Here is a 72,089-nt window from a genome sequence, read left to right on the forward strand (position 1 = left end):
TCAATCGTGCTTTGCATGATTGGACCATGTACGAATCTGTAGACGTCAAACATGCATGTTCCACAGTAAGCCAGTACTTCTGCATGAAAATCCTCGCTTAGTTCTGATTCATCGAGAACTCAAGGCAAAACATATATATAAACTAAGCGAACATCTCTCAATTTGAACAAAATCTCAATCTCTAGACCCCACTTTCTCTGCTTTATGAACCAAGGGGGAAAAAAATTACTTCTTTACTGTCCCATTTTGACATCTTTTAATTTTTTTTATTTCTAAAAAATCTTTTTATTTATTTTTTTTTGGCCATTCAGATAATATTGGACTTCACTTCAAAGCTGCTGTTTGGTTATGAAGCTGAGAAACGTGGGGAAAGTCTAAGCGAAACATTTGCAAGCTTCATACAAGGGCTCTTTTCTTTTCCTCTGAATATACCTGGCACTGCCTGCCACAGACGCGTGCAGGTACAATTTAGGCTCATATACCCCTGAAAATCTTGAATATATACATTTCCTCCTTGATTAATTTATGCCAATGTCCACTTCTTCCTCCTTCAGAATCAGAAGAAAATCTTGAAGACCATAAGGGAGACAATGGAAGAGAGAAGAGCATCTCCTGCCAAAAGCAGCGAGGATTTCCTCGATCACGTCATGGAAGATATGAAAGCACAAAATTCGTTGACAGATGATCTGGTTACTTTTGTTATCTTTGCACTTCTGCTTGCCACTTCTGAGACTATCCCTTCCACTCTCACTTTGGCCATTAAGCTATTGACTAAGCATCCTCTTGTCATGCAAGAACTAGCGGTACTTGAGCCATTAACCAATATAATTTTAAAGCTTTTCAAGTGTCTTTTTCAATTTTATTTTCTCAGCAAGCTTATATATCCATGGGTACGCATGATATTCTCAGAAGGAAAATGAGGAAATCATTCGTAGCAGGGAAAATAAGGAAACTAGTATAACTTGGAAGGAATATAAGTCGATGACTTTTACAATGCATGTGAGTCATAATTAAGGAACTATACTATTTCTTCTTCAATTCCTTCTTTTCATTTTCTATGGTTAAAATTAATTTGATTGTGTTATTGGCTCTCATTTTTATATGCACCTTATCAATGAAGTTCTTCGAATGAGTGGTTCAGTAGGGATCCTGAGAAGAACAATTGAAGATATTTAAGTAAATGGTATTCAAAATTTTATTTTAAAACTACTTTTCAAACTGGCAATTCCATTCTTTATTAGTTTAGATTCTGGACACTGCAAATTTCACAGGATATACTATTCCAAAAGGCTGGACAATCATGATCGTTCCATCTTCTCTTCACTTGAAACCAGAAAAATATAAAGACCCTCTTACCTTCAATCCATGGCGATCGAAGGCGTGTAGTATCTTAAAATTAAACCAAGTAAATGTACTCAAGAAATGCACAAAACTCAGAATATGTTCATTGTCGTATGATTGTGTTAGAGAACTAATCTTTATATGATTTAAACAGCTTTTCTTTTTCTATGGTTAAAATTAATTTGATTGTGTTATTGGCTCTCATTTTTATATGCACGTTATCAATGAAGTTCTTCGAATGAGTGGTTCAGTAGGGATCCTGAGAAGAACAATTGAAGATATTTACGTAAATGGTATTCAAAATTTTATTTTAAAAGTACTTTTCAAACTGGCAATTCCATTCTTTATTAGTTTAGATTCTGGACACTGCAAATTTCACAGGATATACTATTCCAAAAGGCTGGACAATCATGATCGTTCCATCTTCTCTTCACTTGAAACCAGAAAAATATAAAGACCCTCTTACCTTCAATCCATGGCGATCGAAGGCGTGTAGTATCTTAAAATTAAACCAAGTAAATGTACTCAAGAAATGCACAAAACTCAGAATATGTTCATTGTCGTATGATTGTGTTAGAGAACTAATCTTTATATGATTTAAACAGGATTTGGGACCAAATGTTCGTGCGAAAAATTTCATCTCATTTGGTGGAGGAATGAGGTCATGTGGCGGAGCTGAGTTCAGTAAAGTGTTGGTGGCAGTATTTCTGCATGTTTTTGTAACCAAATACAGGTGAATTGCAGTATCTGAAATTCTAAATTTTATATCCCATATATTGTGGCACAGGGAACTAATGCTACAAGTCTGATGGAATTTCAGGTGGACCAATGTCAAGGAAGGAGAAATTGTTAGAACTTCAATGTTAGGATTTGGAGCTGGACATTACATTAAGGTCTCAAAACAGCCAGAAATGAAGCCAGAAAATGGGGACTATCATTTGTAGATAGTGCAACAACATATAGAAGTGATTCTGTAATTTGCTAGTGTTATTTGAGAGTTCTGCAAAATTCGATCTCATATAAACTTAATGTTTTACAAGAAGTATTATACAAGAAATTCTTGTACAACTGCAAGAGAAGGTTAGCTGTTTGGGTTATAATTGGAATGCTTTCTGGGTTTGATTGTGTTTATTGCTATGTTTTGGTCTTTAACCAATATTGAAAGAATACAACTTTCTCCTACAAATAACTTTGAAAAGTAAATAATATTTTGGCAGATATGCATGAAAATGGGACTTCTACACTGTTGGACTTTAATTTCCAGCTCACAGTTACTGTTGGACCCTTTACTTTTCCATCTCAGAATGATTAAAGCCTTAATTTCTTTGGGTAATCTATTTGCTATGGACTACCAGGGGCATAAGTAGCTTCCTCTCACCTGAAAATACATAAAACACAAGCTATTTCTCCTACATTTTCTCTGGGTCAATCTTATTTATTTATCTTCTATTCCTGAGTTCACTTCTCTACAGTTCTTGCCTAGCTAATGCAAGCTTGATGAAAATATCTGTTGCATTTTAGGAGGATAGCCACCAATAACTTGATATATCTAGTTTTTTTCATCTCCAATAAGCAGAGTATCATAAATGGCATTTGAGCTGTACCATCCTATTCTGCTTATCCACAATCCCTCTGTAGAAAAAAAGAATAATCATAATAAAATAAAAAAAATGAAATAAATTCTGCCCTGCTGCCAATTGACATATGAACAACCACATCATTGGGATAAGGGAAGTTAGGAAGAGGACAACCAAGAGGAATAACAAAGTAAAAGACATCACATTATTGACATAGATATATTAAAAATACATAAATTTGTCCATAAGGTCAAAGCCACAAATTCTGCTGAAAAAACTAATTCATCTCTTCACAAGCTTAAAAAGATCCTAATAATAAGGCACTCCTCTTCGATTACCGGATAGAAGAAGCTATGATCTCCACCAAACAATGGATCATGTAGTTTTCTAGCCATCCATGCGAATAATGCACCTCAGAGACTCTCCTTTCAGCATGTAGTCGAAAGCTTTGTTAATCTCCGAGAAAGAAACATAGTGAGTGATGAATTTCTCCACTTCTAGCTCCTGCAAAACAAGAGGCAGTAAAATCTACATGTTAATACAATTTACAGGCACCAAAGGCACAAGCAATTTCAAACTTGAATTCAACCTTTTGCGGTCTTGATTGGAAATCATTTAAAAGAAAAAGAAAGCTGCATTGATGCAAGTTTTTAAAGTAATCCATTAAACAGCACTGTGATGTTCTCATACAACATGGAAACAACTGAAGGGAAAACAAATCTGTTTCATTGTTGTTATTTGGTGAACCATCGGTAATATCTTCAGAAACACAAAGTTTACCTTATTCATGTACATTTCCACAACAGAAGGAAGATCACTGCGGGGCTTGTAATTGCCAAAGAAGGTTCCCTTGAGAGTTCTCTCATTCAACAGGTTCATAGGATGAGTTTTGAATGAGTCATCCTTGTTTGGGACGCCCACAAGTACAGCAACACCCCAACCCTGGTGTGCAAAAATAATATGCTGAGAATTATGATATTCTTTAAAAAAATAATAGGTGTACTACAATGACATAATGGAAGTGATTACATCATGAACACATTCAAATGCTGAGACCATGGCTTGGATACTCCCAGTGCATTCAACACTGCGATCAACTCCTCCATCAGTCATCTCAGCAATTACCTGATCACAAGTCACGTGTAAATCTCAACGGAACAGATAGTTTACTAGCATCAAGCCTTAAAACTAATCGGAACATCAACAATTTGACCTTGAAAAGTAAAAAAAAAAAAAAAAAAGACAACACTGGCAGAAGCAGTATTTTTCAAGATTTTAACTTTTTTGTTTTTTTGGATAAAAATAATGTAAGCATTTGGATTCCATTGTACAGGTTTTAGCAGAGTATGTTAGTAACTGATTCTACATTGTCCATCATCCTGAGAATTTAAACTCTGCCCTAGAGGACTAAGACAGAGTAGCGTGTCCAACCTATTTTACTAATGAAATTATTAGGCCTCGTTACCAAAAAGGAAAATCCAAACAATTGCGTATTTTTACAATTTAATCCAAAACTTTTAGTCTTTGCACAATAGCTCAGATTTCTAAAGGTTGTTAATATTTTATCTAACTTTTTTAATTTGCAAAAGGTTGTGCAATATTATCCAAAAATTTCTCAACCTATTCTTTAAATTCATTTTCCAAATGATCCAACCTTACTACCACCACCAACTCCTCCCAAACTTTATTTTGCTATCCATGGTGCATTAAAATTCTTAGCTATTTGGCCAAATTGAGTAGTTTATTCATCACTCTATCTCCCCACCATCACCGAATCTCATCACCATTGGATACCTCACAAGTGAAATTTTTGAGGAATTGATAGTGGTGGTGAGGTTGGATCTTCATGTGTAGCTATAGACAAATCAAAAAATGGAGTTTAAGTTTTAGTTGGCAAAAGTTAGACAAAATTTTAGAAATCTAGCATATTGTGTCAAGATTAAATGTTTTGGATTAGATAAAAAATAAATAAATAAAACACAAACATTTGAATTTTTTTATAATTAGGCTTAAAACTAGAACAAGTTATTATTATACCTACTTCACTTGTCAAAATTTCTCAAAAAAGAAAGAATATACCACAGCATATAAAATGCCAAAGTAGAACCAAGGTTATGATAAGTTGGAAATTGAACTCACCTGTTGTACAGGCTTATCATAATCTTTTGGATTCACAAACTCAGTAACACCAAACTTCTTGGCTGCCAGAAGAAATAGAATGTGAACCAACATGAATTAAGTGCTGCTCAATTCAAGATATAAAGAAAGGCATGTATTCCGGGTGTTGATTATATAGCTTTTTCTTTAATATAAAAATTCACTCTACCTTCTTCAAATCGATTGGGATTCAAATCGACACCAATGATTCTCGAAGCTCCAGATATCCTTGCCCCTTCTGCCGCCTATAAAATTACAGAGAGAGAGAGAGAGAGTTAACTCCTCACAAGCCTTTTATGGTTGCTACGAAAACCAAATCATGGAAGCAAGAACATCAACTTACAGCAAGGCCAACAGCACCTAGTCCAAAAATTGCAACAGATTGACCCTTTTTTGGTTTTGCAACATTCAAAGTGGCACCAAGACCTTCAGCGACAAGGGCCAAATTGATCGATATAAATCATCAAAAAAAAAATGTACCACTGCTTATTCAAAATTTGCAAACATTGGGGAAAAAAAAAAGGGAGCTCGTCAAACCTGTGGATAGTCCACAACTGAGCACACAAACTTTGTCGAGAGGGGCGGCAGGGTTGATCTTGGCAACACAGCCAATATGGACAACAGTGTATTCACTAAATGTGGAGGTGCCGAGAAAGTGGTAAATGGGCTTCCCATTGATAGAGAACCTCGACTGGCCATCGTGAAGCATATGACCCCTATCAGTATTGATTCTGAGGAGGTCACACATGTTGCTTTCTTCTGATTTACAGTGGCGGCACTCCTTGCACTCCCCAGTGAACACAGGAAGAACATGGTCACCTGGTTGGAGATCAGTCACACCAGGACCAACACTCTCCACAATTCTAAGTCCCAGCAAAGTGAAACAAACTAATCAATACATTATAGTAGACAATAGCCAACGAATTTAAGGCACGTAGACATTTGCTTACCCGCTAGCTTCATGGCCAAAAATGCGAGGAAATAATGGTGCTTGTCCCTGCAATGTAAAGAATAATGTCTTAACTTATAAAGCCCTAGCACCAACAATCCAATTTGAAAAAAAAAACACAGATATGCATAGTACGAAAATACAAAGGCATTATAAACAGTGTGAAATCTGTGACCTTAGCTTCCCAGAAGTAAACATCAGTGTGGCATAAAGAGGTGAAGATGATCTTCAAACGAACTTCATTAGCCTGTGGCGGTGCCACCTCGACTTCTTCAATGACCAGTGGTTTCCCAGCCTCCCATGCCACAGCAGCTACAATTCCATATGATCATTTAGGCGATCAGTCACAAAAGCACTATATATATATATATATATATATATATAGGATAAATCAATAATTATGTAAAGAAGCTATATCAAGCATTATGCAAAAAATCTAATCATAAAATAATAATAATAATAATAATAATCTTCATCCTAAGAAATGCAAACAAATTCTTTATTATTTAAGATCATTCTCAAACGTTGAACAGGATCCCAGATGTACATAAAACTATTAGGACAATTTGAGGCCATGAAATGGATCAATCAAGAAGCATAAGAAAGCTCCACATCCTTGAAACTTCTTGACACAAGAAGAAGTATATAAAATTTTCAGAAACCAAAAACAAAATCCCAGATCGAATAAAGAAAGGACTAGTAAGCAATTATTTACCTTTGCATCGAATGACTTGTCCAGCGGTGTTAGACATGACTTGGCTTGTTTCTAAGACAATAGATGATGATAAAGATTTTGATCAATTGACTAAAGCTTGCAGGTTGATAAAAATCAAATGGTATGTGGATGGTATTTATAGTGGGAAGAACGAAAGCACAAGTCCAAGAATACCATTTTGAGTTCATTAATTTGACCAACTAGCGTTCTTGAATTGCCAGTCTGCGTACGTCACTGTGGGCTACGTGGGCTGTTTTCGCTTACCTGTGGCGCCTAGGTTTTCTGCGAACAGCCACGTTGGTTTCCATATGCATTTCGGCTGGATGCTTTTAATATAATCACGCTAAATTTTATATGAAAGAGAATTTCATAATTATAAAATTAAATATTTATAATTTTATTTAAATTTAAATATAAATATTTAATTTAATAATTATAAAATTTATTCTTATGATATGAATGTTTTACTGCCTGTCTTTTCTGTAATTGTCTTAAAAACATTCCTGTAATTAGATTTAAAAAAATAAATAAAAATCTTATTTATTAACGTCAAAACATCATTTCTTTCATTTATACATAATATTTATATTAATATTTAAAAATTAAAAAATTTTTTATAAAAAATTATTTTATTAATTTTTAGAGATTAAGTGAATATTTTAAATATAATTAATAAAATTTTATTTTTTTTATATTTAATAATTAATTTAATATAATATTTTTATTTTAATAATTATATAAATAATAAATCATTAATCGTTAATATTAAAGGGTTAATAACTAATAAAATAATTTATAATTATTAAAATAATTAATATTTTTTAAATTATGATAAATAAATTTTAATTTCTTAAAATTTGTAAAAGTTAATTAATAAAAAAAATTCAAATATATCATATTTATTTTAAATTTTTTTATAAATATTTAAGAGATTGTTCTTACTTTCTCTATTTTTATACATCTATAAAAAAAAAATTATAATAATTATTTTTTTTTCAAAGAAATTATAATTATTTGGAGCATTAAGCATCTTTGATTCCGACACTGCATACAGTACACACATTTCTAGAGCTGCTACGCCTGTTTTCCACGCATTAACTGTTGAGATCTGCAACATTGAAAAATTCCAACCCATTAAGAGAGCAAATACATGGCCCATAAAGCCCATAAAGAAAGACTTGTTGCAGAACTCAAAATTCAGCCCAGAATCAAAGTCTCATATTCACCCACAATGAAGCCTTAGAACCAGACGAGCAATACTCCGAACCTCCACTCCAATCGCCCTAGCAGAGACGACGGCTTCATTTGGAGTAGAAAATGCCAACTACTAAGGCTCAGTTTGGATGAAGGTGAAGGAATGGTAAATAAGGGCAAGGAGAGATAAGTAATTATTATACACTTGTTTGAAAAGGGGTGAGTTAGTGAAGAGTAAGGGTAAATAAGGGTAAGGCTTACCCTCCCTTACCTTTCAAATCTCAATTTTTCTTACACTCTAAATTGGGGTGTAAGCAGAGGGAGATGAGAGATGAAAATTATTTTATTTTTTATTTTTCTATTATGTCCTTAATTTTTTATTAAAAATTCAATTATACCTATTAAAAATAAAATTAATTTATCAATATAAATAAATGTATTCTCTCTGTGGCCGTATCTGATCTCTTCACTCTCTCTCGTGGATTTTAAATTCTTACAGAAAAAATGTTAGTTTTATCTTTCTATTTTATTTCAATTATTAAATCATTTATTTCAATTATTAAATCATTTATTTTTTCAATAATTTGCTATAATTATTATGCTCTAATTGTCAATTTTTTTTCTAAATAATTCATTCTTTATTCAATCCTTGTTTGATTTATTCATTATTATTTTAATTTATTAATTTTGTGATTTATTCATAGTGAACCATTACTGTTTGTAAATTCAAAATTTATCGTGATGAATTTACTATTTAATAAATTATCTAATCACAAATTAGGCGTAATCGTCAATACTATAACTTTTTAGTTTTTAATTTTTTGAAAACTAAAAGGTTGGCAATTTTCTATTGTTTGTTTTTTATAAACTGTTTTTTTTTCTTTAGTTTAATAAAATACACTCTAGCTAATTGCCAAAGTGTATATGAACCTCTTCATGTGGTCTCGGATGATTCTAGCACTTAATCTCACCCATTAAAAAAGTCCATGTATAAAATGGTTAATTGATATTCAAGGTCATTAATAAATAAAAAATTACAAAAGTTTGTTTTATAACAATAATATTTTATCTACCTTTTAAAAAAATAAAATATTTTAAAAGATACAAAATGACATTTGTATTACTTTATATATTTTTAAGTTGAATGTTAAAATAGTACATGCCATGGTCTAATATAAAAAATAATAAAAAGTGTAAATTATAAGCCACTAAATTAAAAATAAAAGGCCTTAAATTACATATTAAAAAAATAAAAAATAAATTTTATTTAATAGAAAAGGGTATTTTTATAATTTTAATAATTATTTACCCTTTTTTCATTTCTTTTCAAATATAAAAAATATACACTACCTCTTCTTACCTTTTCATTAATTCACCTCTTTCCAAACATGAGTTTTTTTTTATTGTAACCTTCCTTATCCTTCTCCCTTCTTACCCTCCCATTAATTACCCTTCCCTCGCCCATCCAAATAGAGCCTAAGGCAAAACTGCACAACAGGTATGATATACACACAAAAGCTCAAAAAGCAGCAAAAGGAAGAAACAACACCCCACCCTCAAGACGATCAATTTACTCATAGCAACACTTTCCCCCTACAGGTAATAGGATCAAAGAACCATGTAGCAGCCTCATAAACTCCTAGAGCTGAGGGCCATAATAAACCGAATTCGATTTCTTATTTAATTTTTAAAAATTTTAATCTATGCGGTTTGATTTTCAAACTAACATTGAAACCGAGCCATTAGCGTCCCAGCCCAAACTCTAAGACCCAGCCATTAAATAGTACAGTAGCCCATCCAGAGTAACAATCATAATTCCTAAAATATTCAACAAGCTAAATAAGCAAAAGAAAAATCAAGACTATTTGGAATAAACTAAAAAGTCTTATGTAATCCACACCATTTTTATACTGTTTAGCGGCAATCCTTTGTCATGGGGCTTTGCGGTTATTGAGGTCTCGAATTGAATCGAAGAATCATATCGAATCAAAATTATTTTAATACTTTGATTCAGTTTTGATTCTTTATTAAAAATAGAGTCGAAACTGTATCAGAATTGAATGAGAACTGAATTCATATATACATTTTTCTATAATTTTTTTATATATTATATACTTTTAATATAATTATATCTATTTATATATGTATATATAATTATGAACTAAATACAATCTAATTTTATATTTCATTTCTTTATATTCTCTTAATAATTTTAATTATAAATATATTAAATTATATATATATAAATATATAATTATATTTGTAACTTATAGTTAAATATTACATAATTAATAAATAGTTAAAATGTATATATACTACTATATTATATAATATACTTAATCCTAAATTATATATACATATTTTAATTAAGATTATATAATTTAGAAATAATTAAAAAATATATTATATGATATATTATATATTAATAACCCGATTAAAAACTTAAATATTAATTCAGATATGATTTTTTAAAGAATAATTACATAACATTATTTTAAAAATCGAGAATCAAATTAAAATTAAAAAATTAAATATCACACCGAACCAAATTTGAAAAGTAAAGAATCAAACTAAAATTATATTAAAATTTTGATTAGGTTTGATTTCGATTTCTAAATAGACCCCAAACGAAACAAGCATCGCATACCCATTATTAACATGTTGGATATTCACCTCATTTGTCTTAATATGTTTTCCAACGCCAAAATATTTTAGATTAATATGTTTGTTGCGACTTTCACTTTTATTATTTTTTTAATTCAAATTTCTCCAAGATTTATTTTTATAAATAATTTTGACTGAAATTCAAACTAAATGGTCACTTCACTCAGATTATTGGTCGTCTGACAAGAAGAAAATTCAATGGGTCACTTCTGCAGAATATTGCTCCTCTGACAAGAAGAAATATACGCTAAAGTGGACTTTCTTATACCCCTACATCCACCAAAATTTGAATGTGAATACCTACCAATTCCAGATGGTCAATATGTCTATAATTCTACACCTAATATGAGACTCATAATTTAATCTTTTAGTTCCTCAAATTCTTGGTTTCCATCCTTCCCATAGAAAATAACTTATGATGAACCCTATTCAAGATAAAAACTGTAGTTTTTAACTCCATAATATCTGATTTAAGTACAAACGTCCAATATGGTGGTCTGAAAGATTCACATTTGATATATATACACATATACATTCAAGGTGTAATCTAATTGTTTCATTAATTTTAAGATATTGGCAAACAAGAAAAGAAATAAAACTTTTCTACTGTTTTGTTATGATTGTTAAAAGCATCAAAAGACACAAAGCAAACAAAAAGTAGTAGAAATGATAATACAATTTTGCATCTCTCATTCTCTCTCTTTCTCTTTTAATTTTTCTTATATAAAAATCTTTACTGGAGTCAAACATATGCAACAACTTTACCCACCTCCTACCATGAAAGTGAGTCTCCTCTCCTACCTTCATCATCATAGTAAGTCATGATAATTTCCATTTTCCTTTCGGCTACCACTAGCCTATGTACTAGGGCACAATTAGTGCATTAACACCAGACCATAATATAACCTAATATCTCTTCTTGTCACATTCTAATCTGACCATATTTTAAGGCTTTTGGACCTCCAAACCCTTTTCCCAGTCAATCTGCACAGCAACGTTTACAGTAATAATAATAAAAAAACGCCACTGATCTCGCTAATCACAGACTATATAATGGCTGGATCGATCATCAAACAATTGTGCCATGCATGCATGGATGAAATAATTCTTTGGATGATGACCCTTCTTTTCTTTACTCCTCATAGGCCTAGGCATATGTAATAGAGCAGTGTTACTGGTAAAGAAACTAGCATCCCAAAAATGACCCTGAAACAGGAGGAGAGAAATGGTTAATTCAACACCAAGACAGAAAGAAAGAAAAGGGTAAATTTCTTTTAGTCTCATATGATATTAATGCCCACCTTCTACACTTTTTCTCATGGCTCCTTGAAGATTATGGCTTCCATGATTTGCATTAAAACGGCTTTCTCATTGGACAGGATGTATATATGGGTGAAAGGGCGATTACCTTAACTATGAGTTTAAAGAGATGAAACAGCACTATAAGTCTACCTCTCAAGTGAAAAGGGATTGTGGGATCTAATCCTAGGCTACCTATCTGCTAATGTTATATCACATTCATATCCTATGTTTTGCCTTGTATTTTCCTAAACATTGATGCAGCCTTTAATAGAAATTACACTATATATATGTTCATTTTCATTTGAATCACCTTAAAGAAAATAGTACAAGCCAGCATCCAAACATACCCTGTGCTTAATATGTCAGGATGTAATCCATATTCCCTTGCGAAGACAAATGGTACAATCCCTTGTGGAAGTGCTGCCTGAAAATTCAGTCATAATATTATTTATTTATTTTTTAGTAATAAAAGTGAAAATTACATAAATTATTATATTTTTTTATAAAAAACTTTTACTAATCCATTATGAACTCAAAATATTATATACAGTAGAATCTATAAATTAAATAAGTGAATTTATATATTTATATTTTTGGTACATAATCACAAAGTTTAAGTTTTTTTTTTTTTAATGAATTGTACTACCTGCACTATGGCAGCACGTAGCCGAAGCCCTCTTAGACCAACAGCGACAGAAGCAGCTGACATCACTACAGGGCCGCAAATGAAGCGGATCGCCATCCCCATTGTCGCCCTTTTCTTGCCACATGCAATTATTCGAGGTTGAAGGGCCATGAACAACCCTGCAATTTAATTCTACGGATGTCATTTTCCAGATTTTATGGTTTTAAGAAAGGATATTAATTATTTCCAAGTTCATCAACTAATTTTGGGCTTAATTTTAATTTCTTGTGTTGGTAACATGATAATAATTAATTAATGCTATTCTGTAATGGCTAATGCATGTGATTTGTACGTACCTAAACTGAACATGGCCATTCCAAGCCCTGCATCTGATATGATTTTGATTGAGTATTTTACCAGACTCGGCATTCCCACATTCCATCTGCCCAAAAACAAAACAACTCTATAAGTCAATCTAAAAAAAAAAAAAACAAAAATAACGCACAGTGTCATATAGAAACTTACTTGAATGAGATTAAAGACCAGAGAAGGCCTAAGACACTTGAGTATGTATTTGGGTTCCGGGAAAGCTTCCGTCCGACTACAATGAGTATGAGTTTCAGCATCACAAAGGCACGAGGCATTTCTTGGCCGCCGGTTGCTGCATCTTTTGAATTTGTCTCCTCTGGCGCCGTCGTTTTGGAACTGTCTCTAAAGCTAATTTCCTTTTCTGATTTATAAAAGAAAAATCACTTTTGCTGATTTTTTATTACAATCATCTACTTTAATTTGCTAGCTATAACACATGAACACAAATAATACATAAATTATGCACCATGAATAAAATTAAATTAATAAAAAATTACTAAAAAAAATAAAAACACTAATACAAATAAAAAAAAGAAATATATATATATATATATATATATATATATATATATATATATAATTAATTTACCCAAAATTTGCTTGGTGGAGATATGGTGTCATGATGATGTTAGGGGTAGAATAATTAGATTCTCTACTATGAAGTCCAATGAGGCAAAAAATTATAGTCATAGTCTATCATTACACACGTGCTGTGAGACTAATGATGGTGCTTATCAGTTAAGGAGCTGATTGATTGAGGCCAATAGTTAAGAAATTCATTGACCTCTTCTCTTATTTTTGTCCTTTCCTTTTCTTTCCAGGAGTGGGCTGGACTTGGAGACCCAACCTGTCCTGTAGTGGTGGAACCGTGGAAACTTGGAAAAAAGACAAATTAACACTGTGTTGAGGAAATTTTTTAGAGAGGAAAGAAAATAAGGAGAGGAAAATGAAGTGGTGGATTCAATACCCCATCATTTCCCTTCAGAATATTTTCAATTTTCTTCTCCTGTTTCTTTTATCAAGTGCTTTGATTTCCAATTCTAAGATCATAATTGTTAGTTAATTCAGTTATTTGTAGAAGCAGAAGGTGAGATGACCCTTCACCGACCGTTTTAGATCAAATGCAGACAAACATACAGACAAACAAATACAAATTTATCATCTTTGGAGACAAGCCCTATACTATAAAAGCTGTACTGTCGTTTTTGTTTTAGAACGACGCTGGCACCTCACCTATAAAACTTAAAACGATGCCGTGTAGGCTAAGCACACCAGTTTAGGATAGATTATTGTTCGTACCTGTAATATCTTTGCCGCCACCGGTTCCACCGTTTTGACCCTTTCCTGGTGACTCTCCCCACACCATCCTCACCTCGGGAACTGCCGGGGATGGATGCCTGAAAAATTTTCCGGCTACTGGAGACCTGACCCAGTATGGCGTACCTGCAGCGTTTGTCACGTCCAGCTCGTTAAAATTCGACGCCCTTGGAGTCGGCTGCAACGAGTAAGCGTCCGACGATGCGTATCCCGACAACCTTGGACTAGTTCCGGACCGATACCCAAAACCCAAATCCCCATTACATATTATTATCTCGTTGTTTGCTCCGTGGTTATAATGACTGTAACCATTATTCGTATTCGGATTAATATTGTATTCGTGAAATGGTGCAGGAGTGTTAACGGAAAAGATTTCAGCGTTGGAAAGGTTTGACGGTCTAGGAGTAAGGCAGATGGAGGATGATAAGACGGAGTCCGGGGCGGAAGAAGTGGACCTCCGGATGCGGACTCGGATGCGTCCGATTCCGTCGGTTTCTGATTCAGTGCGGAGTGGGTCCCGGCCATCGAGGGAGATGACGTCGTTGTCCAGTTCAATTTTGGTAATGGAGGCAGCTGTGGGTCCTGGGAATTGGGTTTTGATTAAGAGAGTTGCTGCTCTGTACTCGAAGAGGAAGAGCAAAAGAGTGTACCTGCAAGAGTAATTTTTAGCTATAGCTTGCATTAAACACATAAAGAAAAGCAAGAAGCCAAGAATAAATTAAGAATGCATTCGATGTTTATTTATGGACTTTTGGAACTTTTGAGCTGCGTTTTCTCCACAAAGAAGGTCCACCATAGACATCAAAAGAAAGAACAGAAAGGAAGATCAGACGTACCAAATGATGCACTGAAGAACCACCACCTGCACCATGAGACTTTGAGTGAAATCTCCATACATGGCCATAAGCAAAGGGATGCCCATGACAAGGGTGTTAGGCAAAGTAGCAACTGAGAAGAGAGTGATGAGCCAATCCAATCCTCCATTAAAGAAAATAGCCCAAACTGAGAGAATAACAAGGACTATGACCTTGGATAGAGTATCAGCCAATATGAACTTGGTGTCCATTTGGTATGGATTATTTTGAGATATGAAGTGGAAAGATAGAACTGGGACTGCAAAAACAGCAACAAATCTGTTGATCCCTGAACATTGCTCTGGTGTGAATATCTTCCACCATTTCACTGACCCATATGCAACCAGCATTGCAAAATACAGAGGCACCATTGCACACATCACCTTGTAAAAATCATCTCCAGTTATCATCTTCTCTCCAGCTTTCTTTCTTCTGGTTTTGATTCTTTTGAATACTGAGTAGTTTATGGAGGGGTTTACATGCTACTGAGCAGGTTTTTCAGTGATTATATAGGAGGTTTATGGACGAAATTGCCCTTAAAAAAGAGTAATTAATTTGCCTAAACACGTACTTAATTAGCGGCAATTGCGGTTGGTAAGCTTAATGATTAACATTGCTCCAAGTGTTTTTGTTTTTTCCACGTGGCAATATGATGGGAATTTAATTAGCTAAATTGTTATTTCCAAGTAGTATTATCTTTGCTGCTACTTTGTTGCAAACTATTTGCCAATGAGAGATACCATGATTATGAACTTAGAAATGCTAAATGTAGATGATAATTACCCTGTTAATCATAATATCATCTTAATTAATCGAGCATTGTGCTTTGCAAAAAAAAAAAAAAAAAAAAATTGGAGCATTGTGCTTCCTCCCTCAACCTTTATTGAATTGTTTTTTAATTATGACAAAATGGTATGTATATATAATATTAAATCTATTTTCTGATTTTATTAAGAAATATATTTAATACTGCTGTGAATTCTTAGATCATTGGATGAGATCAATTGAATTTTGAGTTGCTTGAAATATAAAAAAATAATAAAATTAGCAATTTAATGACAGTTACCATTCAAACGCTCAAGTTAGTGAATATTTAAAAGTGCTTTATGAACAATGTAATAATAAAATTAGAAATAGTGTGCAAAAAGCATACTTGCGTAGACACCTAAAAACTATTTATACACTAACCGGAGAAATTTTAATGTTAATTCTGAAATTTTGTTGATTAATCTTGAGTGTCTATCTTTGTATGCTATTAAATTGTACCATGTCAATGTGATTCCTGATAATAACCATGCTTACCATTTTCAATGAGTTTTGTCTTATAGTCACATAACACCGAGCTTAATCTTACTGTTCTAAGCTCTATCTTGATCGACTTAACAGAGTCCAAAGAACTTGATGAGTCTGACCCTATATATATTGAATTTTCAGTATAGAATGTATCAATATTAAAGTTTATTATTAAAAAAAAAAGGTTCTTTTTGATAGATATGATGTGTTTAAAATTGAATGTAATTTTTAATACTAAAAAAAAATATGTTATCCTTTTTCGTCCAAATTTTATTAAAGTTAATGAAATTCTAAGAATTGTTTCGGATAAAATAAATTATTATGAAATTTTTGTGTTTTACCATCATTAATTATTTCTTTTTTTTTTATTTCAAAAAATGGAATAAAAACTCACTCCATTTAACTCCCATCAAATATTTTTATCACTCTATATATTTGGCAGTTAATAATTAAAAAATAATTAATAATAATAAAATTTATAAATAAAATAATAATTTATTTTTTATTATAATTAATTTCGGTAAAATTCAAATTCAAAAACACATAAATTATTCTAATTAATAATTATTAATTTAACTTTTTTTAGTATATGATGGAGTAGTCCGGTCACATTTCATTTTCCTCATTGTAGTGTACCCGATTAACAAAGTTATCACTGAACAAGCTGGTTTGGTGATACATCAATCTGGATCACACGATTGGCCGGTTTTTATGTTATGATGAAACGTCACGCATGCATGTGATGATCAGAAGGAAACAGCCTTGTTCATTTGTTATCATTTTGCCTCACACAGAAATTTGGAAATAATGCCCCTCTCTCTCTCTCTCTCTCATCAAATTTTGATATAGTTTAATTAAAAAAATAATTAAATAAAGTTTTCAATTATTCTTTAACAGAATCGACCATTGAGTTCTGCAAGACAAGTTGTCAAAGGGCCAAGATTGGGTCTAGCCAACTCGGTAAACTAGGAGTGGAGAGCTTTTAAGAAAAGGAAAAATACTAGGAAATCTTGAAGTAGAGATTTAAGGTTTCAAGATTAAGATGATACCTAATGCTGATGGGCGTTATATACCCTTATTCGTCCGATGAGAACTTCCCATCTGCCTCTGGGATATGCGAACGAGGACAAAACCATCAAGAACAAATACCTGGTTGCTTGCTGTTCTGAGGCTGCGGCATTGTAATCGTTGTCTAACTATTAGAGTATCAGTGTCATTATCTTCGGATTAGTGTCTCAACTTGGCTACTCTAGCTGTGACACAATTAGTTAGTATTGTGATTACATCATAGTCTATATGCCATAGAACAGAAAACATGCCTGTTTCTCAGCAACTTTACGCTTATGTTTTTCATTTTCCTGTAAGATCTGGCTGTCGAACGGGATGGTTTATACAGAAAGATGAGAGACTAGTGTCACTGTTATGCGGTTAGCATTTGTCAACTCATTGCAGAATTATATATATCATTCTATCCCTTAATTAATAAAAAAGTTGACAACTTTCACAGTACTTATGATCATAGTAATCTCTTGTTTATTTAATTCTTAACAAGCTATCAAGAACCATGTCCTGCAGTATTATGACAATGTCTATCTTACCCAAGAATATGATGATTAATTGCTGATATTTTGAATCATTCTGTTCTCTTTTCGATAGTTTTGGCCATTTTCTTCTAATTTTTTGCGCCTTTCCCATTTGAAAATTTTCTCATCGTGATCATACACACACACACACACACATACATATATATATATATATATATATATATATATATATATATTATTGTTGTCCTAATTTATAAGTTTAAAAAAAGTTATAAATAAATAAATAAAACTTATTTTCAAGGCTTATAAGTACCAGCTTATAAGGTAAGACAAACACCTGAAACTTCCATCCAAATTTGCTCCACCACGTTGAAACAAATAGAAGCTTTTGCTAGCCGAGTGAACTACTACGTTGGCCTCTCTATACACATGGCTAAAAGGAAAACGAACTGCAGTACTTCTGCATAATCAAACTAAGATTCCGCAGTTAGATGCACTGATAACTACGAGGAATGTTTACACTGCTCTTTCCACAGCAAAGATGAACAACATATCCCAAGGGATAAGAAATCAGTGTCTAGAAACACTCAAATTATTATTTTCGTAGTGCTATAATAGCTCGTGAATGTGTAATCTCAAGAGCGACATGAAAAATAAATAAATTTGCTGGAATTGGGTGCCCAAAAGTAAGGCAAAGTAAAGCTATGCCCGCTCCTAATGATCATGTCTAATTAAAGAATTAATTATAATCGTCTCTTTCTCATTACATGTAAGCTGTGGAAGAAGGCTTCACATTTAAGTTAGAGTTCATCATTCCACCTGCAACAACGCTATTTTTTTAATTATTTATTTTTTTAAACAAAATAATCTACAGAATTAATGGAAAATGGCATGCAATGCTGAAACTGAATCTGCTTGGATTTGAATTGTGTATAAAGTAAACTTGGCCTACTTGTTGAAATCATAATAAGATCACCCATGTATAAGTCTACAACTTTTAGGATTGTTCAATTGATTGATTGGATTTTACATAGAAAAAATTATTTAAATAATTATATATTTCATATTTTAAATATATAAATATAATTAATTATTAATTTATCGCTTATCATTGTTACACTCTGGTTTGGATTAAGGACTTTGGTCTAAGTATAAGATTTAGGCAAATATTTTTCTCTTAAATTAGTTTTTGAGGTGAAGCTAAGGTATCAAAGTCAAAGTCAATTAACCCTGTTTCAATATTAAGTTATTTGTAAATATGTTTATTTCTAAATTTTATGTTTTAAATATTCATGAAAGTGAGAGGGTGTATTATCGGACACTGATTTGGGATAAGAACTTTATTCTAAATATAATATTTGAGTAAATCTTCTTTCTTTAAATTAAATTTTTGGATGAAATTCAATTCGATTCATTTTATATACTTATATGTTATGTCATAAATTTTTAAGAATAATAGTGTTATTATATTTGTATTATTATAAATATATTTTGAGTTAAACACATTAAATATGTGCAAATTTGATAATTTAAATTAGACAGATTGAAATAATGTTATGATAGTTGTTTATAGTAAAAATAAATATTGATCAAATTAATACGTTACACAATGTAGTATTTTTTTTATTTATATAATTTTAAAATTTACACTAATTATAATAAAAAATTTTGACACTCGTGTGACTCGCATGTTTTTAATGAATGTTCATGAATGGTGTAATTTTTGTGATTGGATTAGGGAAAATGATAGTGAAATGAAGAGGCGTGAGAAGTGGGACCTACAACTCACCGGATTGGGTAGCAACGCATGCCCACGAAGTCTTAGCCGACGGAGCCATCATTAAAAGTAATAAAATCTCATGGGCTTTGTTGATGAATGGACCCCAACCCACTCCCCTCACAAAAATATCTCTGCCACCTTTTCTCACTGTCACAGCCACTAAATTCACTAATTATTAGATTTCACTGCTTATTGCGACTGCCACCCATCATCAATAAAATAGTACCATAAATTCTCAATTTTTTTTTAATTTTTATATACATTTAATTTATTATAAATTTAAAATATAAATATATAAAAATTATATTAAATATAATTAAATCTAAAATTTTCAATCTCCTGATAAATAAAATTAATTATTTTCTTTAATTTGAAGAAAGTTGCTTATTTTACTTCCTGATAAATAGAGTTAAAATAACAACAAGATCAGTTGAGTTTATTAACTTACCAAGGAATTGAAGTTCCTGAGTTAACTTACCCACAACCAAACAAGGTTTTACTCTAGGTTCTTCACAAAAGCCCCACTCTCCAATCTCTCTACTCATAACAAAAAATAATAATAATAATAATAATAATAATCCTCCCACCCAGGCAATAGGAAACAATCTAGTGCCAAATAACTGTACGAGCAAGTCCGGAGCTCCACCACCATGAGGAAAATCAAGAAACAACAACTGGTTCCTATACTTGCCCCTGTGTCATGGCTGTTACCTTGGTGGGAATCCCATTTTGTTCGCGGGATTCAATAACAGCGTGTTGGTGCTCTAGGATGGTACTAGTCTGTGTTGTGTGATTTTCTATGGTTCTTTTAGTGTATTATCCATGCTGACACCACCCCAGTTGATGACCAATAGTTTCCAATGTTTAATGCAACTGAATTGATCATGTTCTTGGAACTACAGAGAGAGAGAGAGCTTTAGAGATGAATCCTAGCCCTAGCTCGGAAACCACTCTGATGATTAAGTTAGAAGCTTGTAACTTTGAGAGAACAAAACAAATAAATTACATACCTGGCTAGCAGACGAAGTATGCCTATTCCCAATTCCAATTGGAAGTTACCACCATGTCGCTTATCTGAAAGTTTCGCTTATCTGAAAGTGGTTTAGTTTTTGAATAAAGTTAAAGCTGAGCATAATTCATTTAAAATGAATCCAACCACTTTAATTTGATTTTTTGATTTAATTGATTTAATTCAGTTGTCATTTTATAAAAAGTTTTGTTTTCAGTTTGCTGTATTTACTGCTCTCCATATTACGGTTTGAAGATCCATACAGCTGTTGAATAATTTGCATTCATTTTGCTTTCTTCTAGTGTCCTACGGAGATTTTCATTTAAATCTCATCGTCATTTGCCAATATCACATGCACCAACCTTCAATTATTACGGTTCAATTCAGCTTGAAACCAAATTGACTGTTTGCACAGCCCTACCTATTTCTTCTAGTTCGCTACATAATTGATAGTTGCTGCTAGAATTGTCAAAAACACAGGTTTATGACCTTTTGTCATTAGGCCTATAGCTTTTTCGCAGAAAGCGGAAGATCGCTCCCCCAGTTAAGAACCAAGGAAATATAGCGCAAGTTAATGCAATTCCTTTTCTCTGATCATCAACTGAGTATAATAATGCTAGGATTCAAACACAAATCTAGCAAGTAATAAATAGCTAGAACAAACTTTGTCACCTATATGCTTGCATCTAAAATATACTTGATTGAAAATACCATTCACGTCATCCAACACCCCATGATTAGAAAAAAATTCAATTCTACACCAAGACGTGCACTTGAATGAATGGAGGTGACAATCTGAGTTGATAAATTTTAACTGAAAAAGACAAACCAAATGAAGGATGCAACATGTTCTGCAAACTCCACAAATCGACTAAGAATGATCAAGCCAAATAGAAGATACCTAGTTCAAGGTTTTTCATCAAGACACTTTTAGGTAATAATCCCATGCAATATCAGGTCAAACTTCCTCTTTAATTACATATAAACAAACCATGAAGAATTTTCACTGGAATTGTAAATTATTCAGCCCCTTCAGACCATACCTGCAAAGAGATAAGCTAAATTGAATTAATGCTAATGTTTGATTAGAATATATCTTACTGAATGCACATTTCCTGAATTTCTAAATGCAAATTCGTCAACACCCTGCCCGTTCTTTCTCCAGCCTCAAATTTAAAAAACACTACAGTTCTCCTCCCTTTTCTTCTGTTAACTCACCAAGAGTCATTTACCATTGGGAGATCCTGAAATTGACCTTGACCTTGCCCTGCATATTCCAAGATCACAAAATGAAATAAGAAATAAATACAGAAATACATATATATATATATATATATATATATATATAAAGAGAGAGAAAATGAAAGAGAGGAGAGACCAAAAGTGTAACTAAGCTCCAAATACCTGGATGATTTAACAGGTGATGCTGATCTAGACTTTGACACTGATCTTGAAGGAGATCGTTCCAATGATTTACTTTATGAGAAGACAGCAAGACTTGAACCACTTAGGTAAAAGAAGTTGCGATGTGTTTGGGCCAAATGAATATGAAATTTGTTCGATTTGCAAATGAAATTCATAAAAAGAATTCATTTGTAAATGAATTTTATAGCTTTATTAGGTTAAGACTTCATTTGCAAATTCTATTAATTTTGGTAGAATGACTCAAGCTTAATGATGCAGTCAAGCAAAAGAAGAGTTACGAATTATTTTGATTTATTTTTAATTGTGAAATTAAGATCTTTAGTTCAGGTTGTCTATACAATTTCTGTAAGGAAGTATAGCTTACTATTATTTAGGGGAAAAATATATTTTGGTAGTTTAATCATTCATGAAATTTTAGGTATTTTAAGAATGTGTTTATAAATGAAGTCTATAAAATTTTAAAAGATTTATTTTCCGCAAACAAGTTTTTAAAAAGCACATTAAGGAATTGCATATAAATAAACATAAGCACACCTTCGGTTCCTTCTTGGACTCTTGCTTCTGCTGCGGCTACTACTATGGCTCCTTGATGGAGTACCCTCATACCTCTTCACCTGCAAAGTTGGATATATAAAAAATAATATAAAAGAACAATTCAGCATGCACTTCCATTTGAAGCCTCCAAACATTAATAATTTCTCATATATGCCAAAACCATCTTCAATTCTTCAAGTAGAAAGCTTTCCGAAAAGCACGCCAACTTTAATGCCTCATTGCAATTATTTATAGTAATCCAGAATAGGGGAAGGGATGGCCAGAAGAATTAACTACTAGACAACTAATAAAATTCTAGATCGAATGGTTACCCGAATATAAGCTCTAGTCCAAGGATTTCTAAACTCACTGTCATCCAGCTTCCGAATCTGCATAACAGAAGCTCAAGTCAGGTTTTAGTTAACTGAGAAAAAATTTGCAAATAAACCCAACTAGAAGCCACCACACACACACACCCCTTCCTAGCAGCTCTTTGTTTAAGCTAGAGTGGGTGAAGGAAGAAGCAACTTACAGAGTATTTCATGTCTTCATAGTTAGTATAATCAACAATACCAAAAGCCCCTGAATAAAAAAGTGTCATTTCAGTAGAAATTGAAGCGCAAAGCTCATTAAATGTTTAATGCAGAATAATCCAACATATTAAACCATTTTGTGCCCAATCCAAAGCAGGAAGTGAAATCAAATTCCTATAAATTACCATAGAAAAAAAATGCTAAAACATGAATATATTTATAAATGTTTACTCTAGTAAAAGGAATACCATCACTGTCTCGAGAAACTTCAGCAAAGCACACTTCGCCAGCTTTTCGCATATGATCCTGAAATCAATTTATTGATCAGGTAACAAATACAATAAGTAAATAAACAAATAATGTGCTAGTTGGTTGATAATCAAAGTTTTCAAACCTTCAAATCTTGCCAGGAAGCAGAAGATGGGAGTCCACGAACAATAACTGTGAATCAAATATGCACACTTTAGCATTCAGATAGGGGCAAAAAAGTAACTGTAATAAATAAAACAAACCTCGAAATTCAGAATGGCGTGAGATGCCGTGTCGACCCCCACCTCCACCACCGTACCCACCACGACGATCACTTGAAGATTGCCCCCTACCGCCATGGGCAAGCTCAACCTGGGTGAACAATAATGAGAAGCCAACATCAGAAACCAGATAGAAAATACACGTTAAAAAATTTGCAAGTACTTAGTACCCTCAATCGACAGCCATCAAAGTTATAGCCATCTCGACCCTTGATTGCATCTTCTGCATCCCGAGCATTCTCAAACTACAAAACGAACAAACATTAGTCCAAAATATATGCTTTCTTCTCCCCTCTTTCCTTAGAACTAGAAAAAAATGAAGCCCTTTGTGTGTGATTCTGTGTGCGCACGCGCACAATCAAAAGAATAAGAAATTTACCTCCACAAAACAATAACAAGGAGGACGAGGTGGAATCTTCAACTCAATATCTAGTATACGGCCATACTACAAAGAAAGTTACTTTCATAAAGATTAGCCATACTAGCATAATCATTAAAACAGCTGTAAAGATATGCAAAACCAAGTGAATTTTCTTTCTTTTTTTTTATAACTCAACTCAACTCAACTCAACTAAGCCTTTATCCCAAAAATTTGGAGTCGGCTATATGGATTCGCTTTTTCCACTCTGAACGATTTTGGGTTAAATCCTCAGAAATGTGTAATGCTTCTAAGTCATGTTGTACTACTCTCCTCCAAGTTAATTTAGGTCTACCCCTTTTTTTTCTTTCTATCCTCTAACCTAATGTGCTCTACTTGTCTAACTGGAGCCTCCGTATGTCTACGCTTCACATGACCAAACCACCTCAATCTCCCTTCTCTCAACTTATCTTCAATTGGCACCACTCCTACCTTTTCTCTGATACTCTCATTACGGACTTTATCTAGTCTAGTATGGCCACTCATCCACCTTAACATTCTCATCTCTGCAACTCTTATCTTAGATGCATAAGACTCTTTCAGTGCCCAACACTCACTACCATATAACATAGCCGGTCGTATGGTTGTACGGTAAAATTTTCCTTTTAATTTATTGGGAATCTTACGATCACATAAAAACTCCCGTGGCACGTCTCCACTTCAACCATCCGGCTTTAATCCTATGACTAACATCCTCCTCACATCCCCCATCTACTTGAAGGACTGAGCCTAGATATTTAAAGTGATTACTTTGGGACAGTACCACCCCATTCAAACTAACTGCTTCCCTATCACCAGTTTGGCCTTCACTGAACTTGCAATGCATGTATTCTGTCTTCGTTCTGCTTAACTTAAAACCCTTTGACTCTAGAGTACTTCTCCAAAGTTCTAGCTTCCTATTGACTCCTTCTCGTGTCTCATCTATCAGAACAATATCATCCGCAAACATCATGCACCAAGGAATATTCTCTTGTATATGTTTCGTCAGTTCATCTAAAACTAATGTAAAAAGGTAAGGGCTTATGGCTGATCCTTGGTGTAATCCAATTGAGATCGGAAAATCACTTGTGTCCCCTCCCACTGTGCGCACAATAGTAGTTGCTCCTTCATACATATCTTTCAATACTTGTATGTACCTAATAGATACCCTCTTTTGTTCTAATACATTCCATAAGATCTCTCTTGGAACATTATCATAAGCCTTCTCCAAATCAATAAAAACCATGTGTAGATCTTTCTTCACATCTCTATATTTCTCCATCAAGCTTCTAATGAGAAAGATCGCTTTCATAGTTGAACGACCGGGCATGAAACCAAATTGATTGAGAGAGATAGAAGTATCATGACGTAGTCGATGCTCCACAACTCTCTCCCACAACTTCATAGTATGGCTCATGAGTTTAATTCCCCTATAGTTTGAGCAACTCTGTATGTCTCCCTTATTTTTTTTTATAACTACAATAGCAAATATCTTTACCACTCGGATCATATCCAGAAAACTTTTAATCATAATTATTACGGCTGGCATCAGGTGCCAACTATTACCAGTAACCTACAAACAAAAAAAATTCTGTCCACCCGGACATGTTTGATGTCGTGCGTAAAGAAAAATGTGAAGTTTGTAACAGTAAACCCATCTTTTGATTTTCAAAAACCAAAGATAACAAAAAGACAAATGTTGAAGTTCAGACTCATTCATACATAATTCGATATGGGTAAGACATTACAATTATTATTTCCCAAGCACAAAGTGAGAAAGGATTCAAGGAATACGCATACAATTCATAAGAATGAACCTTATTGTTCATCCAACATCAATATATACAATTCATCATAATAAATGAACCTTATTGTTCATCTAACATCAATTTGTTATGAGTAAGAAGTAGAGCAGTTAGGAGGTTAGTCCAGTAGTTAAATAGGAAGATTCTATTGTACTAGTCATCGTACTTACTACCCAGTCAATTGTAATTGTAGAGAGCAGTAATAGGATCCAAAGAAGTATAAATAGGAAGTTAATTGTAAAGAGAAGACTATCCAAGATCATTAATAATCAAAGATATATCTCATCTCTTCTCCTTTCTCGTCTACTTCTATTCTTTTCTCATCTATTTCTATCTCTCTCTCTCCCTATTCTTCTGTTTTAGTAAGTGTGCTGATATGTAACACAATTATATACTGCAAAATAAAGCATTCAAATCAAACCTTGTAAAACAGATCTTCAACTTCCCCTTCTCTTATATCTGATGGCAAGTTGCCAACATAGATTGTGCGAGAAAAGCGGCCACTCATTTCTGCTACCAGAGAAATATAGCACTTTCACTGCAAAGAGCAAATCAACCACATAAATAGAGAAAAACTCCTTCAATTTTTCAGAAAAACAGTAACTCCATTTACTCCTGTTCGTTTATCATCAGCACTCTGACGATAGCAAAAATAGCAAAACCAAAAAATATGAAGCAAACCAAGTGAGCAATCCTCCATGTGAGCAGTGCTCCAAAAGCTCCATTGCTCATTTGCTCCAAGATGCTCCAAAGCTATAACAAATTTGAAATTTATTTTGATCTCCTCATCCTCCCCTGAATTTTTTGCAGGCGCATAGTTCTTCTGAGGATGAGCAAGAATCCCCATTTATAAAAAAAAAAAACAATAATAATAATAATAATACCTATTTATTATTGTCATTCCCGAATAATCAAATTTTCTCAGACAGCTTAAAAAATTTCAACAGACAAACAAATTTCCTAAATCTAGATCGAAATTTACAGCAGAATCTAGTGAATCAAACAAACCTAATTCTACAGCAATCAAACAAATCGAAACAAAATTGGGGCGATTTGCCACCCAAAGTCGATGATTCTGAAGACGTGCTTTATGGATGATTTGCCACTCAAAGTCGATGGTTCTGAAGATTTGCCACTCGAACAAACCTGCACGTGAATGGCGAAGTGGAGAGAAAAGAGACTTTCTTAATAAAAATAAATAAGAAGAGGAGGAGGAACATCGACGGAAAAGAAAAGAGATTGACAGTTACGGGATGAGCACTACTTGGCCGTCTGCGTTAAAAAATAAAAAAATAATAATAATCATAATAAATAATGGAGTGGATTCAAGACAAGAAGTTGGGCCTGGTTAACAAAAGGGCAGCCCCATTGCTGGCTTTCAAGCAGTCTATGCCAGAGTACGTGGACCACATACCAGCTTGTTGGCTCTCTCTGTCACATTTAGGTGCCCATATGGACCTTTCTATTAACGAAGCTTGGACGGATATCTCTGATAATCTATCAAAAATTACTTCTCGCCAGTTGCACATTCTAAATATCATCTGTCGATGCCTGGTCCTATATGTGTTGAAGACTGATGAAATTAACAGCAAATTGAACTTTGAAGAACCAACTAGTGCTGCAGAGGAGCAGCCAACTCTGTGGATAGAGCTACTTTTCAGGAGTGAAAAAGAACTCCGCGAAAGGCTTTTGGTGTTTAGTTTTTCTTCTTTTTTAGCCAAAAGTTTTACTGGCATCCTGTTGGAGATGCACAAATGGAGCAGTGGATTGAACTTAATCGTGATCATGTCAATGATCAACTAAAGTCCTTACATCAGGAGTTCAAAAACATAAGAGCAGGTATCTCTTGCTACTCTGTTCTTTATATTGCAAATGTATTAATTAATTTATTGCTTCTCTGTTCTTTATGTTTGAATTTTCAAAGGACCTAAAAATGAGAGGACTTAGACTTCTGTTTTTACAAGTAATAAGTTTGGATTTGCCTTTGAAAGAGTAGAGATACTGTTGTCCATGTCATATATACAAGTCTCTGCATGCTTTGGTTGGCTATTTGATAATGACTGAATTTTCTGCAATATTTTTGTTGCTTTTCATATGTTTGAAATTTGTAATATTTATGATATTGCGCCTCTATATTTTACTCAAAACAGCTTTTCATCCAATGAATATGGGGTAGAGGAACAATGTAGCTATTGCTCAGCATATGTTCCTTTTGATTTTCCAGAGATTGCATTTTGCCGGCGTTTGGAGAGTAGCAACAGAGACATAGGCGGAGCCACACTAGGGCCAAGGGGGTACTGGGCCTCCTGGAATTTCTAGATTTTTTAGGGAAATATTAGTAATTTTACTAAATTAAGATGAAAGTATCATTTTTTTTTCTAAGCTAATACTTATTATTTTATATTACTAATATATGTTAGTGAATTAAACAGTCCATTTTCTGGAATCATAGATTATTTTATTTTTTGTTTATTTTATCTCCAATCATCCATAAAGAGGAAAAAAAAAGTTATTATCTTTTTAGGAGGATAAGGTTCTTTATTGTTTGTCATTATAATTGTATTCTTAATTATATATTTTTTTTAATTAGGAGAAAAAAGTACAACATATGTCATAATTATAATCAAATAAAAAAGTATAATTATGAAAACAATATCTCTATTTTTAAGGAAAAAAAAATAAAGTTTATACTTTTGCACTAAAGCGTGTGATAGGAAATTAATCATATATTCCTTATATCTATATTTTAATATATAAAATAAAATTAATGTTAAATTTATATTTTTATGTTGTTAATTATAAAATCAAATTGTCAAAGTAAAATTGATTTTTAATCTTATTAGTTACATGAAAATTCCCTTCACAATAGAATATGAGATGAATTATTATATAATTGTTTGATGAATCACATTGAAAAATATATATTTGTAAGTATTAATAAAGAAGTTATTATAATTAATTAGATTTCAATTAATCAAAAATAAATGATAACCATTATAATTTACTTATAATATCTTATTAACTTTTTATTAAAAAATTTTTTATCAACTTATGTCTATTTCATATATATTATTTTTATAAATTACATATTTTAATTAGACCTCCCTCCAAGGAATTCCTGCCTCCATAACTGAACAGAGATACGCAAAACCACAAATTGGTTAGATGTGCTGTTTCCATGCAGGTTTGCCCACCTAAACCGTTATGGTGTTGCAAGTGTTGTAGCAGATGGGCTTCCAAATTGGCACCAGAGACTCTTTTTACAATGCCTGGATATCCTGTAGATTTCAAATCTTTAACAGAAGCTTGTGTGGTGGAAGAATTTTCAAAACCATTGTGTCCCTTTTGTGGGGTACGGCTTCAGAGATTACAGCCTAATTTTCTACTTTCAGCATCGCCGGTGTAATTAATCTGTGGTTGTTTCCATATATAGGGTAGACTGATTGACTAGTTGTTAACGTACAATATGATTAAATTGATTAGCTAATTCTAATACGAGTATTATCAGCGCCTTGTCTATGCGGTAACCATGTAAGATTGAATTTAACTATAACCATGTAAATTAATTAAAAGCCAAATGCTGAATCATTGGACCATTAATGCAACGAGTTGCCAAGTTCATAGAAGTCGCAAATCACAGAATTTTTGTTATTTTATTGCAAATTCTGTTAGCAATATTCATTTAAATAATCTGATTGGTAATTAACCAGAAGAAGATGATGACTAAAAATATACATATATACATTTGGTGGGTCCAATTGCACAGGCTGTTGATAATCCTGGAGGAGACATATTCTTGACTTGGTTATTTAAAAAAGGAAAACTGAGAACAAAATTCCTCCCACCTAGAACCCGGAAATGGTTTTGGCACAGCCTCTTGCGTATGCTGTAACTTAAAATTCTTGATTAACTTCCAATTGTGTAATTAACACTTCAGATATTATTAACTAAACTAAATCTTTTATTTAGCCTGGAGCAATAAATACATCTAAACTGGTGCCACGTCCATTATTAAGAACAAAAACTGAAGAGATCCCCAATAGTAAGAACAAATAATCTTCAATAGCTGAAGAAGAGCACAAAAGAAAAACGGCAATTGTTGAGAGAGAGAGAGAGAGAGAGCATGAGCGAGAGAGGGAGGAAGGAAGATAGGGACGGAGCCACATGAGATCCTCAATGGTAAGAACACATAATTTTCATTCATTTATTATCACAACAATCATGGTTGTGCCAGTTTTGCCAGTATAACCATGTCTAATATCTTAACTTCAAGCGTGTCATCCACCTTTACAATTCCATCAGTCCCATCCACACCGATTAACTTACCAGTGGCACCACGATGTGCACCACCCATGATCTTGATCTTATCTGATTTCCTTGGTACCACTATCTCGATTTCATTCGGAAGTGCTGTGATTGTTTCCCTATTGCCATTTGCCCCAAGGACTACCCTACAGGAACCATCCTGAACCATGCAAAACCAGTATTAATTCATTCATTCATTGATTTCATGGATAAATCAAGTCTCCCATGGTAGAAGCATGCAAGTCTTCCAAGGAAAAAAACTAGTGAGAGATGCCACACATCAACACAGTTTGGTTGTAATGAATTGAACAAGTTAAAAAGACCTATAAGAAAATGGACTTTATTTGGGGGAAAAACAATGGGATTAGAGCAGATGACATAATACTCCCTTCCCTTTGCAGTCAGAATTTTAAGTCAGAACTAGTCAAATCCTAATTTTACAGGGCTAAATGTCATATTTAACATTCTAGACAAAGATGTAAAGTGCAAATTTTTTTTTATAAAGAAACAGGAAAATAGAAGGTCCATAGGAACATACCGGAAGCACCTCCCTTATAACACCAACAGAAGATTCATCAGCAGCCTTGCGTACATTAACCAATATGTCTGGCATGAACCATGGCCCTTCATTGTCCCCTCCTGCAAATGAATGCATGTCAACTTGTAACTTTAATATTTAGCACCAGTTTCCGGGCAAGAAGAATAGAGTCGATTTAGCGTTCCATAAAAGCACACAAAATATCAGATTCAGAATATCAGTAAAATTTCAAGCAGCTTTAGTCATGCAGTTTAGCCTTTCATTCCCCCTAGCCCCCACCACCAAATTTAAAGAAAAAAAAAAAAAAAAAAGGATCATATGAAACATCGCTTCCATTTCTGGAATCAAGCCATTAACTGAAGTTGGAACCACATGTACAGACACTCAATTCCAGAAGAGAAAATGCATGCATTCTCAGTTCCACATGACATTACAAGCCACTCAATAAAGCAATATCATAATTTAACCCTGAATTGTCCAGTTGCAGCACTAGAACGTCCTTTACATACATACGAATGCTAACAATATTTCAACAAAAACATGGAAAGAATATTCTAGAAATATTATGTATGAAATTAAAAGATCCCTCATATCACTATGACAAAAATATCAAAGATTGAAAAGCACAAATCAAACCTATAACAGGAGACATGACATCAAGACCACCAGTTCCAGGTGTCATCGGCTGCCCCCCAGGAGTGCCAGGAAGGTAGGCTGCAGAGCTTGGAGTCGTAGGCTGCCCACCAGGAGTTGAAGGCAAGTATGGGCTTGGAGCATTGGCTAAAAATACATAAAGTAAGTTAAAATGGGGAAATTACCATTAAATTATAAACCAAAGCAAGAAGATGAACTACCATAGGCAGAACTGCTATCCCTTGGCGTTCCAGCTTCGCTATAACTACCACCAGGAGTGCTAGCCCAGCCTGAACCAGGAGTTGGAGCTTCATATGCCCGAGAAGGGGGGCTTCCTGGCTGGAAAAGGAAAAGGGAAAGGAGGGGGAGAAAGAGAGAGAGAGAGAGAGAGAGAGAGAGAGAAGGGGGTGGACAACATATTTGTTTTACAATACACAACAAGATGGAATAATTTGTAAGGTTTACAAAGCAATGTCCAGTTCCTACCTGATACTGTGGACTAGTTCCCCAAGAAGCAGGATTTCCATCTTCCCAATTATCCCTATATTGATGTGATCACAAGTCCAAGAATCATTAATTGGTTTCAAAACATCAAAAACATTCTTCAGGAATATCCTAAATCTGACAAGATTAAAGGTTTTCTATATGCTTGATGTATAATGCTAGCACAAAAGAATCGATAACCTTAGTAAAACACAGGAAATTTATTTCACTAGACAACAAGGCACTCGAGTGCACTATGAAAATGAAAAACAACTTTGCAAAAGATCGGACCAAAAAAGGGGTCAAACCAGATCTATAAAGATGAACATGAAGTCACGAACTGACCCTAATAACAGCATACAGTATTTCTCTAACACAACAGAACATTTTGGAAAGAAAAATTGTAAAAAGTAATGGCAAAGATCTCCAATTGTTTGAAGTCATCTATAAAAAAAAATTACTTGACTGTATTGACAGAAAACATGAACATTAATTAAAATAAGAGAAAAGCAATGCGTAAAGCTTTCATGACTCCTTTTTGTTGTTTGCTCAGAAATAGATAATGACAAAACAGCAGCTAAATCTACATTCTTCAAGTGCCACAGAAAAATGAAGACCAACCAATGCTTGCAATCAATCATGCATGCAATGCTGAACCAGATTGCTTTTAACCAACACCATTACGCTATTAATCATGATATGCACTGCTTGCAAAGCAAAGACACACCAATCACCCATGTAAATCACAAAAATTCTGATCGAGTAATATTCAGGGCTTATTCATCAAATCACATCATAAAGAGAAGAAAAATAGAAAAATGAATTGGTAGCAGCAAGATTCATGATCGAACCTAGGAGGACTCATTGGTGCATAAGGATTCCATGCTCGGTCACGCATAGGTGTCCTCATGCCATCATGAATAGGCGTTGCTGCAAATATACGAGCAGAAAGAAAAGAAAAGAAAATAAGGAAACATTAACATAATCATTTCTTAGACGATTACAAAAGCATTCAAGCTTCTAAAGAATGAACCTCCAGCATCTCTCATTGGAGTCATATATGGGTGCAGTGGAGTCCGAGAAGGATGCATAGGAGTTTCACTTCCCATACCATATCGAGATGAATCACTGTTAAAAAATATCAACAAATAAAATCACAAACAGTGAATTATGAAAAACTATTTAACAATATTTTAGGTAGAATGTCAATTACCGGTATGGGGTTGATACAACTACATTGTCGGAAATATTAGTGCGATCAACTGCAAATACAACAGCGATTACACTATTGAAAATACAAAAATAGGGAACCAATTATATAGCATATATTCGTAAAGACTGACCTAAAATAACTTTCATTTGGGACTCCAACTCAACTCGAACAGATTGGCCTTTGATTTCTACAACCCGCCCCCGATAGCCCTTGAAAGGACCCTGTCGTATCTTTACTGTGGTACCAACCAGAGCATCGTGCCCTCCTCTTCCACCCCTATTCCTTCCCCCAGCTGTAGCATTGAATTAGAAGTTCATAGAATTCTTTCGTAAGCAACACATAAATGATATACAACATGAACATCTTTTCCAGGGGGGTAGGAATGTTTAATTAGAGTCAATGAAGTCAATGATGATCCAACTTGTTTACACAGGAAAATATCGACCACCAGCAACTTACACTCAAATGGAGGACCTCCTCTTGGAAATCTCCTTGGTGAAGGGGGTACACGAGCGGGAGATTTCAAACTACCAAATCTTGAATAGGAATCACCCTGAATTAATACATGAGTAAGGTAGGCATCAGTCTGGCTAAGATTACTTGTAGATTTGATCGCTAAATTGATTAAGCTAGTTTTTAATTTGAAAAATTCATGCTTAGGTTAATCACATAATCTGAAGATATTTCAACCAAAACACGATTTAATCAATTACTCAATATGATAAAAAAAATTAAAAAAAAAAAAAGATTAACCGCAATTCAAGCTACTATTTAAAAATTGGATTTCAAATAATTATAAATACCAAATTCAGCAAAAAGGGCTGAATAACAAAATGAAGAGCTCACAACCTTAGCAATTAAATGAGCTTTTGCTAAAACAAATAAGAGTGGCAAAATCTTACATTTCTATCACCGTTGGCTCGAGTTCCTCCCACAATGACGCAAGAATGAGATTTAACACAGATAAATCCAGCATGTTCCAGGTGATGGCGATCATAGATAAACAAGACTCCTCTGTATATGTGCTCTACAGGACCTTGTTTCCCCTGACAAGATAAGGATAAATGGTAAACTACACATACATGTGATAACAACAAATCAAACAGCAATTAAGAATCTCACTTTGCAAGGACCATCAATGATTCTGACAACATCCTTAGCAGATATAGTATTCTTGTACCGATCTTGCACATTAAATTTCTTTTCAATCTTGCATTTGATCTCTCTCAATCTAACAAGAGCAACCTCAGGTCTTTCTGGGACCCCCTTAAGAACCTGAAAAGTTAATGATGACAAGTCAGCAGATTTAAGAAGTGATCGCCTAACACCCACTTAGGCACTTGAGTTATTACTCACCTGAAAGGCTTCAATTTCTACACGTATAATTACACCAAAGCTCATATTACTGCACCACAAAAAAATATATAAAACCTCAAACAAAGAAACAGGAAAAACAATGAAAAATTCTTCAAGAAACATAGCTTACTCCAGTAGCACAAGATCATGGAGCTCATATTCTCCAATTTTGGTCACGCCAGTAGTAACCTCAGAGCTTTCCACAACATCGTCGGCGAAAACACGAATCTGAAGCCAAAAGATAATCACATCATTTCCACACATTAGTTTTCCTGTCACCAAAGTATTCTTAAAAACTCGATTGTCATACAATAACTTGATCACTTACATGTTCCTTAGTTGTATCAGAAAGAATGATCAGCACATGCTGCTCCACCTTAACAACCATGCCAGTTGCACCTTCCTGTGTACCAGAGACAACCTTCACATGATTACCCGGTTCAAAATACTTGCACAGCTCCTTTTCATTCACTGCAATAGTTCTCTGCCAATAAAAAAATAGCAGATAAATAAAAGGAAACCAGGTAAATTCAAAATAATCATTAATAATGAATGGGAAACACACAAGAGAGAACTATCAACTATTAAAGATCTCTTCAAATAATTCTTACTGGAAGGTCCTTCATTTCTGGTCTGATATGAACATTTTCTTCATCAACTTTCTCCACCCATCCCTTAAGGTTTTTCAAATCTCCCTTGACAACAATAACTGCATCACCCTTCACAAAGTGGCCCTTCTTTCTATTTGCAAATAAGGTTGACAAACTGGCCATGTCACCATCTCCATTCTCTCCAGGTGTTCGGAACTTCTCAAGTTCATCAAAAGTTGGCTTGATGTTCATAGCACTAATCGATTTCATCGACACAGTTTTATACAAGAACCCATCTTTAAACAACATACCACCAATGTTTTCAAAATAATCACCAGTCATGGGATCTCTTCTTCGTTCTACCCGAATGTGCAGTTCTCTGAGGAGAAGCATTATAAGAACCCAAAAAAATAAAGATTCACTTAATCAACATAGAGTTCCTATAGAATTTTACAGCAATAAGAAAGTATAAATTCAGCATTACCTAGCTTCATCAACATTCATAAAACGAGGCGGGGGGACAAATGCCTTCTTTTTTACAACCTCTCTGCCCTCCTATAAAATGAAAAATTTTCAAACAAAAGAAAATCTAATATATTTTATAGTTATGAAAGAACATTGATAAGCTCATCCTATTACATTTCTCAAGCAAAATATCAACAATGATGATTAGACAATTCATATACCTACAGAAGATAAAAAAATAAAAATTACATCCAGCAACTCCACCGTCAATTAGCAAGAATCAACATACCAATTTATTTGCAAGAGCCTGCAAGTCGATCCTTGGAATCAACTTCACTGTAACTCTCTGCCGCACATTATCTACGTCTACCACCTTGGGAAAAAAACAGGAAAAAAAAAAGCAAGAAACATTAGCTAAGAAAATAAGAAATGATACGGTAGGGAAAACAACATAATAAAACATACTTTAGCAAGATCTCCTTTGTAAGTACCAATCTTCATTCTGACCCAGGTATCCCTTGAAAGATCTATCGCTTTACTTTCAACTGAAAGAACATCAGTCATTTCTTTTATTGGGACGAGCATTATTTTCTGGCCGTATATATTGCGCAGACCTTTACAAGCCTGAAGCAGCAGAAAATAACTAGTCAATTATTAAAGCTACATGTTATTTGCAAACATCAAGAGTTGAAATGAACAACATAAAATATTGCGATGCATGATATCAACGACATACCTCCCTCACATGGGCTTCCTTGTCTGCTTCAATATAAATATAGTTTTTGAGATGATCAAGAGCAATAGCAGACCTGATTTGCAACTCAGATCCTTTATCAATACACTTTTGCATTAGACAAACAGCTGTTTCTCTTTCACGACCAATCTGACATACATTAAAGACAGCTTAACAAATATCTTGAAAAACAAAATAAACTATAATGGGCAACTGCTTCTGAGAGAATAACAGAGGAACTGAAAATCATACCGCACATTTCACCATCCATAACTTTGGATCCCGAACAGATGGCAGAAGAGCTTGTTGCTCCACATCTGTAGTTTCTTCATCATATTCTGTGTGACTTGACCTTGCATACCTCGCTTGAATGCTTCTCTCAAGAGCTTCAACATCTTCTTGGTCATCCTCCCGAGGGAGCAATGGCCTACGATGAACCCTTCTGCTATCATCTTCATCAGGTAGATCAGCTCCAGTATCAACTATAAAATCTGCATATACATATACCAACCTCAGCCTTCCCTATATAAAGCTAAAAATCTAAACTAGAAGTCTCAAGAGGGCGCCAGGCGCCTCCTAAGAATATAGAGATCGTAAAATGTTGGTCATACACAGCATTTGTTGGTTATACAAAATTGAAATTAACTATACTACAACTCAACTCAACTCAACTCAACTAAGCCTTTATCCCAAAAATTTGGGGTCGGCTATATGGATTCGCTTTCTCCATTCTGAACGATTTTGGGTTAAATCCTCAGAAATGTGTAATGCTTCTAGGTCATGTTGTACTACTCTCCTCCAAGTCAATTTAGGTCTACCCCTTTTTTTCTTTCTATCCTCTAACCTAATGTACTCTACTTGTCTAACTGGAGCCTCCGTATGTCTACGCTTCACATGACCAAACCACCTCAATCTCCCTTCTCTCAACTTATCTTCAATTGGCACCACTCCTACCTTTTCTCTAATACTCTCATTGCGGACTTTATCTAGTCTAGTATGGCCACTCATCCACCTTAACATTCTCATCTCTGCAACTCTTATCTTAGATGGAAATTAACTATACTACAATGAAAAAAAATGGAAGCAATATTGAAAACTTGTAAGCACATGCACAATTTATGATGGATGTGAACTCCGTAATCATGACCCCTAATAAATTGGAAAAAACATGGTGACATAAAAAGAGAAACAAGCAGTAACAAAGTCATTCTAGTCTTTGGATGAAAACCCAACCACCATTAAAACACTACTAACAGAAGCCCAACAGAAAACAAAGTACATCCAGACAAATGCCGGAATTGCTATGCTAAAACAAAAGCTATAACATATTACATGATAAAGTACAACTGCAAAAAATACTAACTAAAAACCGCATACTCCAAATAAAACATCATCTTTAGGATTATCACCAACCAACGTAAAACTCTAAATAAGGAAGTTAAGGGCATCAGAAGAAGTTACTGAAATAGTCTTTTCCAGTACACAGAAAATAAAAAATCCATTGGTAAAATGCTGAAATACTGGCAATTGGCTGAAAAGTAAAACAGTCACAAAACAAGTGGAAGAACTACTAAAAAAGATATTGCCGCATAATAAATAGAGAATATGCAATTTAAAGAAGAAAATTACAAGAGAATAATAAACAAAGACAGCAATGACAATAGAACAGCAGAATAGAGATAAATAAGTAACCATCAATTAGCTTACCAATCCATTCTAGAATTAAATAAAAAAGGGGAAAAAAATGGGCTCAGCCAAACACATGAACTTAGTGCAAATGGTAACCTATTGCCATAATGAAATGTGCACCAAGCCATAATAATTACTCTCCTAAGTACTTTACCACAAGAAGTGATGTAACAATAACTTTAGAAACAAAAATTCACAAACACTACTTTCATAGAACTAAAAGATTGGGAGGGTAAGATACTAGGACCAAAAAGATATCCTTGTTCCCTTGGTCACCATCTTCAACAAGATAATGTCTTAATTAACTAAATAAATAATTGAAAAACTGAATGCAAAAACACTAAAAAATCCCTGGATTTATGAACAATAGTTTTCAGATGGAAAAGGATGTTTGACAACCAAAATCCACGATCCTAGTTTTAAATCATCAATATGTTATTTCCTTCACCAGCTGAGTCTACTTTTCTAGACCCCAAGTAGCACTTCTATGCATTTGGCATTGAGATTATAAACAACTACAGGATTAACAAAATGAAATATAAACAGACTAAAGAGTGAGTCATCGTGTCATGAATCAAAATACTTACGGATATCTTTCACTATATCTATTGGTGTTAATATATGGAGTAACCATACCATGTGATTTCAGAAGAGGCAGGAGAAAGTAAAAATGGTTTAACCTCTCCATTCAGATCCCATTGATATAAAAAGTGCATTTAGACAGCCTAGTTATCTAAACTAACAATAATATTACCTCAACCAATGTCTTGTTTGCACAACAGAGTAATAGACAAACTCAGCAGATACATGAATATAAGACACATCCACCGCATTGCTACATCAACCATCTAAATCTTATATTTAGATATATATGCTTGTACTTCAATTTCAACATTTATATTCCCAAGCTCGTGATTTACAATTATATTTTTCAGCTTCAATAGGCTCACTGAAACACACCCATCAAAAAACGTAGTATTGTACATTACTACACACTAGCATAAATATATAGCTTCTGCTATCCCTTCTTGCTGAATTCCATTTCTTCCTATTGCCACACTGCACAATATCTTCACATAAGAACGTGCCAAACAAAAGAAACAAGCATGTACATTCTATCAATTATTTATACATAAAACCTCATGCCCAAAGTTGACAAGTCAATTAGTATTTCTATCAAATTCTAATCTTCCAGCCTATAAGACAACCAGGTAATCCCATCCTTAAAAAAATTCATAATAAAGTTTTTTTTTTTTTTTTTTTAAAGGTGAACAGACCAAAACACAACAAATCATTAAAGTTTGCCAGTAATCAGAGTCACTCAACTCTTATCCGCCGAGTTCCAATGTTTCCGTTGGAACCCAATTTCACCCAGAAACCTCAAAATGCCAATTAATCAAGAACTGAAGTACCACTAGTGATTGTAAAACCCTAGTTTCACAAAACTAAATCAAATCTGCCACATTCTATCCAATCATCAAACAAACAAAAATCCAAAAACCACGTACCGTCCTCAGCATCCTCTTCGTCTTCCTCGTCATCATCGCTGTCGACCTCAGCCTCGAGGTCAAAGAACTGAGTTCCTGACCTCCTCTTTGCCTTCTGCCTCCTGCCACCACCACCATACTCATTATCCTCATCCTCTTCTTCTTCCTCCTCATCGTCCTCTTCAGCAACGTCGTCTATAAAATCTGATCTCCGCCTCTTCCTGCTGGACCCTCCCCTATCTTCTTCCTCTTCTTCTTCGTCATCCATCAACTGCTGCTCCTGGTCATCGTACTCCTCATCTTCTACATCGAGCTCCTCATAGTCTTCGTCCCTATGACGAGGCATAGCTTCGTTTCCTGTAACAAAATTCCGATATCTCTATATCGCTGAATCAAGCGTGAGCTTTATATTGGTGAGTGTCTTGTAGAAATGTGAATCAAGGGTCTGGTCCGATTTGGGGGTTTTATGGGCTATATAAAATCCTACATGTATTTTATAACCCTAATCCAAGGGTGAAGACTAGACGGTGGAATTTGGGATTTTCATGTAAGGGTTAAACGGTTCGTCGTCTGGACCCCTTACCACTTGACCTTCATTATCCACGTGTGCAGCCGGAACCAGCCTATCTGATAGACGGTTAAAAAATTATACTCGATAGTTGTCGTTTCATTTTTAATCTTATGCGCGCGTTCGGAACGTCTATGCTAGATCACGAATACCGTACAGAGAGTAGATACGGCACTCCTGATTGTCGTTTACTATACATTATTATATATGCAAATTAGCATAATACTCATATTATACATGAGTAATTTATAATTATTATTTTTTAATTTAATTTTTAATAATATTTTAAATAAAATAAATTATTATTATTATTATTAAATTAATTTTAAATTAAACATTTTTATTTAATTTAATTTGAATAAATTTTTACTTATTATAATAATACATTTTTAATTAATTATGATATAATTAATTAAAATATTTATTTAATTCTTTTATATATATATATAATAGTTTCCATAATTACTTTATTTAAAATGTAATAAAAATATTTTATTTAAAAATAATTTAAATTTTATAAAATTTTTATATTTTATCTCATAATTTATGTAAATTAATATTTTATTTTTTATAAATTACAAAAAATAAATAATATTATTTTAAAGTTATTTGTCACGATCCAACCTATGGGCCGGACCGGCACTAGGATCTGAGCCAGCCTAAAACCCCCGAGGCCCGTATTAAGCCTAAGTATTCCTTAATCCAACTCTAAGGCCCATTTGGGCCCAATTTCAAAAATTCAACCGGACACAGTCCTACCATAAAATGAATATTTCAACGGTGAGTTTTTGACTCACCCAACCTGTAAACATAATATGTAATCAATTGGGGAGCTTAGCTCACCATCTACATACTCAAATGTCATAAAAATAAATGGGAGTTCAGCTCCCTCATCCTGTCCATCAAACATGCATAAAATAATAAGTTTACAGGTCCAAGATAACAATTTATATTACAGACCCAAATCAAATAAATATTTCTAACACATGCGGAAATTCTAAGAGTTAACAGGTTTATACAAACATTAATAAACGACCTGCGAGGGAGAAAAGCAGGTTAACCTCAAAAATATCCTCCTGTGGCCTGGAAAAATATTGAACAGGAGTGAGCGTTCGACTCAGAGAGTAAAATATCAATTTTAACCATAGTCTCTATAATTATCTAAAACTAATGCACCCTGTAGAGTGAAATGCAACATCAGCAATATTTTCACATCATAACAGCAAAAAGGTAATTTGGAGCACTCACACACTCAGTAATATCAATCATAATATATGGGAGCTGATCCCCTATACAGCTCTCTTAAATCCAACATGTGCCAGCGAAGAACTCAAACTAGACTTTCGCTTAATAAACCAAATCGGGGCTCCAGCGAAGAACTCAAGCCGTGACTACCCAGAAGGACCGGGTCCCAGCGAAGATCTCAAGCCGTGACTACCCATCCTATCCATAGCTAACACCACATCACACGCACGCCAACGCACGCACACTGCTCTAATTTACCACAACAACATCCATGGTACTTTGACAGTTGTGAATGCAACATAAAACGTGCCTAGAGTTTAACTACATAGATATATACATAAAAGTGATGCATGGGCATGCTTGAACATATAATAATAGTGAAATTACAATTAAAATTAATATTTTACTCACAGACTTGACAGCGGTCACTATGGTGGCTGGACGGAGGAAGAAGGCTGTCCCGGCTCACCTGACAATTATATTATAATTATTTAATACAATTGACTCAATACAAACTAAGAAAAGACCAAATACATCCTAAGTCGTGCCGAAAATCCGACAGAGTCTCCCCTATACCTAGGACCTACCTAACGTGCAAAAGGGCTCAAAACGTACTTCTATATTCACAAATCATACACTCACATCTCAATCACATCACACAGCCCCTCCTGGGCCCATCCAAACAGTTATCAATCACAGTATGTAAAATTACAGTTTAGTCCTTATAATTGACCCTTTTTGCAAAAAACTATCCAAATAAACTCTAAAAATTCTAAAACTTTGCCCCGCGGTCCTTAGCAATATTACTAGGCTATTTCAAAAAGAATCATAATTTTCTGAGCTACCACAAATATTTTATGAATTTTTAATCCCATTTAGCCACTAGAAAATTATGAAAAAGCAAGGTTTGGGTTTACCTATGCCGATTCCGACTCTGGGGACCCACTCGAGAAATTTGACAATGGTAGGGTAGCTAAAATCTCGATCCAATTTGGAGACTTTTTCGGCAGCCGGTGTGTGTAGCCGAAAATTTACAGACTCGTACAACTGTCGAATTTCCGCGAATTGAAGATACCTACACGAAGCCCACAACACGGGAGTTAGTACATAAATTTTACATAATTTTCTAAGCTCATTTAATGATCGAAAAAACACTACGAAGTTCCGTAGAACACACTGAAAAATGGTATCAAAAAAATTTGAAATTTATATCGCCGCGAAGCTCTCGACGAGTGGAGCGCTCTAGTACTCTCGGTTTTCTCGTGGGGTTCACTGTTTGCGAGAAATCTAGCCCAAAAGTCAAAATGGGGTAAAACTTTCAGAACAAAAATTGGACAAACCGCTAGATGGATTTCGGTGTTCTTGGTATCTATGGAAAGCTATCGAGGTGTAGATGGGTTTAGACACAAGACCCGGCCCAATTGGTGGCCGGATCTGCCGGATTTCGGAAGAAGGCCGGCCTGCGTCGCCCGTCACGACATTCCGGCGTTCAGCGTGGCCGTGGTCAAGGTGGCTGGCGAGGTAGGGAGGCTAGGGAGGCGACTGGCTGGCGAGGGGAGGTGAGAGGAGAGAGAAAACGGGAGAGAGAGAGAGAGAGAGAGAGAGAGAGAGAGGGAGGAGAACGCGCGCGGGAAGAGGAGAAGAAGAAGAAAAGGAGCCGGCCCGATTCGGCCGGTCCGATCAGGTCTGATTCGATTCGGCCGGTTCGATTCAGGATACAAAATTTTGAATTTTTACTCTGCCTTGGGACCGAAAACGAGGCCCAAAAATTCCGAAAAAATTATAGAAAACTCAGAAAAATTCGTAGACTCTAAATATATTTTTAGTTTTGCCACGTGGTCTTTAAATTAATTCTTAAAAATCATCAAAGTTTAATTTTTTCGAAAAATCGAACCCGATTTCTAAAACCCGAAAAATTTCAAACAATTTCCTAAAATTCAAATAAAATAAAATATCAATAATTACCCAAAAATAATAAATTTAAAAATTAGGGGTGTTACATTATTAATATAATAAAAAATTAAATTACTAATAATGAATTGAATTACTTAATTTTAATAATAATGAAAATATAAAATATTATTATTAATTAAAAATAACATTTTATTATATTATTTTTAAAAAATACTCTATCTAAGTGTAAATTCTTTTTTTATCAAATTAATATATATTTTAGAAATTAATTTTTTGATAAAAAAGTTATCACTTTATATAAATTTATAATATAAAATAAATACATTTCATAAAAATTAAACTTTTAAAATATCTTCATTTCCTATTAATATAATAAATATTAAAAAATATGCTATTTTTTAAAAAACAGATTCTATAATTTTGATACTATAACTTTAATTATTTTTAATTATTTTTTTGATACAATTATTTTAGAATTTATTTTTAAAATTTTACTTTTATATAAAAATATAATTGAGAGATAATTTATACATAAAAATATAGATATTTAACTAAAATTTAAAAATAATTCTATTAAAATTTAATGATTATAAAATATAGATAATTAAAATGTTAGTTATCATTACATTCGATATACAATTATAATGAAATAAAATATTTAAAGTTTAAAAAATATTAAATAAGAAATCTAGACAAAATTAGTAATTAAATAAATATTAATTAAATATATTTAAATAAATAAATTTTGAAAATGATAATAATAACTTTTGAAATAAATAATAAAAAAAGTACAAATAAAAGTATTTGAATAAAAAAAAATACTTGAGGAGAAAAGAGTGCTTAAGTGTATTAAATGTCTCATATGACTTATTATATATAGACAAATAAATGAAATCATTTAAATAAAAAATTAATTTATAATTAAATATTATTTAATTGAAAAACGATAACAAACATTCAAATTCAATTTTTATAACAGTAAAATATTTTCTATTTACTTTGCCGTTTCAATTAAATCGTCATAAGTCGGCAATAATAATAATAATAAGTATTAATTAATTTTAGTAAAGTGAAATAAAAAGAATATTAAATTATTAACATAAAAAATAATATATACTAATTATAAATAAGTCAAATCTCAACATTTTATTTTTATAACTTTTTATGTAAACTATACTTTTTATCTCTCAAATTTTTTAATAAAGATTTTGTTGCCCTTATAGCAACCCAAGAGGGGGGGTGAATTGGATTCTAATTGCAAAATTAAATATTAAAAGAAATTTAGACACAAAGAATAGTAGAAGAAAAATGATGACACAAGAAATTTATAGAGGTTCAGCTATTCCAAACCTACGTCCTCTCCTCAAGGCCCTCATTGAGAGTTAACCCCACTAAAATTCTTCTTTAGGTGAAGAACAAACCCCTTACAATCACCACAAAAGCAAACCCTTATTCTTTTATAAATCCATGTATACATTCAAGAGCTATTTAAAGCTTTATCACACTCAAAATTACAATAAGTGCTCACAACTACCTTAAATGATCTCTTAGAATAAAGAATTTACAACTCAAATATCAAGCTCTCAACATTAACTATGGTAGCTCAAGTTCTAGAGAGAGAATGAAGAAAATCTTTAGAACACAATAAATTTTTAAAAAGATTGTTACTGTAAAAACTTGTTTCCAGTTATAAATAGTGCCTATTTATAATTTTTATAAGAAAATAACCGTTGATGATGCATTAAATACAAAACTAGCAGTTCAACCACCCAAAACTCTATTTTATCGAGTTGTAGAAACCGAAGTTCGGCTGCTGAAGGTTGAAGCGCCAAAAAAAGCTTTTGAAAATTCACTTTCGGCTACCAAATTTCCTACTTTCGACTGTTGGAGTGCTCTCTAGATAAAACGGCTTTTAACGCTCAAAAACCTTCATTTGAAGATTGAACTTCGGTAGCCAAACTTACTACTTTCGGCTGTTGTAAACCCTTATTTTGTGATGAGTATGTGCATTGAGGCTATGAAAAATTTGATGATAAAAAATTATATGACTGTAAGATGTAATTGGAGGCATGGAGCTGAATTATTAATTTCGTGGCATGATCTTGAAAAAAAAAATAATATTTTTTTTGAAGTGAATTTAATTAAATTTAAATAAAATTTTGTTTTGTTTAAATTTAATATGGGTAATTTTTAAATGTACCTAATTAAGTTTAATTGGGTCCCATGGGCCTAATAAAGTTTAGTTAGGAATTTTAAATAAGACCTATTTAATTTATTTTTTGAAAATTAAAATAAGAAAATATCTTTTTCTCTATCCCTCTCTTCCTATTGGTTGGAACACCTCACCCATATCCCAGTCTCACCCAAATTCTCCAATCTCAGTTGTTTAAGTTATTTGAATCTTATCACACTAGGACTTCAAACCCTACCACATCTCTTCCTCACTCCCTATTGGTACCTTCTCCTTTCCTTCTCTTCCCATTGGTTGAAGCACCTCATCCATATTTCAGTCTCACCCAAATTCTGCAATGCTAGTTGTTTAAGTTATCTGAACTTTATCACGATAGGACTCCAAACCCTATCACACCTTTCTCCCAAAACCCTATAAATACCCCACTGATAAAAAATAAAAAAAAAAAGAGAGAGGAGAAAAACAAAAGGAGGGGAGGAGAAGACAAAAAAAAAAAAAATAAATAAAATAAAAGAAAAAAAAATTAAAGAGATAAATAGCCAAAATTCTTTTAGTTTTTTTTTTATTTCTAGCAATATTTTTTAAAAGTTAGTTCTTTTATTTTCTTTTTAAGATCTATGCTATGTAATGTTTAATTCTATGTTCCTTATTTTTAATTTATTGTATATGTTCATATAGATCATGTAATCATGTTTAATTTGAGGGGATAAACAACTCTGGACATGTTCAGTTTTCTCTCTCTCATATTTTTATTATTTTTCGTTATTTTCTGAATCTGTAAAAAATTTGTAAAAATTATATTCATATTCTACACGAAATTCTATTAATTTTAGGCTTAACAATCACTAAAATAGGTTCAATATTTTATAATTTATGGCTTTTTAAAGTTAGGGTTCCTGTAAATTCCAATTTGCAGGATACCCGACTTGTGGAGCCCATATCTCTCTTATTTCTTAATATTTTTGTGTAAATCTAGTGTCTAAAATTAATTTCAGAATCTTATGAACCTTTTCCAATTGGTTTTGTATTCATATCTGTTGTGGTTAATGAGTTATGAATTTTACAAAAAAGTAGTACGATTCTGTCACTTAGAAAAGTTACTATTTATGTAGACCATTCGGCTAGGGTTTTGTTTGATTTATAAATTTTATGATCTTGTATGACATGTAGGCTGTCTTTGGTAATTATTTTATGATTTTTAGGCATATCTAATTATTTTTAAAAAATCAGATTTCTTGCTACCATCAATCTGTCAGAATTTGGAAATTGTATATTTATGCATGTTTTTGTATTTTCTTGGGTTTTAATTGATATTTGATCTATTTTTCTGTATTCTTTTAATTCAAGAAGTATCATGAAGTGTTTGGATCATATTAGAAGACTTAGACTATTAAGTAGTTGTAACTAATTAGGAATCTTAACCATTTAGGAGACTAGGGTTGGAATCCAATGTAAATTGTTATTAATATTTTCTTATTTTCTTTATTTCTTTTATTTTCTTTAGTTTCTTTATTTTTTTATTACAAATAAAATTAGTAAGTAGCCCTAAGGTAAGTACCAAAAAGGGCATTTGCGTAAAGCTTATGTGGAGCTAAACGGGAGTAAGCCAAGGATATCATTGCCATACTATAACAGAAGATCCTTTTTTAGGGGTAACTTACCCCAATGGCAACTGTATTTACCAATAGGTAAATAGCCCTAAACTCCTTGAATAACCATTGGCATGAAATTTTAGTAATAATAGAATTTTTATTTGGTAAATTAAAATTAACTTTGTTTTTAATTTAACCGACTTTTGCATATAATTAATTTAAATAAATACTTTATAAATTAAAATTAATCTTATTCATAAATTAAACTAACATTGGCATGTAAAATAAATTTAATTTAATACTTGGTAATTGTAAAATAAATTTGCATGTTAGAAATCTTTATTAGGTTATAATCGTTTGGGCCTTATGTGATATTAGAATAAATTACACATGTACATAATTAACTTAGTTCAATTATCCTTAGGGTAACTTGGTGAAAATTAATTAATTAGGTTAAGTAGAAACGTAGGGTTATTTGAAATTGAATTCGTTTGTAAATTAAATTCTCAATAATAAATTAATTTTAGTAATCTGGTAAATATCATTTAAATAATTAGCAACCCCATAGATAGGAATTACTTGTGCATGAAAATTATTTGTAAACAACAACCCTTTTATGAATTACTTGCGTGTGTAGGATTAGAATTGCATTTTTTAGGATGAAGTTTAATAAAGGAATAATAAATAAGACTTTTAGAAATATTAGTAGATGACTGACACTCGAATTAACAAGGTTAGACCAGGCGTAAGGGGTGCCTAACACCTTCCTCTTACGTACCCACTATCTCGAATCTAGACATTGGGCTATGGTAATGACGATTATGGAAACTCTGCAAGGAGTAAGTTGCCATCTATGACCCTCAGAAGAAACACTGAATATATCCCGGTTATTACTCGGATGGTGACTCCTGTCTATCTATGCCTTCATGTCATAAATCCTTAGTACCGTGGTTGTGACACCCTTTACCCATGTGCAGTATACCCGAGTAAGTAATGCCACACGATGTACTGGCACACTCTAATATACCTTACTTAATTTGTGTCATGCTTTTGAAGCTAATTTATGAAATATGATTTAGTTAAGCCATTTGTAAAAATTATTATTTATTTGGGGTTCCAAAAATTTTAAAGAAAATCCGGCGGAGTACCGGCTAAAAATGGAGAAAACAGTTCTTCGGAACCTGTTAAAAACACTTCCAAATAATTTCCAAACAATTCCAACTTCAATTTATCAACAAAATCTCAATACTAAGATCTCAACAACATTTCAATTCCAGTTCTCAATCATCCATCACATGTGATGATCACATATAAATCACAAGTAAACATTTACATTTCCATTCACAAGTACAATTTTTCATAATTTACATAAACATCAATATTCATTACACAAGTTTAATTACATATGAGAAAAACAAAGTTAAGTTACAAAATGTCAAAATGACACCTAATGTCCTACCAATACACTGCAGAAGTTGAGGTGACACGGACACTGAGCAGAACTGCAGGATAGACTCACCCAGTCTGCGGTCTACTGGGCTCACGATCTGTATCTCCAGTACCTACGCGTAGCAAAAGCAACGCGCTAAGCAATAATGCTTAGTGGTGCAATAATAAAATAAAAGAAAATAGCAAGAAAACAAATATGTAGTGAATGTGTATGATTCATTTGTTTAGTATGGGTATATACATTAATTCATTAACTTTGTTCACTTTCATTCATTTGGTTGCCCAAGTAACCTACACTAGACGACTGGACTGGATAACGGGTAAACTGGCGCTGGGTACCTAGTACCTCGGGCCGTCACACCATCGGTCACATATGCATCTCGGTGTGCAATGAGCGGCTAATAAGTCAGATAACATCAGGCACAAGGCCAAGTCTCAATACAAAGTCAGAATGGCTAAAAGCCATGAAATCACGGAATGGCATATTGTCATGTGCAGTACTACTAACTGAACCCTATTGGCATGCCAAACTATCCAAACCAATCTTGTTAGGTATACTAGGGCATTTGAAACTTTTAAATTCTTCAATTTGTGAATTTCATGTTTTGGTGTTACTATTCACCTCATTGGTCAACAAAAATGTTGACTTTTAGATAGAAAATATGTACATTGACTTTGGCACTCCCAACATACCACATTTTGTATTTAAAACTTGTTGGCATTGAGCGTTAATACCATTTCTAAGCATTAAACAAAAGGAGCAGATTTTTCAGATTTTGTACCATAACTTTACTGTTCCATTAGGAACTGTTACAGTGGAAATTTGAAGAAATGTAAAACATGAAAGTTGTTCCTTATTTTGTCTAGTTGAATTTCCTTTTTTGAATCACTCCATTTAGAGTTTTGTAACTCCAGATATGGTCCAAAAACCACAGCTGGCCAGATTCCCATTCTGCAGAAATTACCATATCTACAGTAACATGAACAGTGACTTCCACTGCCATTTGGGTTAGGTTCTGGCCATAATTTGGGGTAGGTTCCTTCATGAAAGTTGTTTGTCTATGTCTTAACTTGTTGCTGTAAAAATTTCAGGTCAATTGACCATATCTACTGTGAGTTATGGCCAAATGAACAGTTACTGTTCATTTGGTCAATTCTGCAGAATCAGTTGCAGGGTATCCGGATTGGGGCCAAGTTTTGGTCCTCTTGCTTTGGTCTTTTGGGCATGGTTTCTTTAGCAAAAATGTGCCATTATAAGCCTAGTTTCATGTAAAATTGGCCAAACACCAATTGGACCAACACAGCCAAAGTTATGGCTGTGTAATTGGACTGAAATCTCAGTCTATTGCTGCTGTCCTAGGGCAGCTTACTCCTTCTCTTTGTAATCCTATTTTTCAGTCCAAATTGTGCTCAACTTACCTAAAATAGTCACTAATTGACCATTAAAAAGTTCTCTAACAATTTCCTAATCCAAGTCACATTTTCACCTTTCCTAAACCCTAATTCAAATTCATGATTTATGCCATTTACCTTGGTTAGCTACTAATGCATTACTCATATGTTTATAACTTCAAACATGGTTTCTATTTCACTTCAAGCTCATCAAAAACACTCCTACATATTCCTTTTCTAGGGCAGCCGAAATTCAAGAGCTCATACACATAGGTTTTTGTTCATTTAAATTACAAGTCTTACTAAATTTCAAGTCCAAAATCATGAAATTTAAGAGTTTTATGTTTATAGTGCACTAACCTTGAATAGGGCAGATTTTTCTCAACTCTAAACTTCACTTTCCTTCACTTTCTAGGCTGCCAAAAGCTCTCCCAAGATGAGTGGACAACTTTCTATGAAAGGGGTTTAGGGTTTATGGTGGAACAAAGAGGGAAATGGAGCTTGAATGGTGTTTTAATGGTGGTTTAGGGTAAGGCTTGGGTTTCGGCTGGTTTGGGGAGGGAGATGGCAGATTGTGTTTTTAATTTTTTGGTCTTGGTTTGTCTCTTTTATTGGTTAAGAAAAGAGTTGTTTAACTTTGATTGGGTATGGCTTTTAAATGACATCATTTTGATGTCATAATTAAGCCTTTTTCCTCATTTTTCCTTTCTTTCCTCCACTACTCATTTCCAATTTAATTTCTAGTAATATTCATTCATATTTTATGTCATATTAATTATTTACTTAACTGGACAAGTCGGCCAAAAATTACCTCTGAAGGCGAAATAACCAAAATGCCCTCCGTTTGGCTCAACGGGCCAAAATTGTCTGTACCGATTGAAAAATTTTTCTAGGTATTTTCTTGGCATTCTAATGCTATGGGAACCTCAGTAACCCTTCTCTGGAGTCCCAAAAATTATTTTACAATTTTTCCCCCGGGTCTAGGGCTCCTCGTTGCGAGAACCGCAACTTTCCTCCGGTTACCCATTGCTTGGGCACCGGCTCGTTTTACTTGGTTGTATTTTATTTCTAAAATTTTTACTAAGTGTTTCTTATTAATATTTGAGTTAATTATGGTCCCTCACTTAAGTTTAATTATTTTTCCGGACGTTCTAGCTGTCCGAACCGACACCGGTCACCGGAACAGTAGAATGTACGGAATGATTACCGGGAGGGTGTTACAGTGGTAGTGTTATGGGAAGACGGTACTTACCAGTGATTTGATTCTATTAGGATTGTATGAAGTGCACGTCTAGGAAATGCTGTCTAAGGAGATGGTACTTAAGTGAGACCATTGTGACTCCACCATCTTTCCTGGGCATTACCTGGTGCATTTTATACAATTTTAATGGATGATATTTCGCCTCCCGCCCCCCTCCCCTCCTACAGTTTGGCGACTCCACTGGGGACTATATGGATAGTTACTCCAATATGTTTATACTAGTATAATATTATTCCTCTGTTAAACTTTTTGCATTGCACTGCACTATCACACGGATCACCCTTATCCTTTTTAACCCCGTTAGTACTAGCCAAGGAGACCATAGTTCTACTCGAGCTATGACGAATTGGTGAATGCTAGCACCCCATGCCCGCACCTTCGAGTATATAAAAGAGCCATAACTCCAGCCGTTGTGCTTAATGGACAAGCTCTCGCATGGGTGACCCTTTTCCTGCCCAATGAAACCCATGAGCCATAAATTTCAACCCCAGGTACCCCGTAGATTTTTGTTGTACTGGATTCGTATCCTTATTGTTCAAACCATAAGTTCTAGTGGTAGTTGAGATGAACCTAGGCCTATGCAAAAACCCAATGTGTGTATAGGCCTAAGTCCATTTCAAAACTCGTGCTAAGCAAAAGGGTGCTTACTTATGGTTAAAATTTAAGGATATAAATCATTTGTTTGTGAGAGAAGGATCGTCCTGGACCACCCCCCGTTGGTGTGTTCAGTGTACCATAGCCTAGGATAGAATTTTTTCTTATCCTGCATGTGAGAGTTGAAGGTATAATGGGGCGAAGATTTAGTTCTGGAGATTTTTTTTTTCAGTTTTGATTCAGTCTTTGGTCCGATTTTAGTTCAGTTTATATGGTGTGGTTTTTGTTCAATTTTGGTTCTATTGGTATGGTTCAATTTTGGTTTTGTAAAAGTAAAGGCAAAAAGAAAAAAAAGAAAAAAAAGAAAAAAAATGGTCCATTCATGCATTGCATTCATGTAAGTCGCATGCTTAGATTAACCCTTAAATCCTATTTTTTTGAGCAAACATATCCTCAAAGCACACCAAAGAGACTGCCAATCAGGTCACTTGGGTTATGGAAGGGAAAAGATTAGTAAGGATTTCACCTGCACTACTTAAGATGGAAGAAACTATGGCCATACTTGATGAAACCTTGAATGCCACGATGTTTGAGCTAGAAAAGAAAATTGTGGTCAACTTTAGAAAAAGGCCCCGATGTAGGCTAATTAAGTGGCATTAAAGTTATTGAGGTTCAAATTATGTCTTGCACTCCAAGGAGATTTTCCCTATTGAACCAACCCTTATCCAAAGATTTCGAGCATCTCAAAGCTCAAGACCTTTTGCAGCTCTTAGCACCCAGACCACTACCAAATCCACTTCCACCTAGCTATGATATCAACCAATGTTGTCGGTTCTACCAAGCCCATAATCATGACACCGACTGATGCTTTCAACTTAAGCATAATATCTAAGACCTAATTAATGCTAAAAGGATAGTTGACCCAGAAAATCAACCCAAAAGCCCCATGCCTAGCCAAAATTTCCACCTACACTAGGTCTTTACATGATCTCCATCACCCCAAATAACCCTAATAGAATTATTGACTTTATCCAACCCATCCAAAAGCTCAATGAACTTATCCAACCCATCCAAAAGCCCAGTGAACCTATCCAACCCATCCAAAAGCCCAATGAACCTCAGTCTATACTAGTTGTTGATATTTGTGATAATTCTAGCTATGATAAGGGTCCTTTAGATGTTTTGACCAATTTTGATGAGGAGGTAGTTGCATTACAACTAGATGGTTTAGTTCCACTAGTGTCTAATTTTCAAGTTGTTGGGATCTATAAAAACTAGATGGATCTAAAAGTGGCCACTATGAAGAAAGGGATGAAGTTTTTTCTTAGCATAGGCCTAGGAGAAAGTATAGATGGTCTGGTGACTTTTCTTGAGATGAAGGGGTAGATCACAAGGTATGGTTTGGGCTATAAGCCAACTAAAGAGGAAAAAGAGTCAAAACCTCCTAAGTTCTTGAAAGAGAGGGGCAATTACCTGGGCATATGATTAGGGGTTACTACATATGAAAGTGCTAAAGCAGAAAATCAGGACCATTGATCTAAGGACTGCATGAAAAGCTAAGCACCTAAAGTTACACTCCTAAGTTTGAGTTTGTCTTTTGTAATGCTCACAGTAGTGATATAGATGTTTCCATTTCTGATGTACTTGATGAAGATTTCGAGGCAAAAATTACTAATATGACTAGTCCTTTTGCTTACTTATTTGATGTTTATTCTAATAGGCATATGCATGGCATTCATAATCATTTAGAATCAGTTTCTATTAATGCATCAAAATCAATCTCTATTAATTTGGGTACACCAAATAATCCTAAAGACATTAAGTTAGCTGAAGATTTAACCTAAGAAGAAAGAGATAAATTTATAGCCTTGTTAATAAAGTACTAAGAAGCATATACCTCGAGCTTAAAATTAGATGGCCGATTCCCAAGTCAAACTAGTGTCCCCATAGGAAAAGAATGATGAAAAGTTGACTTAGCTAGTTATCCTAATGAGGAGTAAAATTTCATGCTATGAAAGATTAATAGTAGCACATGTGGACCTAGAGGGAGAAGAAAAATGTTATGAAGACATAAGGAGGTCTCTAAAAGTGAGAGAATACTCGTAATAAGCCAACAAAAGAGATAGAGCAATAATTCATAGATTAGCCACTCAACTTACTTTACCGGGGGGGGGGGGGGGTAGGGAATTCTACAAACTCTTATGTGTGATAGAAAAATAGGCTGAGCAAATAATGAAAGAAGTACATGCAGGAATGTGTGGTCCCCATATGAATGGAAAGGTTCTAGTTGGAAAAAAAAATATTCGAAACATATAAGGATTGGCCTGAAAAACTCCTTTATGTTCTTTAAAGTTATCGTAGTACTACAAGGACATCCACGAGGGCAACCCCATTCTCTTTAGTGTATGGGACTAAAGTAGTGCTATCCATTAAGTAAGAGGTCAAATCCTTAAGAGTGATGCTAGAAGCTAAGATCCTAGAAAATGAGTAGGACTAGAAGAGATATGAGGAACTAGCTTTGATTGATGAAAAGAGGATGTGAACCTTGTATCGTATGCAGGCTTATCAGAGGAAGATAGCTAGAGCCTTTAATAAGAAGGTGAAGCCAAGAAAGACCAAAGAGGGAGACATGGTTTTAAAACAAACTCGGCTTGTCCCTTTTGATTTAAGAGAAAAGTTTACCCAAGCTAAGATGGTCCATACATAGTCAATAAGATCTTGCCACAGTAAGAATATCAGACCTAGATGGGAATGAATTTTAAGAACCAGTTAATTTAGACAGGCTCAAATGGCACTTTGTGTGAGATAGGCCAGCTAGGCTGAAAGCCTTCAAAAGGCGGTCTAGGCAAAAGTAAGGCTTAAAGAAAAGAAAAGAAAAGAAAAGAAAAAATGCTAAATTGAAAACCTGTAAAAGGCAGTCTAGGCAAAAGGAGAGATGAGAGAAGATCTGGATGGAAAACCTGAAAAGGCCATTCGGCAGGTTATAAAGCTTATTTCTAACTTTGAAAGGTTAGAAATTTAGCAAAACTAAATGTAAGAGGGAGTAATGGTGTACCTGAATAAATAAATAAGTTTTTATTACATTAATTAGGAATGGATTTTATTTAATTATGATCGCGAATGTTTATGTCTTGAGGGATACATCAATTGATTAAGTAATTGAATTGAATTGTTTTGATTTAGTCTATGTTTTCTGAGCATTACAAGATAGGTGCTTGATATGAATGCCCTGGTAATTGTCTAATTTCTAAAAAAAAAAAAGAGCTCGCTAGGTGGAAAACCCGAAAGGGCCGCTTAGGCAAAAGTTTGAGCAAGCCCGTTGAGATGAAAATCTAAAAGGACATTTCAGGCAATAGTTAGGGCATAGAAAATATAGTTCATGAAAGAGAAATGAGTCAGGGCAAAAACCATGGGAGGAGAGAAGAAAAAGAAAAATCAGAGTAAAATTGTATTGTGACCTTAAGGAAGTCTTTTTTGATGAACAATTCTTCTCAAAAAATTTGAGGTTATAAGATAGTTTTTGTAAAAAGAGGTCCCCCAAAGGACTAAGTTTTTTTAGAATCTCTAGTAAAATCAGCATACCAATGATAGGAAGTAGCATACAAGAAGCACAAAAATAACAAAAAGAGTTTTGAGACCTAGTCATCTCAATTTTTTTAAATCATGAAATAGATATTTTTTTGATAAAGTCCTTACACATTGTTTAGGGCATATGGCATAGTTTTGTAAGGCGTAGAAGAACATGCATCAACATATCACCTGTAGGTGTGTAAGGCGTAGAAGAACATGCATCACTGTAGTTTCAAGTGTCGAACTACAAGTGGGTCTGATTCTTCCTTAAGATAGCGAGGGGGATACGTAGGCAGTTTAGGATCGAGATCCTAAATACGAATCCACAACATTTCAAATCACAGAGTTGCCATTATCATGAGACCGTAGCTAGTCTCATGATGTAGAGTGTATCGACAGAGCAAGATACATTTGATTTTCACATGACAAAGTTATCACTGTTATGAGACCGTAGCTAGTCTCATAACGCAGAGTGTATCGACAGAGCAAGATGCATTCGATTTTCACATGACAAAGTTATCACTGTTATGAGATCGTAACTAGTCTCATAACGCAAAGTGTATCGACAGAGCAAGATGCACTCAATTTTCACATGACACAACTATCACGGTTATGAGACTGTAGCTAGTCTCATAACAAAGAGTATGTCGACCGAGCAAGACGTACTCGATCCTTATAGCCAATGTTTCATAGTTATTAGAAATTTGAGTTTCACTTTGACGAAACTTGAGTAATGCTATCGCATTGATTTCAACTTTCGCCAAAGTGAGGGGCAAATTGTAGACCCTTATTTTATAATGAGTATGTGCATTGAGGCTGTGGGAAACCCGATGATGAAAAATTATATGACTGTAAGATGTGATTGGAGGCATAGAGCTGAATTATTAATTCCATGGCATGATCTTGAAAAAAAAATAATAATGTTTTTTTTAAGCGAATTTAATTAAATTTAAATAAAATTTTGTTTTGTTTAAATTTAATATGGGTAATTTTTAAATGTACCTAATTAAGTTTAATTGGGTCCCATGGGCCTAAGAAAACTTAATTAGGAATTTTAAATAAGACCTATTTAATTTATTTTTTGAAAATTAAAATAAGAAAATATCTTTTTCTCTATCCCTCTCTTCTTATTGGTTGGAACAGCTCACCCATATCCCAGTTTCACCCAAATTCCCTGATCCCAGTTATTTAAGTTATCTGAACTTTATCACACTAAGACTTCAAACCCTACCACACCTCTTTCTCACTCCCTATTGGCGCCTTCCCCTTTCCTTCTCTTCCCATTGGTTGAAACACCTCATCCATATTTCAGTCTCACCCAAATTTTGCAATCCTAATTGTTTAAGTTATCTGAACTTTATCACGCTACGACCCCAAACCCTATCACACCTCTCTCTCAAAACCCTATAAATACCCCACTGATAAAAAATAAAAAAAAGAGGGAGGAGAAAAAAAAAGGAGGGGAGGAGAAGACAAAAAAAAAATAAAAATAATAAAAAAAAGAAAAAAAAATTAAAGAGAGAAATAGCCAAAATTCTTTTAGTTCTTATTTATTTCTAACGATATTTTTTAAAGGTTGGTTCTTTTATTTTTTTTTTCAAGATCTATGCTATGTAATGTTTAATTCTATATTCCTTATTTTTAATTTATTTTATATGTTCATATAGATCATGTAATCATGTTTAATTTGAAGGGATACACAACTCTGCACATGTTTAGTTTTCTGTCTCTCATATTTTTATTATTTTTCATTATTTTCTAATCTATAAAAATTTGTAAAAATGATATTCATATTCTACACGAAATTCTATTAATTTTAGGCTCAAGAATCACTAAAAAAGCTTTAATATTTTATAAGTTATGGCTTTTTGAAATTAAGGTTCCTGTAAATTCTGATTTGCAGGATACCTGACTTGTGGAGCCCATATCTCTTTTATTTCTTAATATTTTTGTGTAAATCTAGTGTCTAAAATTAATTTTAGAATCTCATGAACCTTTTCCAATTGGTTTTGTATTCATATCTATTGTGGTTAATGAGTTATGAATTTTACAAAAAAGTAGTATGATTCTATCACTTAGAAAAGTTACGATTTATGTACACCATTCGGCTAGGATTTTGTTTGATTTATAAATTTTATAATCTTTTATGATATGTAGGCTGTCGTCAGTAATTATTTTATGATTTTTAGGCATGTCTAATTATTTTTAAAAAATTAGATTTCTTGCTGCCATCAATCTGCCAGAATTTGAAAATTATATATTTATGCATGTTCTTATATTTTCTTGGGTTTTAATTGTTATTTGATCTATTTTTCTGTATTCTTTTAATTCAAGAAGTATCATGAAGTGTTTGGATCATATTAGAAGACTTAGACTATTAAATAGTTGTAACTAATTAGGAATCTTAACCCTTTAGGAGACTAGGGTTAGAATCCAATGTAAATTGTTATTAATATTTTCTTATTTTCTTTATTTCTTTTATTTTCTTTAGTTTCTTTATTTTTTATTACAAACAAAATTGGTAAGTAGCCCTAGAGTAAGTACCAAAGAGGGCATTTGCGTGGAGCTTATGTGGAGCTAAACGGGAGTAAGCGAGAAATATCATTGCCATACTAGAAGAGAAGACCTTTTTTCTAAGGGTAGTTTGCTCTAGTGGCAACTGCATTTACCAACAGGTAAGTAGCCCTAAACTCTTCGAATAACCATTTGCATGAAATTGTAGTAATAATAGAATTTTTATTTGGTAAATTAAAATTAACTTTGTTTTTAATTTAACCGACTTTTGCATGTAATTAATTTTAATATTAATTTTATAAATTAAAATTAATATTGTTTGTAAATTAAACTAACATTGGCATGTAAAATAAATTTAATTTAATACTTGGTAATTGTAAAATAAATGTTAGAAATCTTTATTAGGTTGTGATTGTTTGGGCCTTATGTGATATTAGAATAAATTACACATGTACATAATTAACCTAGTTCAATTATCCTTAGGGGAACTTGATAAAAATTAATTAATTAGGTTAAATAGAAATGGACGGTTATTTGAAATTGAATTCGTTTGTAAATTAAATTCTCAATAATAAATTAATTTTAGTCATATGGTAAATGTCATTTAAATAATTAGCAACCCCATAGATAGGAATTACTTGTGCATGAAAATTATTTATAAACAACAACCCTTTTATGAATTACTTATGTGTGTAGGATTAGAATTGCATTTTTTAGGATGAAGTTTAATAAAGGAATAATAAATAAGACTTTTAGAAATATTAGTGGAGGACTGGCACTCGAATTAATGAGGTTAGACCAGGCGTAATGGGTGCCTAACACCTTCCTCTTACGTACCCACTATCTCGAACCTAGACATTGGGCTATGGTAATGATGGTTATGGAAACTCTGCAAGGAGTAAGTTGCCATCCATGACCCTCGTAAGAAACACTGAATATGTCTCGGTTATTACTAGGATGGCGACTCTTGTCTATCTATGCTTTCATGGTATAAATTCTTAGTACCGTGGTAGTGTTATGGGAAGACGGTACTTACCAGTGGTTTGATTCTGTTATGATTGTATGAAGTGCATGTCTAGGAAATGCTGTCTAAGGAGGTGGTACTTTAGTGAGACCATTGTAACTCCACCATCTTTCTTGGGCATTACCTGGTGCATTTTATATAATTCTAATGGATGATATTTTGCCTCACGCCCCCCTCCTTTCCTACAGCTGCCGAAGTGCTCTCTGGACAGAAAGTGTTAAAAGGGCGCTTAGGCTTCGAAAATGAGTAACTTTTTGACCGAAATTTGGATTTTCGATCCGTTTGAACCATTGGAAAGCTAATTTGATAAACTTTTCAATGAAAACACTTTCAAAAACAAATTTGCATTTCTTAAATGTAAAAATTTCATTTTACTCTCTCTTGGTCAAGAAAAAGTTACAAGTAAAGACACTAAGAAATTAAGAGTTTAAAAAACTCATAACTTTTTTATCCGAACTCGAATTTTTTATCTGTTTGAACTATTGGAAAGGTAATTCAATGTATTTTGCAGCTAAAATACATTTCAAAATTAATTTTACATTTTTGAAAAATTTATTTAATTTTTCCTTGATAAAGAATCAGATGAAAACTAAGTTGAGTAAGATATTTTTAGTACCAACTAGACTTGAGCCAATACAATTAATTAAATGAGATTTACAAAATATAAAATAAATAAAAGTTATGTTGTAGGGTTCCATAAATGTTTGCTTTCTTATCTTTCTCTTCCTTAACCTTGATTTGAAGTAATTTGGCAATTTTGAATCTAAGGCATACAAACTCAACACAAACACTTATAAAGTATATTAGTGGCACACTAATTGTTTATTATCATCAAAACATGGGTTAAAACTCCTAGGTCCAACAGATTTCATAATAAAAATAATAGAAAATATAACAATATAACAAAAATATCTATTAAAGATATGAAATAATTTAATATTAATTAAATTATATGATAGTTGATTATGAGATTACAAATTAATGGTCAATTTTTTTAAATCAATGGTCATCAATGACTTATTATTATTATTATTATTATTATTATTATTATTATTATTAAGGGTAACATGTGACAAATAATATTTTTACATAAATAAATTTATAAAAAAAATAATATAAATAATTTTAAATATTACATTTAATTATAAAAGATCTTAATTTTTAAAAATTAAATTTTAAAGAAAATAATCATTTAAATCATAAATATTAAGATAGTATTATAAATAATAATAATAATAATAATTAAAAGATAAATAAATAAATTAAATAATAATTAGCATAAAAAAGAGTATTTATAGAATGTGACACGTGGTAAACTTTTTAAAGAAAGTGCCAATGTTATTTTTTTGAGAATACCTTTTTGTTTATATATATATATTGTGAGTAATCTGGTAGGTCTACAAGAGTTGGATCACCCATAGGATTAGTGGGCGTTAACACACTTTATGAATGTAGTTGGTAGGAAATAAATATGATAATTTGAAAATTAAAATTATTTTATTTATATCATATTATTTTTTAGATAATTTAAAAATTAATATTATTAATATTGTTTTTTTTATCTTTTTTATTTATAATTTTAGTATATTATAAATTTGTTAAAATATTTTTTATTATTAATATAATATATAAAATATTTATTTATTATGAAAAAAAATACATTTTTTTCTTTTAAAAATTTAAAATATAAGATTTTTTCTTTATTAACAATAATAATTATTTTATTATTTTATAACTACATTTTTCAATTCATTTTATTATTTTCCTTTTTTTAAGAAATTTAATTATTTTCTTATTTCAATAATAAAAAATAATATGATAAAATAATTTAATTATTATATATTTATTTTAATAATATAATAAATAATATAATATATTAAATTAATAATTATATATTTATTTTAATAATAAAATAAAATAATATAATATAATATAATTATAATTTTATATTTATTTCAATAATAAATAAATTATATGATACATAACTTATTAATCATTTTACATAATAATAGTTAAATATAATTTTAACAAACACTTAACATAAATCAGTTATTATAAGCTATTATCAACTATCAATAATAAGCTAATAGCTATTAATTACATTCAATTGCTACATCAAATAGAACTTTAATTTTTAATAATACTATTATAATATTAACAAAATTCTAATGCTATTTAATAACTTATATTTTTTTTATTTAATGAACAATATATATTTAAAACACTATTTTTATATGAAATATCATCAAATTTATAATAAAAAATTAATCCAGTCCTCTTAACTCTTTCTATATATGTATATTAGCATTAATATATTAATTAATTCTTTCAGCATTTAACTAAGAAAGCAATTACATAACCAATTGCTGGTCTTACAAGAATGGTTACCTCACATACCTTTCGACGATCTGATATTTAATCATTCTCCCTTCTAGTTGCCAGCCCATGGCTTACCCCCTAACCATCAAAATAAAGAAAATGTCTGATCGATTGCAAAACTAGTGGGCACTTTTATGGATGTAGATCTCACTTGGGATGGGACTTTGGGATTTTCGATGTATTTGCTGGTAAGAACGATTATCCCTCTCGACAAACCTCTTCTCCCTAAGTTTCAAACTAGAAAAAAGAATGGTTCTATGCAATTGGTTAAGTTGAAGTATGAAAAATTGCCCGATTTTTGCTATCAATGTGGTATTATTGGTCACTTGAACAATGACTGTTTGTTGGTGGAGAATGATGAGGCGATTGAAAGGAAAGAGGGAAAATGGACTTTAAGTCTTTGTTTAAAAGCAAACCCAGTCAATCGAAACACTATCAAATCCAACCCAAAACCTTCATCCTTTTCCGCCACCATAACTAGAGCCAATTCAAACCTTACCATTAATCAAGAGAAAATCTCACTACTTCCATCCATACCTTCCTAGCACACTGCTCCCACAACCCTAAATCTAGAACAAAGCCAATTGCCACAGAAACAATCATACCAATAATCCAAAAAAACAACAAGCCTTCCTACAACTCCGCCATATCCTACCTAGCAACTATCATCTTCAACCATTGACACAAAATCCAAATCCTCTTTTCCAGATACACAAACTAGAAACCAGAATCCTTTTACCACAAACTAGAAATGGCCCTCTTGTTTTCAACATGTAAAAGAGATAGATGGTGGTTTTGTAGAATCCAAATGTTTCAATGAAACCTTGGCGAAAGAACCTCCATCAAGCCTACAACCTATCAATTTCTTTCAGCTTTTTCCACCACAAGAAATCCCTAAGATCTTTGCTGAATATCTTTCCTCAATTGGATACAAGGGAGTAGACACAGAGAGTTTGTTTTAAAAATTTTTGTATCTCACCTCGTACTTTCAATCTGCAGCCACAAAGAAGATAGCTTCTTCTATGCCAAACCTATGTCAGCCCCTAAACCATCCCCCATCTGAGGTTGCAACTGACCTAACACATTCCCTAGCAAACATAAATACATCAACGAGGAAGATGGCCCATTACCAACCAAGCCCAAACCTATTAACTTTTGGCCCCAAGTTTTTGCACTCAACCCGCACCCCACATATTAAATCTTCTTCTCTGTGGGCTAAATGAAAGCAAGCTGGGAGCTCTGACAGCCCAATATGCAATAACCTCACCCTTCCCTTAAAGCCTATTAAACCTTATGAATTAATTCCCTTAGATCATATAGTGCAGATTGCAGTGGACATTTTTAAACTAGCTAGGAACAAGCAGGTGCAGACTTCCCCACCACAACAAGAAGCTTACTATATTTCAGAGATGGCTAACAAAGTGGATGATCAAATTCAGAAGACTGACATCTCACCTAATACCACTAGCAAACACAATTGGAAACGTATGGCAAGGGAGAAAGACAAAAAGAATATAGGAGTGGTTATCAAGGAAATTACTCAGACTGAATGAGAGGCAGATACACAAGGGAAAAGGAAGGGCATTGAAGTAAAGGAGAATAACAGCAAGAAATCTTGCACTCAGTATACACACCCTAACATAGTGGAAGAGACCAGCCACAAATGGCCCCAAAATCCCAAATGAAGTTTCTACTATGGAATTATCAGGGTGTGGGGAATCCCCTAATAATTCATCATCTGAAAGGATCAAATAGAATCCATTCCCCAAACCTGGTGTGTCTTCTGGAAACTAAAAATAATGTCAGTGTAGTGAAGAAAGCTATCCAAAGCTATGGTTTTTCCAATTTCTTTTTTGTAGACCCTTGAGGTCTGGCTAGTGGGCTTTGTTTGTAATGGAAAAACTCTTTTGATCCTAATATTATCAGTTATGATTCCTTCTATATTCATGCTTGTGTTTATGATTTATGAATTGATGCTTATTGGGATCCTTTAATGCGTCACCTCTATTCGGATGACCACATAAGGCAATGTCAGTTTGATTTCTTATACAATTATAAACAACATATTCTCTCTAATGCCTTAATGATTGGTGACTTGAATACTTTTTTGAATTCAAAAGAGAAAAGAGGAGGGGACAGACATGTTGGTGCAAAAATTCAGAGCTTTAGATACTTTGTCAATTACATGGGAATTCTTGATTTGGGTTTTCAAAGCCCAAAATTCACTTAGGACAATCGAAGGGATAAGGAGCATAAAATTCAAGAATGGATAAACAGGGGTTTAAGCTCTCCATCTTGGCTATAGTTATATCTGAATATAGTAAATTCTCATCTTGAAGATATTGTGTCACGACCCAACCTATGGGCCGGACCGGCACCAGGACCTGGGCCAGCCTAAAGCCCTCGAGGCCCGTAGTAAGCCTAACTATTCCTCAACCCAACTCTAAGGCCCCTTTTTGGGCCCAATTTCAAGAATTCAACCGGACAGAGTCCGACCATAAAATGGACCATTTAACTGGGAGTTTTTGACTCACCCGACCTGTAAACACAATATATAATCATCTGGGGAGCTCAGCTCTCCCTCAACATAATCAAATGTCATAAAAATAAATGGGAGCTCGACTCCCTCATCAATCCAACCATACATGCTTTTAATAAGTTTACAGGTCAAACATGACAATTATATTACAGACCTAATCAAATAAATATTTCTAATACATGCGAAAATTCTAGAAGTTAACAGAATTATACAAACATTAATAAATGACCCGCGAAGAAGAAAAGCAGGTTAACCATAATAATAATCCTCTTGTAGCCTGGAAAAAATAATGAACAGGAGTGAGCGTTCGACTCAGATAGTAAAATATCAATTTTAACCATAATCTCTATAGTTATCTAAAGCTAATGCACCCTGTGAAGTGAAATGCAACACCGTCATAAATTTCATACAAATCACATCAAAAAGGCAATTTGGAGCACTTACACATTCGATAATGTCAAACAATATATATACGGGAGCTGATCCCCTATACAGCCCTCTTAATCCAACATCTGCCAGCGAAGATCTCAAGCCGGACTTTCACTTAATAAACTGAATACGGGGTCCCAGCGAAGAACATAAGCCGTGTCTACCTCAAAGGGCCGGGTCCCAGCGAAGATCTCAAGCCGTGTCTACCCATCCTGTCCATATCCAACACCATACCACATGCACGCCAACGCACGCACACTGCTCCAAATTACCATAACAACATCCATGGCACTTTAACAGTTGTGAATGCAACATAAAATGTGCCTAGAGTTTAACTACATAGATACATATTTATAAGTGATGCATAGGCATGCTTGAACATATAATAATATCGAAATTACAATTAAAATTAATATTTTACTCACAAACTTAACCGCAGTCACTGTGGTGGTTAGGTGGAGGAGGAAGGTTGTCCCGGCTCACCTGACAATTTTATTATAATTATTTAATATATTTGACTCAATAACTAAGAAAAGACCAAAGATGTCTTAAGTTGTACCGAAAATCCGGTAGAGTCTCTCCTATACCTAGGACCTACGCCACCTGTAAATGGGTTTAAAACGCATTTTTGTATCCACAAACCATACACTCACAACTCAATCACATCACATAGCCCCTCCTAGGCCCATCCAAACAGTCATCAATCACAATATGTAAAATTACAATTTAGTCCTTATAATTGACTCTTTTGCAAAAACTATCCAAATGAGTTCTAAAAATTTTAAAACTTTGCCCCGCTGTCCTTAGCATTATTACTAAGCTAATGCAAAAGGAATTATAATTTTCTGAGCTACCACGAATATTTTATGGATTTTTAATCCCATTCAAGCACTAGAAAATTAAGAAAAAAAAATTCGGGTTTACTTATGCCGATTTCGACCTCGGGAACACGCTCGGGACGTCTGACAACGGTGGGGTAGCTAAAATCTCGACCCAATTCTGAGACTTTTTTGGTAGCCTGTCTGTCTGGCCGAAAATTCACAAACCCGGGCAACTGTCAAATTTTCGTGAATTGAAGGTACCTACACGAAGTCCACAACACGGGGGTTAGTATATAATTTTTACGAAATTTTCTAAACTCATTTAGTGCTCGGAAAAATATTACGAAGTTTCGTTTGACCCACCGAAAAACGATGTCAAAAAATTTTGAAATTTATATTACCGCGAAACTCTCAACGAGTGGAGGGCTCCGGTACTCTCAGTTTTCTCGTGGGATTCACGGTTTGCGAGAAATCTAGCCCAAAAGTCGAAATGGGCTAAAACTTCCTGGACAAAAATTGGGCAAACCGCTCAATGGATTTTGGTGTTCTTGATGTCTATGGAAAGCTCTCGAGGTGTAGAAGAGGTTTGACATAAGACTCAGTCCGATTGGTGAGGCGTCGCGCGCGCGCAGGGAGGACTTCGCGTGTGTTTTTCAGCCATTTGGAGCGCCGGCCAGCGGTGGGGAAAGGCTGGGGCTACGAACCGGCGAGGTGGGGAGGCGGCAGCGCAGCGTGGGGAGGAGGGAGGAGAGAGAAAACGGGAGAGAGAGGAAGAGGGACGGGAACGCCCAGGGAAGGGAAGAAGAAGAAAAGAAAAGGCCGGTCTGATTCGACCGGTCTGATCCGGTCTGGTTTGATTCAGGATACAAAATTTTGAATTTTTACTCTGCCTTGGGACCAAAAACGAGGCCCAAAAATTCTAAAAAAAATTCTAGAAAACTCAGAAAAATTCATAGAGTCCAAATATATTTTTAATTTTATCACATGGTCTTTAAATTAATTTTTAAAAATCATCAAAGTTTTATATTTTTGAAAAATCGAACCCTATTTCTAAAATCCAAAAAATTTCAAATAATTTCCTAAAATTTAAATAAAATAAATATTAATATTTACCCATAAAATAATAAATTCAAAAATTAGGGGTGTTACAAATTGGCTCTGACTATTGTCCACTGCTATTATCAACAGAATTCTTATGTCCAAAACCAAAAGCCAAATTTGTTTTTAATGCCCACTGGACTAGCTTACGACAAGTAGATAATATCATTGAATCCTCTTGGCAACATCAATATGCTGGCTCACAGACGTTTAAAGTTTGCTCAAAGCTAAAAAACTGCAAACGCTGATTGGTTGACTAGAGGAAAGGCTTAATCTAGAATTCTAACTCTCGTATTTAGGAGCTTTATCATCAATTGTCATTGGCAAAAAACAATCCAAATTGTGAGAAAGTGAATATCAGGCAATGAAAAAAGAGCTTAAGCAAGTACTCATACTAGAAGAGCATTTCTAGGCACAAAAATCTCATCAAGACTGGGTCCATTATGGTGATAAGAATACAACTTTTTTCATGCTAAAGTCCTCCAGCGAAGATGCAGAAATTGCATTTTAAGATTAAAGGATGATAAAGGCTACTGGAAAAATTCTCTGAGGGATATAGCTGAAATTGCGGAGAAGCACTTCAAAAACATTTATACTTTCACTAACCCCTCCAATTTTAATTTGGTCTCAGTAGGTTTTAGTCCTCGAGTTTTAGTAGATATGAATGACCAACTCATTGCTCCAGTTAGTAGAGATGAAATTAAACAAGTTGTATTTTTTATAAATCCTTCAAAGGCTCCAGGAAATGATGGTCTTATTGGGCATTTCTTTTAGAAATATTGGCATATTGTGGGTCTAGAAGTGACAGATGCAATTTTCAGTAAAATGTTAAGAAGCTTTAATCACATGATAATCTCTCTCATTTCAAAGGTTAAGCAGGTATGCACAATGAAAGACCTTAGACTTATTAGACTTTGTAACGTCTTCTATAAGATTATTTCCAAGGTTCTAATCCACAGACTGCAACCTTTTATGAATGATCTCATAAGTGAAGAACCAAATGCTTTTACAAAAGGTAGGCTCATTTCATAAAACATTATCATTAGTCATGAAATTATGCATCATCTGAGTTTTAGAAGGAAGGGTAAGAATTATGGTTTAGCTCTTAAGCTAGTTGTCAGCAAAGCCTATGAATGTGTAAAATGGTCCTTTCTAAGGCACATGCTAGGCCAATTTGGGTTTCATGAACAATGGATTATGTGGATTATGGAGTTCATCTCTACAGTTTCTTATTCCCCGTAGATAAATGGCCATCGAATGGGTTTGATTAAACTTTATAGAGGATTGAGACAAGGAGATCCTCTCTCTCCTTATCTTTTTCTCTTTTGTGTAAAAGGTCTTTCATATCAATTAAAAAATTCTTCTCTTCAAGGCATAACTATTGCTAGGCATAGCCCTTCAGTTAATCACCTTCTCTTTGCAGCTGACTCAGTTATTTACTCTAAAGCAACAATTATAGAATCTTCAAAAATCCAAAAAATCTTATATGTTTATTTAGAAGTAAGAGGTCAAAAGGTGAACTTTGATAAATCCTCTCTTTTCTTTAGCCCTAATACTCCAAGGATCATCAAGGATCGAATTTCTGCAATGCTTCATGTGAACAATATTGGGGGACAAGACAAATTTTTAGGACTTCCTGCAATCATTTCCCATTCTAAGGCTCAGTCTCTTGAGGCTATCAAATAAAAAATTCTTAGCAAAGTGGAGGGATGGAAATAACATCTTCTATCTCAAGGTGGGAAGGAAGTGTTAATCAAGTTTATTGCAGCGGCTATTTCGATCTTTGCCATGTCTTATTTTCGCCTGCCATCCTTTCTATGTAAGTCTCTTAATAGTATCCTTGCCAATTTTTTGTGGGGACAAAAAGATCAAGAGCGGAAAATTTACTAGATTTCTTGGAAAAAAATTTTCCATTCTAAAGCTTTTAGAGGTCTGGGGTTTAGAGATTTGGAGCTTTTTAATATGGCCTTATTGGCCAAACAGGGCTAGAGAATTATTCCAAAGCTAACTTTGAAGGAGTGGAAGTGTGAATAATGGGCATTAGAACCTTGAATTTCAAAAATTATTTATAAGGTTACATGCACCATACCAAGTGTCTTATGATCCTAATCGATTTCCAATGCCCAATTGCATATCAAAACATATTTTAGTATGCATTAAAATTTCATTTGTCATTAAAGATTGTGAATTAACATTTAATTCAATTAAACCCTAACTAAAAGAGGAATTTTTAGGTACTAACCTCTTGATGCACAATTGAAGCCTCTTAGGATGTTCAACCCCAAATATTATCCCTCTAGTTTGTCTATCACAAGCACACACCAAAGATGCAATGGCAGCCCCTTAGATTGGCTTTTCAAGCCTTGTCAACCAATTTTGAGATGGGGTTTATGCTTTGTGAAGGTTGTATGAATGTATTGAGTGTTAGAAACACTTTGTAATAATTTTAATTCAAGAGGAAATCATAGTTTTTCCTTGAATCAATTGAGAAATTGAAGAGGAGAGGGAGAGACAAAGTTGCCATCCAACTTGAGAGAAAAAAGAGAGGAGTGTGTTTTTTCTTTATAACATTTCTTTATATACTTAAGTCAAACCCTAACTTACTCCCTTGCCATATGTCATCACAAGATCTTATCTTGTTATTATTTGATTTAATCCTATGAAGCCAGGTGTCAAGCTCCATTTAAATCATGACATGTGGTCTTTCATCATAGAAAGACAAGTGGCAAGATCATATGGTGCTATGTGTCACCATCTCATGGTGCCACATGTCACCATGTGAAAAAACCAATTTGCCCTTACTTTTTTAATTTGAGTTCTCAACCCAAAATTATAATTTCTCCTCTTTAAATCAATTTATGTCAAATATAAATTAATTAATTAATTAATCTCTATTAATTAATTTCTCATAATTAAATTCATATTTAATCAAATTAAATATAAATTTAATTTATACTATACATCCAATAACTTAGATTTGGTTTCAAGTCATGCTAGGGACTTTGCAATCTTATTGCAAACCAAACCTCTTTAATTAATTAATTAAACTCTTTAATTAACCAATTAAATCATATTTTAAATGGTGATTAGCTTGTGTAGATGTGTGACTTACTAGGCCCATTACTTATTAGCAATGAGAAATAATATTAACTCTTAATATCATTAGAACTCTTTCTTACAGTAAATAATTTCTCTAAATCATTTCAGACATCTCATAGACCACGGTTGACACCTAGCATAGTATGCCATGGCCACCCAATCAGTAATAAGGAATACCTTAAATAAACCTTTAATCATATGTTACCATGCACTAGAATCTCTCTGTTACAAAATTTCAATTCGAGCTGGAGTCATGGTTAATGTCAAACCACATTTGCTATGAACATTATGTTCTCTTTTAATTCCAGTTCTTGATTAATTAGATTTTCTTATTAGAAACTCTTTTCTGACTAAATCTATCTATCCTGGCCAGGAACTTGAAACATCAAGAATAATTAAATGAGCATAGGATTTTATCCCTATTTACTTAGGGTAACGGATTCTATCTTGATCAACATCTATATCCATATATAACTAGTAAGAGCCAACACATGCCCATATACCCATACACAGTACAAGTATGAAAGCAGTATCAAACTCAAACCACCTATATACAAGATAAGTGTGTTATCTCAGGTCTAAAGATTATATTCACTAATATGATATATGACAGTGCATTGACAAGAGTAAACTCCATGTGCTTGTCATAAGCGTCACTGGTTCGGCCTACTTATCATGTATAAGTGCCTATCATGTTTGTTATGTGGCATGAGACTCACCACTTCATCTTATTTATATCTCATATAAATACCTTGGGAATAAACATGATTACAATCTTTCTAGATAAGTCATGTCCTTTGTGAAGTATCCTCGATTGTGAACCAATTTATGATATTTTGTTCTAGAAATACTGTCACTCATATTCTTAACAACTTAATAATAGAATTTCTAACAAAATATCAATGGACCTTTTCAATTACACATAAATATATTATGTAAATAGAAAAGTGAAATTGCCTTTTTATTAATAAAATATGTACAAGATACATACAAAAATGACATGCTCTAGGGCATACTACTAACAATCTCCCACTAGCACTACAGCCATTCATTACAATATCTTAGACCCATCTTCTCAAGATGTCAGTCTAACTGAGTTTGTGAAATAGGCTTTGTGAATGAATCAGCTGGATTTTCGGCTGATGCTATTTTCTGTATGGCTAAATCGCCTCGCCCAACTATCTCTTTGATAATGTGGTAGCGCCTTTCTATGTGTTTGGATTTTTGGTGAGACTGGGGTTCCTTAGCCTGTATAACCACTCCATTGTTGTCACAGTTGAGAGGAACTGCTCACTCAATGGAAGGAACTATTGCAAGTTCTATCACGAACTTCTTTATCCAAACAACCTCTTTTGCAGCATCTGATGTAGCAATGTACTCGACCTCTGTAGTGGAATCAATAATCGTACTCTGTTTGGAACTCTTCCAACTAACTGCACCTCCATTACAAATGAACACAAACCCAGAGGTAGACTTTCTATCATCGATATCTGATTGAAAATCAAAATCAGTATAACCATCCAATTGCAAGTCACCACCTCCATAAATCAAGAATAAATCCTTAGTTCTTCTCAAGTACTAAAGGATATTCTTGACAGCTATACAGTATTCCAAACCTGGATTGGATTGAAACCTGCAAGTCAAACTAACAGCATATGCGATATTCGGTCTAGTACACAATATTTCATACATTAAACTTCTAATAGCCGAAGCATATGGAATCATGACCATTTTATCTCTTTCTTCTGGTGTTTTTGGAGACATCTTGTAACACCCCTAATTTTTAAATTTATTATTTTTGGGCAAATATGGATGTTTTAATTTTATTTAAATTTTAGAAAATTATTCGAAATTTTTCTGATTTTCGAAATCGGGTTTGATTTTCCTAAAATATAAACTTTGAGAATTTTTAAAAATTAATTTAAAGACCACGTGGCAAAACTAAAAATATATTTAGAGTCTACGCATTTTTATGAGTTTTCTGAAATTTTTTCAGAATTTTTAGACCTCGTTTTTTGTCCCAAGGCAGAGTAAAAATTCAAAATTTTGTATTCTGAATCGAACCGACAGAATCGAACTGGACCGGATCGGACCGGTTGAATCGGACCGACTCCTTCTTCTTCTTCTCTTTTTCTCTCGCGCGCGTTTCCTCCTTCCTCTCTTTCTCTCCCGTTTTCTCTCTCCTCCCTCCTTCCCTTGTCGCGCCGCCTCCTCCCCTGCCATCCCAGCCCGCTAGCGCACGTCCCTAGCCGCCCCAGCTCGTCGGCCGCCCCTGGAACGCAGGAAAAAGGCGCCCGAAGAGACGCGACGCGCAAGCGCGCCGCTTCGTCTTCCTGGCCAAAATCCGGCCGATCCGGCCACTAATCGGACCGAGTCTTGTGTCTAAATCCATCTACTCGTCGAGAACTTTCCATAGACACCAAGAACACCGAAATCCATGGAGCGGTTTTTCTAATTTTTGCCCGGGAAGTTTTAGCCCATTTTGACTTTTGGGCTAGATTTCTCGCAAACCGTGAACCCCACGAGAAAACCGAGAGTACAAGAGCGCTCCACTAGTCGAGAGCTTCGCGGCGATATAAATTTCAAATTTTTTCGACACCGTTTTTCGATGGGTCCCACGGAACTTCGTAATGTTTTTTCGAGCATTAAATGAACTTAGAAAATTCCATAAAATTTATGTACTAACCCCCGTGTTGTGGGCTTCGTGTAGGTATCTTCAATTCGCGAAAATTCGATAGTTCTCCGGGTCTATGAATTTCCGACCAGACAGACCGATTACCGGAAAAGTCTCCGAATTTAATCGAGGTTTTGGCTACCCCACCATTGTCAGACGTCCCGAGCGCGTCCCCGGAGTCGGAATCGGCAAAGGTAAACCCGAACCTTATTTTTCCATAATTTTCTAGTGCTTAAATGAGATTAAAAATCCGTAAAATATTCGTGGTAGCTCAGAAAATTATGATTCTTTTTGCAATAGCCTAGTAATATTGTTAAGGACCGCAGGGCA

The 72,089-nt window shown here is 33.7% G+C and overlaps 4 protein-coding genes, 1 long non-coding RNA gene and 1 pseudogene across 8 annotated transcripts; 2 read left to right on the plus strand and 4 right to left on the minus strand.

Annotated features, from left to right (window-relative positions):
- Positions 1 to 2,285, plus strand: part of LOC110673273 (cytochrome P450 87A3-like) — a 2,536-nt pseudogene extending 251 nt beyond the window's left edge.
- Positions 2,286 to 3,101: 816 nt separating this feature from the next.
- On the minus strand, positions 3,102 to 6,906 carry LOC110673284 (alcohol dehydrogenase 1). The gene is made up of 10 exons (XM_021836365.2): positions 6,740 to 6,906; positions 6,200 to 6,336; positions 6,026 to 6,072; positions 5,613 to 5,938; positions 5,419 to 5,501; positions 5,245 to 5,320; positions 5,058 to 5,119; positions 3,948 to 4,043; positions 3,699 to 3,860; positions 3,102 to 3,422 (listed from the first exon to the last, which is right to left on the minus strand). The coding sequence occupies exons 1-10, from the start codon at positions 6,774 to 6,776 to the stop codon at positions 3,306 to 3,308; spliced, it is 1,143 nt and encodes a 380-aa protein (XP_021692057.2). The 5' UTR covers positions 6,777 to 6,906; the 3' UTR covers positions 3,102 to 3,305.
- A 4,349-nt stretch (positions 6,907 to 11,255) lies between these two features.
- LOC110673294 (auxin efflux carrier component 6) lies at positions 11,256 to 15,548 on the minus strand. The gene is made up of 7 exons (XM_021836386.2): positions 15,047 to 15,548; positions 14,193 to 14,860; positions 13,050 to 13,254; positions 12,881 to 12,966; positions 12,546 to 12,703; positions 12,247 to 12,323; positions 11,256 to 11,803 (listed from the first exon to the last, which is right to left on the minus strand). The coding sequence occupies exons 1-7, from the start codon at positions 15,472 to 15,474 to the stop codon at positions 11,737 to 11,739; spliced, it is 1,689 nt and encodes a 562-aa protein (XP_021692078.2). The 5' UTR covers positions 15,475 to 15,548; the 3' UTR covers positions 11,256 to 11,736.
- Positions 15,549 to 21,463: 5,915 nt separating this feature from the next.
- LOC110673302 (serine/arginine-rich splicing factor SR34A) lies at positions 21,464 to 27,152 on the minus strand. 4 transcript variants are annotated; one of them, XM_021836404.2, is made up of 14 exons: positions 26,923 to 27,152; positions 26,596 to 26,737; positions 26,336 to 26,452; positions 24,092 to 24,157; positions 23,883 to 23,957; positions 23,695 to 23,803; positions 23,577 to 23,623; positions 23,431 to 23,488; positions 23,182 to 23,231; positions 22,982 to 23,038; positions 22,650 to 22,729; positions 22,095 to 22,166; positions 21,909 to 21,957; positions 21,464 to 21,733 (listed from the first exon to the last, which is right to left on the minus strand). In XM_021836404.2, the coding sequence occupies exons 3-13, from the start codon at positions 26,420 to 26,422 to the stop codon at positions 21,915 to 21,917; spliced, it is 744 nt and encodes a 247-aa protein (XP_021692096.1). In that variant the 5' UTR covers positions 26,423 to 26,452; positions 26,596 to 26,737; positions 26,923 to 27,152; the 3' UTR covers positions 21,464 to 21,733; positions 21,909 to 21,914. The 4 variants fall into 4 exon arrangements, with proteins under 4 accessions (XP_021692096.1, XP_021692086.1, XP_021692110.1 ...); XM_021836394.2 differs by having other exon boundaries at positions 21,909 to 21,972; XM_021836418.2 differs by lacking the exon at positions 22,095 to 22,166.
- LOC131174565 (uncharacterized) lies at positions 27,142 to 29,409 on the plus strand. The gene is made up of 2 exons (XR_009144927.1): positions 27,142 to 27,753; positions 29,099 to 29,409. It is a non-coding gene; the product is annotated as an uncharacterized LOC131174565 (long non-coding RNA).
- A 682-nt stretch (positions 29,410 to 30,091) lies between these two features.
- LOC110673335 (putative transcription elongation factor SPT5 homolog 1) lies at positions 30,092 to 39,919 on the minus strand. Its single transcript, XM_021836444.2, has 22 exons — positions 39,428 to 39,919; positions 36,483 to 36,721; positions 36,234 to 36,380; positions 35,963 to 36,121; positions 35,787 to 35,870; positions 35,517 to 35,587; positions 35,054 to 35,411; positions 34,771 to 34,926; positions 34,573 to 34,670; positions 34,443 to 34,491; positions 34,209 to 34,361; positions 33,989 to 34,132; positions 33,546 to 33,639; positions 33,217 to 33,378; positions 33,087 to 33,135; positions 32,907 to 33,001; positions 32,725 to 32,803; positions 31,877 to 31,931; positions 31,612 to 31,729; positions 31,394 to 31,537; positions 30,758 to 30,858; positions 30,092 to 30,379 (listed from the first exon to the last, which is right to left on the minus strand). Exons 1-22 carry the CDS (start codon positions 39,750 to 39,752, stop codon positions 30,134 to 30,136), a joined length of 3,126 nt encoding a protein of 1,041 aa, XP_021692136.2. The 5' UTR covers positions 39,753 to 39,919; the 3' UTR covers positions 30,092 to 30,133.
- Between the last annotated feature and the right edge of the window lie 32,170 nt (positions 39,920 to 72,089).

The sequence above is a fragment of the Hevea brasiliensis genome, chromosome 16, assembly GCF_030052815.1.
Source record: "Hevea brasiliensis isolate MT/VB/25A 57/8 chromosome 16, ASM3005281v1, whole genome shotgun sequence".
Lineage (NCBI taxonomy): Eukaryota > Viridiplantae > Streptophyta > Magnoliopsida > Malpighiales > Euphorbiaceae > Hevea > Hevea brasiliensis.

Excerpts from the sequence above, each read along its gene's own strand:
- LOC110673284 (XM_021836365.2), bottom strand. The coding sequence starts at position 6,776 with ATGTCTAACACCGCTGGACAAGTCATTCGATGCAAAG. Across the intron at positions 5,120-5,244 it reads TCCCAATCGATTTGAAGAAG|CCAAGAAGTTTGGTGTTACT; the intron begins GTAGAGTGAATT and ends TTCTTCTGGCAG. Across the intron at positions 3,423-3,698 it reads TGGAAATGTACATGAATAAG|GAGCTAGAAGTGGAGAAATT; the intron begins GTAAACTTTGTG and ends CTTGTTTTGCAG.
- LOC110673294 (XM_021836386.2), bottom strand. The coding sequence starts at position 15,474 with ATGATAACTGGAGATGATTTTTACAAGGTGATGTGTGCAATGGTGCCT. Across the intron at positions 13,255-14,192 it reads TGGCGGCAAAGATATTACAG|AAAAGGAAATTAGCTTTAGA; the intron begins GTACGAACAATA and ends TTTATAAATCAG. Across the intron at positions 11,804-12,246 it reads CCTGACATATTAAGCACAGG|GGTCATTTTTGGGATGCTAG; the intron begins GTATGTTTGGAT and ends CTCCTGTTTCAG.
- LOC110673302 (XM_021836394.2), bottom strand. The coding sequence starts at position 26,422 with ATGAGTGGCCGCTTTTCTCGCACAATCTATGTTGGCAACTTGCCATCA. Across the intron at positions 23,489-23,576 it reads CTTCCTGGCAAGATTTGAAG|GATCATATGCGAAAAGCTGG; the intron begins GTTTGAAAACTT and ends AATTGATTTCAG. Across the intron at positions 22,730-22,981 it reads GGACTAGAGCTTATATTCGG|GTGAAGAGGTATGAGGGTAC; the intron begins GTAACCATTCGA and ends CCAACTTTGCAG.
- LOC110673335 (XM_021836444.2), bottom strand. The coding sequence starts at position 39,752 with ATGCCTCGTCATAGGGACGAAGACTATGAGGAGCTCGATGTAGAAGAT. Across the intron at positions 33,640-33,988 it reads GAGCCAACGGTGATAGAAAT|GGTGATTCCTATTCAAGATT; the intron begins GTAAGATTTTGC and ends GTATTAATTCAG. Across the intron at positions 31,538-31,611 it reads GGATAGCAGTTCTGCCTATG|CCAATGCTCCAAGCCCATAC; the intron begins GTAGTTCATCTT and ends ATGTATTTTTAG.